Raw genomic sequence first — 72089 nt, forward strand, 5'->3', positions numbered from 1 at the left:
AACAACATTTTCTGGACTTTAGGGGGTCTAGGATGCCTGTAAACCCCTTTTTTGGGTCTCCAAAGTTATCAACATTTTTGCAGGCCTAAGATGCATTTCAAGGCCTTTTTTGACCTGGCAACATTTCTGGGGTGTTTTCTGAACTTTCAGGGGTGTAGCATGCATTTTTCATGGCAAAAATATTTTGGGAAATTTCAGTGGTCTAGGATGCGTGTTAATGCCCCTTTCAGGCTGCAAATGTTTTTGGGACATTCAGAGCTCTCTGACACCATTTTTGGTCCAACAACATTTTCTGGACTTTAGGGGGTCTAGGATGCCTGTAAACCCCTTTTTTGGGCCTCCAAAGTTTTCTAAATTTTTGCAGGCCTAAAATGCATTTTAATGCCTTTTTTGGGCTGCTAACATATTCTGAACTTTCAGGGGTGTAGTATGAATTTTTCGTGCACAAAATATTTTTGGGAATTTCAGAGGTCTAGGATGTGGGTAATGCCCCTTTCAGGCTGCAAATGTTTTTGGGACATTCAGAGCTCTCTGACACCATTTTTGGTCCCACAACATTTTCTGGACTTTAGGGGGTCTAGGATGCCTGTAAACGCCTTTTTTTGGCCTCCAAAGTTTTCTAAATTTTTGTAGGCCTAAAATGCATTTTAAGGCCTTCTTTGGGCTGCTAACATATTCTGAACTTTCAGGGGTGTAGTATGAATTTTTCGTGCAAAAAATATTTTTTTTTGGGAATTTCAGAGGTATAGGATGCGGGTTAATGCCCCTTTCAGGCTGCAAATGATTTTGGGACATTCAAAGCTCTCTGACACCATTTTTGGTCCAACAACATTTTCTGGACTTTAGGGGGTCTAGGATGCCTGTAAACCCCTATTTTGCGCCTCCAAAGTTTTCAACATTTTTGAAGGCCTAACATGCATTTTAAGGCCTTTACTTGAGCTGCCAACATTTTCTCAACTTTCAGGGGTGTAGGATGCATTTTTCGTGCCAAAAATATTTTTTGGGAATTTCAGTGGCTGCAAATGTTTTTGGGACATTCAGAGCTCTCTGACACCATTTTTGGTCCCACAACATTTTCTGGACTTTAGGGGGTCTAGGATGCCTGTAAACCCCTTTTTTGGGCCTCCAAAGTTTTCTAAATTTGTATAGGCCTAAAATGCATTTTAAGGCCTTCTTTGGGCTGCTAACATATTCTGAGTTTCAGGGGTATAGGATGCATTTTTCGTGCACAAAATATTTTTGGGAATTTCAGTGGTCTAGGATGCGGGTTAATGCCCCTTTCAGGCTGCAAATGTTTTGGGGACAATCAGAGCTCTCTGACACCGATTTTGGTCCAACAACATTTTCTGGACTTTAGGGGGTCTAGGATGCCTGTAAACCCCTTTTTTGGGCCTCCAAAGTTTTCAACATTTTTGAAGGCCTAACATGCATTTTAAGGCCTTTACTTGAGCTGCCAACATTTTCTCAACTTTCAGGGGTGTAGGATGCATTTTTCGTGCCAAAAATATTTTTGGGAATTTCAGAGTTCTAGGATGCGGGTTAATGCCCCTTTCAGGCTGCAAATGTTTTTGGGACATTCAGAGCTCTCTGACACCATTTTTGTTACAACAATATTTTCTGGACTTTAGGGGGTCTAGGATGCCTGTAAAGCCCTTTTTTGGGCCTCCAAAGTTTTCTAAATTTTTGCAGGCCTAAAATGCATTTTAATGCCTTTTTTGGGCTGCTAACATATTCTGAACTTTCAGGGGTGTAGTATGAATTTTTCGTGCACAAAATATTTTTTGGAATTTCAGAGGTCTAGATGTGGGTTAATGCCCCTTTCAGGCTGCAAATGTTTTTGGGACATTCAGAGCTCTCTGACACCGTTTTTGATCCAACAACATTTTCTGGACTTTAGGAGGTCTAGGATGCCTGTAAACCCCTATTTTGTGCCTCCAAAGTTTTCAACATTTTTGAAGGCCTAACATGCATTTTAAGGCCTTTTCTTGAGCTGCCAACATTTTCTGAACTTGCAGGGGTGTAGGATGCATTTTTCATGCCAAAAATATTTTTGGGAATTTCAGTGGTCTAGGATGCGGGTTAATGCCCCTTTCAGGCTGCAAATGTTTTGGGGACAATCAGAGCTCTCTGACACCGATTTTGATCCAACAACATTTTCTGGACTTTAGGGGGTCTAGGATGCCTGTAAACCCCTTTTTTGGGCCTCCAAAGTTTTCAACATTTTTGAAGGCCTAACATGCATTTTAAGGCCTTTACTTGAGCTGCCAACATTTTCTCAACTTTCAGGGGTGTAGGATGCATTTTTCGTGCCAAAAATATTTTTGGGAATTTCAGAGGTCTAGGATGCGGGTTAATGCCTCTTTCAGGCTGCAAATGTTTTTGGGACATTCAGAGCTCTCTGACACCATTTTTGTTACAGCAATATTTTCTGGACTTTAGGGGGTCTAGGATGCCTGTAAACCCCTTTTTTGGGCCTCCAAAGTTTTCAACATTTTTGAAGGCCTAACATGCGTTTTAAGGCCTTTTCTTGAGCTGCCAACATTTTCTCAACTTTCAGGGGTGTAGGATGCATTTTTCGTGCCAAAAATATTTTTGGGAATTTCAGTGGCTGCAAATGTTTTTGGGACATTCAGAGCTCTCTGACACCATTTTTGGTCCCACAACATTTTCTGGACTTTAGGGGGTCTAGGATGCCTGTAAACCCCTTTTTTGGGCCTCCAAAGTTTTCTAAATTTTTGTAGGCCTAAAATGCATTTTAAGGCCTTCTTTGGGCTGCTAACATATTCTGAGTTTCAGGGGTATAGGATGCATTTTTCGTGCACAAAATATTTTTGGGAATTTCAGAGGTCTAGGATGCGGGTTAATGCCCCTTTCAGGCTGCACATGTTTTTGGGACATTCAGAGCTTTCTGACACCGTTTTTGATCTAACAACATTTTCTGGACTTTAGGAGGTCTAGGATGCCTGTAAACCCCTATTTTGCGCCTCCAAAGTTTTCAACATTTTTGAAGGCCTAACATGCATTTTAAGGCCTTTTCTTGAGCTGCCAACATTTTCTGAACTTTCAGGGGTGTAGGATGCATTTTTATTGCCAAAAATATTTCTGGGAATTTCAGTGGTCTAGGATGTGGGTTAATGCCCCTTTCAGGTTGCACATGTTTTTGGGACATTCGGAGCTCTCTGACACCATTTTTGGTCCAACAACATTTTCTGGACTTTAGGGGGTCTAGGATGCCTGTAAACGCCTTTTTTTGGGCCTCCAAAGTTTTCTAAATTTTTGTAGGCATAAAATGCATTTTAAGGCCTTCTTTGGGCTGCTAACATATTCTGAGTTTCAGGGGTATAGGATACATTTTTCGTGCACAAAATATTTTTGGGAATTTCAGAAGTCTAGGATGCGGGTTAATGCCCCTTTCAGGCTGCAAATGTTTTTGGGACATTCAGAGCTCTCTGACACTATTTTTGGTCCCACAACATTTTCTGGTCTTTAGGGGGTCTAGGATGCCTGTAAACCCCTTTTTTGGGCCTCCAAAGTTTTCTAAATTTTTGCAGGCCTAAAATGCATTTTAATGCCTTTTTTGGGCTGCTAACATATTCTGAACTTTCAGGGGTATAGGATACATTTTTCGTGCACAAAATATTTTTGGGAATTTCAGAAGTCTAGGATGTGGGTTAATGCCCCTTTCAGGCTGCAAATGTTTTTGGGACATTCAGAGCTCTCTGACACCGTTTTTGATCCAACAACATTTTCTGGACTTTAGGAGGTCTAGGATGCCTGTAAATCCCTTTTTTGGGCCTCCAAAGTTTTCAACATTTTTGAAGGCCTAACATGCATTTTAAGGCCTTTTTTAGAGTTACCAACATTTTCTCAACTTGCAGGGGTGTAGGATGCATTTTTCGTGCCAAAAATATTTTTGGGAATTTCAGTGGCTGCAAATGTTTTTGGGACATTCAGAGCTCTCTGACGCCATTTTTGGTCCAACAACATTTTCTGGACTTTAGGGGGTCTAGGATGCCTGTAAACCCCTTTTTTGGGCCTCCAAAGTTTTCTAAATTTTTGTATGCCTAAAATGCATTTTAAGGCCTTCTTTGGGCTGCTAACATATTCTTGAGCTTTCAGGGGTATAGGATGCATTTTTTGTGCACAAAATATTTTTGGGAATTTCAGAGGTCTAGGATGCGGGTTAATGCCCCTTTCAGGCTGCAAATGTTTTTGGGACATTCAGAGCTCTCTGACACCATTGTTGGTCCAACAACATTTTCTGGACTTTAGGGGGTCTAGGATGCCTGTAAACCCCTTTTTTGGGCCTCCAAAGTTTTCTAAATTTTTGCAGGCCTAAAATGCATTTTAATGCCTTTTTTGGGCTGCTAACATATTCTGAACTTTCAGGGTTGTAGTATGAATTTTTTGTGCACAAAATATTTTTTGGAATTTCAGAGGTCTAGGATGTGGGTTAATGCCCCTTTCAGGCTGCAAATGTTTTTGGGACATTCAGAGCTCTCTGACACCGTTTTTGATCCAACAACATTTTCTGGACTTTAGGAGGTCTAGGATGCCTGTAAATCCCTTTTTTGGGCCTCCAAAGTTTTCAACATTTTTGAAGGCCTAACATGCATTTTAAGGCCTTTTTTAGAGTTACCAACATTTTCTGAACTTGCAGGGGTGTAGGATGCATTTTTCATGCCAAAAATATTTTTGGGAATTTCAGTGGTCTAGGATGCGGGTTAATGCCCCTTTCAGGCTGCAAATGTTTTGGGGACAATCTGAGCTCTCTGACACCGATTTTGGTCCAACAACATTTTCTGGACTTTAGGGGGTCTAGGATGCCTGTAAACCCCTTTTTTGGGCCTCCAAAGTTTTCAACATTTTTGAAGGCCTAATATGCGTTTTAAGGCCTTTACTTGAGCTGCCAACATTTCTGGGGTGTTTTCTGAACTTTCAGGGGTGTAGCATGCATTTTTCATGGCAAAAATATTTTGGGAAATTTCAGTGGTCTAGGATGCGGGTTAATGCCCCTTTCAGGTTGCAAATGTTTTTGGGACATTCAGAGCTCTCTGACACCGTTTTTGATCCAACAACATTTTCTGGACTTTAGGAGGTCTAGGATGCCTGTAAACCCCTATTTTGTGCCTCCAAAGTTTTCAACATTTTTGAAGGCCTAACATGCATTTTAAGGCCTTTTCTTGAGCTGCCAACATTTTCTGAACTTTCAGGGGTGTAGGATGCATTTTTAGTGGCAAAAATATTTTTGGGAATTTCAGTGGTCTAGGATGCGGGTTAATGCCCCTTTCAGGTTGCAAATGTTTTTGGGACATTCAGAGCTCTCTGACACCGTTTTTGATCCAACAACATTTTCTGGACTTTAGGAGGTCTAGGATGCCTGTAAATCCCTTTTTTGGGCCTCCAAAGTTTTCAACATTTTTGAAGGCCTAACATGCATTTTAAGGCCTTTTTTAGAGTTACCAACATTTTCTCAACTTGCAGGGGTGTAGGATGCATTTTTCGTGCCAAAAATATTTTTGGGAATTTCAGTGGCTGCAAATGTTTTTGGGACATTCAGAGCTCTCTGACGCCATTTTTGGTCCAACAACATTTTCTGGACTTTAGGGGGTCTAGGATGCCTGTAAACCCCTTTTTTGGGCCTCCAAAGTTTTCTAAATTTTTGTATGCCTAAAATGCATTTTAAGGCCTTCTTTGGGCTGCTAACATATTCTTGAGCTTTCAGGGGTATAGGATGCATTTTTTGTGCACAAAATATTTTTGGGAATTTCAGAGGTCTAGGATGCGGGTTAATGCCCCTTTCAGGCTGCAAATGTTTTTGGGACATTCAGAGCTCTCTGACACCATTGTTGGTCCAACAACATTTTCTGGACTTTAGGGGGTCTAGGATGCCTGTAAACCCCTTTTTTGGGCCTCCAAAGTTTTCTAAATTTTTGCAGGCCTAAAATGCATTTTAATGTCTTTTTTGGGCTGCTAACATATTCTGAACTTTCAGGGTTGTAGTATGAATTTTTTGTGCACAAAATATTTTTTGGAATTTCAGAGGTCTAGGATGTGGGTTAATGCCCCTTTCAGGCTGCAAATGTTTTTGGGACATTCAGAGCTCTCTGACACCGTTTTTGATCCAACAACATTTTCTGGACTTTAGGAGGTCTAGGATGCCTGTAAATCCCTTTTTTGGGCCTCCAAAGTTTTCAACATTTTTGAAGGCCTAACATGCATTTTAAGGCCTTTTTTAGAGTTACCAACATTTTCTGAACTTGCAGGGGTGTAGGATGCATTTTTCATGCCAAAAATATTTTTGGGAATTTCAGTGGTCTAGGATGCGGGTTAATGCCCCTTTCAGGCTGCAAATGTTTTGGGGACAATCTGAGCTCTCTGACACCGATTTTGGTCCAACAACATTTTCTGGACTTTAGGGGGTCTAGGATGCCTGTAAACCCCTTTTTTGGGCCTCCAAAGTTTTCAACATTTTTGAAGGCCTAATATGTGTTTTAAGGCCTTTACTTGAGCTGCCAACATTTCTGGGGTGTTTTCTGAACTTTCAGGGGTGTAGCATGCATTTTTCATGGCAAAAATATTTTGGGAAATTTCAGTGGTCTAGGATGCGGGTTAATGCCCCTTTCAGGTTGCAAATGTTTTTGGGACATTCAGAGCTCTCTGACACCGTTTTTGATCCAACAACATTTTCTGGACTTTAGGAGGTCTAGGATGCCTGTAAACCCCTATTTTGTGCCTCCAAAGTTTTCAACATTTTTGAAGGCCTAACATGCATTTTAAGGCCTTTTCTTGAGCTGCCAACATTTTCTGAACTTTCAGGGGTGTAGGATGCATTTTTAGTGGCAAAAATATTTTTGGGAATTTCAGTGGTCTAGGATGCGGGTTAATGCCCCTTTCAGCCTGCAAATGTGTTTGGGACATTCAGAGCTCTCTGACACCGTTTTTGATCCAACAACATTTTCTGGACTTTAGGGGGTCTAGGATGCCTGTAAACCCCTTTTTTGGGCTCCAAAGTTTTTTAAATTTTTGTAGGCCTAACATGCATTTTAAGGCCTTTTCTTGAGCTGCCAACATTTTCTGAACTTTCAGGGGTATAGGATGCATTTTTTGTGCACAAAATATTTTTGGGAATTTCAGAGGTCTAGGATGCGGGTTAATGCTCCTTTCAGGCTGCAAATGTTTTTGGGACATTCAGAGCTCTCTGACACCATTTTTGGTCCAACAACATTTTCTGGACTTTAGGGGGTCTAGGATGCCTGTAAACCCCTTTTTTGGGTCTCCAAAGTTTTCAACATTTTTAAAGGCCTAAGATGCATTTCAAGGCCTTTTTTGACCTGGCAACATTTCTGGGGTGTTTTCTGAACTTTCAGGGGTGTAGCATGCATTTTTCATGGCAAAAATATTTTGGGAAATTTCAGTGGTCTAGGATGCGTGTTAATGCCCCTTTCAGGCTGCAAATGTTTTTGGGACATTCAGAGCTCTCTGACACCGTTTTTGATACAACAACATTTTCTGGACTTTAGGAGGTCTAGGATGCCTGTAAACCCCTATTTTGTGCCTCCAAAGTTTTCAACATTTTTGAAGGCCTAACATGCATTTTAAGGCCTTTTCTTGAGCTGCCAACATTTTCTGAACTTTCAGGGGTGTAGGATGCATTTTTCGTGCCAAAAATATTTTTGGGAATTTCAGTGGCTGCAAATGTTTTTGGGACATTCAGAGCTCTCTGACACCCTTTTTGGTCCAACAACATTTTCTGGACTTTAGGGGGTCTAGGATGCCTGTAAACCCCTTTTTTGGGCTCCAAAGTTTTCTAAATTTTTGTAGGCCTAAAATGCATTTTAAGGCCTTCTTTGGGCTGCTAACATATTCTTGAGCTTTCAGGGGTATAGGATGCATTTTTTGTGCACAAAATATTTTTGGGAATTTCAGAGGTCTAGGATGCGGGTTAATGCCCCTTTCAGGCTGCAAATGTTTTTGGGACATTCAGAGCTCTCTGACACCATTTTTGGTCCAACAACATTTTCTGGACTTTAGGGGGTCTAGGATGCCTGTAAACCCCTTTTTTGGGCATCCAATTTCTAAATTTTTGCAGGCCTAAAATGCATTTTAATGCCTTTTTTGGGCTGCTAACATATTCTGAACTTTCAAGGGTGTAGTATGAATTTTTCGTGCACAAAATATTTTTGGGAATTTCAGAGGTCTAGGATGTGGGTTAATGCCCCTTTCAGGCTGAAAATGTTTTTGGGACATTCAGAGCTCTCTGACACCGTTTTTGATCCAACAACATTTTCTGGACTTTAGGAGGTCTAGGATGCCTGTAAACCCCTATTTTGTGCCTCCAAAGTTTTCAACATTTTTGAAGGCCTAACATGCATTTTAAGGCCTTTTCTTGAGCTGCCAACATTTTCTGAACTTTCAGGGGTGTAGGATGCATTTTTCGTGCCAAAAATATTTTTGGGAATTTCAGTGGCTGCAAATGTTTTTGGGACATTCAGAGCTCTCTGACACCATTTTTGGTCCAACAACATTTTCTGGACTTTAGGGGGTCTAGGATGCCTGTAAACGCCTTTTTAGGGCCTCCAAAGTTTTCAACATTTTTGAAGGCCTAACATGCATGTTAAGGCCTTTTTTGAGCTCACAACATTTCTGGGGTGTTTTCTGAACTTTCAGGGGTGTAGCATGCATTTTTCATGGCAAAAATATTTTGGGAAATTTCAGTGGTCTAGGATGCGGGTTAATGCCCCTTTCAGGCTGCAGATGTTTTTGGGACATTCAGAGCTCTCTGACACCATTTTTGGTCCAACAACATTTTCTGGACATTAGGGGGTCTAGGATGCCTGTAAACGCCTTTTTTGGGCCTCCAAATTTTTCTAAATTTTTTTAGGCCTAAAATGCATTTTAAGGCCTTCTTTGGGCTGCTAACATATTCTGAGTTTCAGGGGTATAGGATGCCTTTTTCGTGCACAAAATATTTTTGGGAATTTCAGAGGTCTAGGATGCGGGTTAATGCCCCTTTCAGGCTGCAAATGTTTTTGGGACATTCAGAGCTCTCTGACACCATTTTTGGTCCAACAACATTTTCTGGACTTTAGGGGGTCTAGGATGCCTGTAAATCCCTTTTTTGGGCCTCCAAAGTTTTCAACGTTTTTGAAGGCCTAACATGCATTTTAAGGCCTTTTTTAGAGTTGCCAACATTTTCTGAACTTGCAGGTGTGTAGGATGCATTTTTCAGGGCAAAAATATTTTTGGGCATTTCAGTGGTCTAGGATGTGGGTTAATGCTCATTTCAGGCTGCAAATGTTTTTGGGACATTCAGAGCTCTCTGACACCGATTTTGGTCCAACAACATTTTCTGGTCTTTAGGGGGTCTAGGATGCCTGTAAACCCCTTTTTTGGGCCTCCAAAGTTTTCAACATTTTTGAAGGCCGAACATGCATTTTAAGGCCTTTTCTTGAGCTGCAAACATTTTCTGAACTTTCAGGGGTGTAGGATGTATTTTTAGTGCCAAAAATATTTTTGGGAATTTCAGTGGTCTGGGATGCGAGTTAATGCCCCTTTCAGGTTGCACATGTTTTTGGGACATTCAGAGCTCTCTGACAGCATTTTTGATCCACCAACATTTTCTGGACTTAAGGGGGTCTAGGATGCCTGTAAATCCCTTTTTTGGGCCTCCAAAGTTTTCAACATTTTTGAAATCCTAACATGCATTTTAAGGCCTTTTTTAGAGTTGCCAACATTTTCTGAACTTGCAGGGGTGTAGGATGCATTTTTCATGGCCAAAATATTTTTGGGAATTTCAGTGGTCTAGGATGCGGGTTAATGCCCCTTTCAGGCTGCAAATGTTTTTGGGACATTCAGAGCTCTCTGACACCATTTTTGGTCCAACAACATTTTCTGGACTTTAGGGGGTCTAGGATGCCTGTAAACCCCTTTTTTGGGCCTCCAAAGTTTTCAACATTTTTTTAGGCCTAACATGCATTTTAAAGCCTTTTCTTGAGATGCCAACATTTTCTGAACTTTCAGGGGTGTAGGATGCATTTTTCGTGCCAAAAATATTGTTGGGAATTTCAGTGGTCTAGGATGCGGTTTAATGCCCCTTTCAGAGCTCTCTGACACCGATTTTGGTCCAACAACATTTTCTGGACTTTAGGGGGTCTAGGATGCCTGTAAACCCCTTTTTTGGGTCTCCAAAGTTTTCAACATTTTTGCAGGCCTAAGATGCATTTCAAGGCCTTTTTTGACCTGGCAACATTTCTGGGGTGTTTTCTGAACTTTCAGGGGTGTAGCATGCATTTTTCATGGCAAAAATATTTTGGGAAATTTCAGTGGTCTAGGATGCGAGTTAATGCCCCTTTCAGGCTGCAAATGTTTTTGGGACATTCAGAGCTCTCTGACACCATTTTTGGTCCAACAACATTTTCTGGACTTTAGGGGGTCTAGGATGCATGTAAACCCCTTTTTTGGGCCTCGAAAGTTTTCTAATTTTTTGCAGGCCTAAAATGCATTTTAATGCCTTTTTTGGGCTGCTAACATATTCTGAACTTTCAGGGGTGTAGTATGAATTTTTCGTGCACAAAATATTTTTTGGAATTTCAGAGGTCTAGGATGTGGGTTAATGCCCCTTTCAGGCTGCAAATGTTTTTGGGACATTCAAAGCTCTCTGACACCGTTTTTGATCCAACAACATTTTCTGGACTTTAGGAGGTCTAGGATGCCTGTAAACCCTATTTTTGGGCCTCCAAAGTTTTCAACATTTTTGAAGGCCTAACATGCATTTTAAGGCCTTTTTTAGAGTTACCAACATTTTCTGAACTTGCAGGGGTGTAGGATGCATTTTTCATGCCAAAAATATTTTTGGGAATTTCAGTGGTCTAGGATGCGGGTTAATGCCCCTTTCAGGCTGCAAATGTTTTGGGGACAATCAGAGCTCTCTGACACCGATTTTGGTCCAACAACATTTTCTGGACTTTAGGGGGTCTAGGATGCCTGTAAACCCCTTTTTTGGGCCTCCAAAGTTTTCAACATTTTTGACGGCCTAACATGCATTTTAAGGCCTTTTCTTGAGCTGCCAACATTTTCTCAACTTTCAGGGGTGTAGGATGCATTTTTCGTGCCAAAAATATTTTTGGGAATTTCAGTGGTCTAGGATGCGGGTTAATGCCCCTTTCAGGCTGCAAATGTTTTTGGGACATTCAGAGCTCTCTGACACCGTTTTTGATCCAACAACATTTTCTGGACTTTAGGGGGTCTAGGATGCCTGTAAACCCCTTTTTTGGGCTCCAAAGTTTTCTAAATTTTTGTAGGCCTGAAATGCATTTTAAGGCCTTCTTTGGGCTGCTAACATATTCTTGAGCTTTCAGGGGTATAGGATGCATTTTTTGTGCACAAAATATTTTTGGGAATTTCAGAGGTCTAGGATGCGGGTTAATGCCCCTTTCAGGCTGCAAATGTTTTTGGGACATTCAGAGCTCTCTGACACCATTTTTGGTCCAACAACATTTTCTGGACTTTAGGGGGTCTAGGATGCATGTAAACCCCTTTTTTGGGCCTCGAAAGTTTTCTAATTTTTTGCAGGCCTAAAATGCATTTTAATGCCTTTTTTGGGCTGCTAACATATTCTGAACTTTCAGGGGTGTAGTATGAATTTTTCGTGCACAAAATATTTTTTGGAATTTCAGAGGTCTAGGATGTGGGTTAATGCCCCTTTCAGGCTGCAAATGTTTTTGGGACATTCAAAGCTCTCTGACACCGTTTTTGATCCAACAACATTTTCTGGACTTTAGGAGGTCTAGGATGCCTGTAAACCCTATTTTTGGGCCTCCAAAGTTTTCAACATTTTTGAAGGCCTAACATGCATTTTAAGGCCTTTTTTAGAGTTACCAACATTTTCTGAACTTGCAGGGGTGTAGGATGCATTTTTCATGCCAAAAATATTTTTGGGAATTTCAGTGGTCTAGGATGCGGGTTAATGCCCCTTTCAGGCTGCAAATGTTTTGGGGACAATCAGAGCTCTCTGACACCGATTTTGGTCCAACAACATTTTCTGGACTTTAGGGGGTCTAGGATGCCTGTAAACCCCTTTTTTAGGCCTCCAAAGTTGTCAACATTTTTGAAGGCCTAACATGCATTTTAAGGCCTTTACTTGAGCTGCCAACATTTTCTCAACTTTCAGGGGTGTAGGATGCATTTTTCGTGCCAAAAATATTTTTGGGAATTTCAGTCGCTGCAAATGTTTTTGGGACATTCAGAGCTCTCTGACACCATTTTTGGTCCCAGAAAATTTTCTGGACTTTAGGGGGTCTAGGATGCCTGTAAACCCCTTTTTTGGGCCTCCAAAGTTTTCTAAATTTTTGTAGGCCTAAAATGCATTTTAAGGCCTTCTTTGGGCTGCTAACATATTCTGAACTTTCAGGGGTGTAGGATGCATTTTTAGTGCCAAAATATTTTTGGGAATTTCAGTGGTCTAGGATGCGGGTTAATGCCCCTTTCAGGTTGCACATGTTTTTGGGACATTCGGAGCTCTCTGACACCGATTTTGGTCCAACAACATTTTCTGGACTTTAGGGGGTCTAGGATGCCTGTAAACCCCTTTTTTGGGTCTCCAAAGTTATCAACATTTTTGCAGGCCTAAGATGCATTTCAAGGCCTTTTTTGACCTGGCAACATTTCTGGGGTGTTTTCTGAACTTTCAGGGGTGTAGCATGCATTTTTCATGGCAAAAATATTTTGGGAAATTTCAGTGGTCTAGGATGCGTGTTAATGCCCCTTTCAGGCTGCAAATGTTTTTGGGACATTCAGAGCTCTCTGACACCATTTTTGGTCCAACAACATTTTCTGGACTTTAGGGGGTCTAGGATGCCTGTAAACCCCTTTTTTGGGCCTCCAAAGTTTTCTAAATTTTTGCAGGCCTAAAATGCATTTTAATGCCTTTTTTGGGCTGCTAACATATTCTGAACTTTCAGGGGTGTAGTATGAATTTTTCGTGCAAAAAATATTTTTTTTTGGGAATTTCAGAGGTATAGGATGCGGGTTAATGCCCCTTTCAGGCTGCAAATGATTTTGGGACATTCAAAGCTCTCTGACACCATTTTTGGTCCAACAACATTTTCTGGACTTTAGGGGGTCTAGGATGCCTGTAAACCCCTATTTTGCGCCTCCAAAGTTTTCAACATTTTTGAAGGCCTAACATGCATTTTAAGGCCTTTACTTGAGCTGCCAACATTTTCTCAACTTTCAGGGGTGTAGGATGCATTTTTCGTGCCAAAAATATTTTTTGGGAATTTCAGTGGCTGCAAATGTTTTTGGGACATTCAGAGCTCTCTGACACCATTTTTGGTCCCACAACATTTTCTGGACTTTAGGGGGTCTAGGATGCCTGTAAACCCCTTTTTTGGGCCTCCAAAGTTTTCTAAATTTGTATAGGCCTAAAATGCATTTTAAGGCCTTCTTTGGGCTGCTAACATATTCTGAGTTTCAGGGGTATAGGATGCATTTTTCGTGCACAAAATATTTTTGGGAATTTCAGTGGTCTAGGATGCGGGTTAATGCCCCTTTCAGGCTGCAAATGTTTTGGGGACAATCAGAGCTCTCTGACACCGATTTTGGTCCAACAACATTTTCTGGACTTTAGGGGGTCTAGGATGCCTGTAAACCCCTTTTTTGGGCCTCCAAAGTTTTCAACATTTTTGAAGGCCTAACATGCATTTTAAGGCCTTTACTTGAGCTGCCAACATTTTCTCAACTTTCAGGGGTGTAGGATGTATTTTTCGTGCCAAAAATATTTTTGGGAATTTCAGAGTTCTAGGATGCGGGTTAATGCCCCTTTCAGGCTGCAAATGTTTTTGGGACATTCAGAGCTCTCTGACACCATTTTTGTTACAACAATATTTTCTGGACTTTAGGGGGTCTAGGATGCCTGTAAAGCCCTTTTTTGGGCCTCCAAAGTTTTCTAAATTTTTGCAGGCCTAAAATGCATTTTAATGCCTTTTTTGGGCTGCTAACATATTCTGAACTTTCAGGGGTGTAGTATGAATTTTTCGTGCACAAAATATTTTTTGGAATTTCAGAGGTCTAGATGTGGGTTAATGCCCCTTTCAGGCTGCAAATGTTTTTGGGACATTCAGAGCTCTCTGACACCGTTTTTGATCCAACAACATTTTCTGGACTTTAGGAGGTCTAGGATGCCTGTAAACCCCTATTTTGTGCCTCCAAAGTTTTCAACATTTTTGAAGGCCTAACATGCATTTTAAGGCCTTTTCTTGAGCTGCCAACATTTTCTGAACTTGCAGGGGTGTAGGATGCATTTTTCATGCCAAAAATATTTTTGGGAATTTCAGTGGTCTAGGATGCGGGTTAATGCCCCTTTCAGGCTGCAAATGTTTTGGGGACAATCAGAGCTCTCTGACACCGATTTTGATCCAACAACATTTTCTGGACTTTAGGGGGTCTAGGATGCCTGTAAACCCCTTTTTTGGGCCTCCAAAGTTTTCAACATTTTTGAAGGCCTAACATGCATTTTAAGGCCTTTACTTGAGCTGCCAACATTTTCTCAACTTTCAGGGGTGTAGGATGCATTTTTCGTGCCAAAAATATTTTTGGGAATTTCAGAGGTCTAGGATGCGGGTTAATGCCCCTTTCAGGCTGCAAATGTTTTTGGGACATTCAGAGCTCTCTGACACCATTTTTGTTACAGCAATATTTTCTGGACTTTAGGGGGTCTAGGATGCCTGTAAACCCCTTTTTTGGGCCTCCAAAGTTTTCAACATTTTTGAAGGCCTAACATGCGTTTTAAGGCCTTTTCTTGAGCTGCCAACATTTTCTCAACTTTCAGGGGTGTAGGATGCATTTTTCGTGCCAAAAATATTTTTGGGAATTTCAGTGGCTGCAAATGTTTTTGGGACATTCAGAGCTCTCTGACACCATTTTTGGTCCCACAACATTTTCTGGACTTTAGGGGGTCTAGGATGCCTGTAAACCCCTTTTTTGGGCCTCCAAAGTTTTCTAAATTTTTGTAGGCCTAAAATGCATTTTAAGGCCTTCTTTGGGCTGCTAACATATTCTGAGTTTCAGGGGTATAGGATGCATTTTTCGTGCACAAAATATTTTTGGGAATTTCAGAGGTCTAGGATGCGGGTTAATGCCCCTTTCAGGCTGCACATGTTTTTGGGACATTCAGAGCTTTCTGACACCGTTTTTGATCCAACAACATTTTCTGGACTTTAGGAGGTCTAGGATGCCTGTAAACTCCTATTTTGCGCCTCCAAAGTTTTCAACATTTTTGAAGGCCTAACATGCATTTTAAGGCCTTTTCTTGAGCTGCCAACATTTTCTGAACTTTCAGGGGTGTAGGATGCATTTTTATTGCCAAAAATATTTCTGGGAATTTCAGTGGTCTAGGATGTGGGTTAATGCCCCTTTCAGGTTGCACATGTTTTTGGGACATTCGGAGCTCTCTGACACCATTTTTGGTCCAACAACATTTTCTGGACTTTAGGGGGTCTAGGATGCCTGTAAACGCCTTTTTTTGGGCCTCCAAAGTTTTCTAAATTTTTGTAGGCATAAAATGCATTTTAAGGCCTTCTTTGGGCTGCTAACATATTCTGAGTTTCAGGGGTATAGGATACATTTTTCGTGCACAAAATATTTTTGGGAATTTCAGAAGTCTAGGATGCGGGTTAATGCCCCTTTCAGGCTGCAAATGTTTTTGGGACATTCAGAGCTCTCTGACACTATTTTTGGTCCCACAACATTTTCTGGACTTTAGGGGGTCTAGGATGCCTGTAAACCCCTTTTTTGGGCCTCCAAAGTTTTCTAAATTTTTGCAGGCCTAAAATGCATTTTAATGCCTTTTTTGGGCTGCTAACATATTCTGAACTTTCAGGGGTATAGGATACATTTTTCGTGCACAAAATATTTTTGGGAATTTCAGAAGTCTAGGATGTGGGTTAATGCCCCTTTCAGGCTGCAAATGTTTTTGGGACATTCAGAGCTCTCTGACACCGTTTTTGATCCAACAACATTTTCTGGACTTTAGGAGGTCTAGGATGCCTGTAAATCCCTTTTTTGGGCCTCCAAAGTTTTCAACATTTTTGAAGGCCTAACATGCATTTTAAGGCCTTTTTTAGAGTTACCAACATTTTCTCAACTTGCAGGGGTGTAGGATGCATTTTTCGTGCCAAAAATATTTTTGGGAATTTCAGTGGCTGCAAATGTTTTTGGGACATTCAGAGCTCTCTGACGCCATTTTTGGTCCAACAACATTTTCTGGACTTTAGGGGGTCTAGGATGCCTGTAAACCCCTTTTTTGGGCCTCCAAAGTTTTCTAAATTTTTGTATGCCTAAAATGCATTTTAAGGCCTTCTTTGGGCTGCTAACATATTCTTGAGCTTTCAGGGGTATAGGATGCATTTTTTGTGCACAAAATATTTTTGGGAATTTCAGAGGTCTAGGATGCGGGTTAATGCCCCTTTCAGGCTGCAAATGTTTTTGGGACATTCAGAGCTCTCTGACACCATTGTTGGTCCAACAACATTTTCTGGACTTTAGGGGGTCTAGGATGCCTGTAAACCCCTTTTTTGGGCCTCCAAAGTTTTCTAAATTTTTGCAGGCCTAAAATGCATTTTAATGCCTTTTTTGGGCTGCTAACATATTCTGAACTTTCAGGGTTGTAGTATGAATTTTTTGTGCACAAAATATTTTTTGGAATTTCAGAGGTCTAGGATGTGGGTTAATGCCCCTTTCAGGCTGCAAATGTTTTTGGGACATTCAGAGCTCTCTGACACCGTTTTTGATCCAACAACATTTTCTGGACTTTAGGAGGTCTAGGATGCCTGTAAATCCCTTTTTTGGGCCTCCAAAGTTTTCAACATTTTTGAAGGCCTAACATGCATTTTAAGGCCTTTTTTAGAGTTACCAACATTTTCTGAACTTGCAGGGGTGTAGGATGCATTTTTCATGCCAAAAATATTTTTGGGAATTTCAGTGGTCTAGGATGCGGGTTAATGCCCCTTTCAGGCTGCAAATGTTTTGGGGACAATCTGAGCTCTCTGACACCGATTTTGGTCCAACAACATTTTCTGGACTTTAGGGGGTCTAGGATGCCTGTAAACCCCTTTTTTGGGCCTCCAAAGTTTTCAACATTTTTGAAGGCCTAATATGCGTTTTAAGGCCTTTACTTGAGCTGCCAACATTTCTGGGGTGTTTTCTGAACTTTCAGGGGTGTAGCATGCATTTTTCATGGCAAAAATATTTTGGGAAATTTCAGTGGTCTAGGATGCGGGTTAATGCCCCTTTCAGGTTGCAAATGTTTTTGGGACATTCAGAGCTCTCTGACACCGTTTTTGATCCAACAACATTTTCTGGACTTTAGGAGGTCTAGGATGCCTGTAAACCCCTATTTTGTGCCTCCAAAGTTTTCAACATTTTTGAAGGCCTAACATGCATTTTAAGGCCTTTTCTTGAGCTGCCAACATTTTCTGAACTTTCAGGGGTGTAGGATGCATTTTTAGTGGCAAAAATATTTTTGGGAATTTCAGTGGTCTAGGATGCGGGTTAATGCCCCTTTCAGGTTGCAAATGTTTTTGGGACATTCAGAGCTCTCTGACACCGTTTTTGATCCAACAACATTTTCTGGACTTTAGGAGGTCTAGGATGCCTGTAAATCCCTTTTTTGGGCCTCCAAAGTTTTCAACATTTTTGAAGGCCTAACATGCATTTTAAGGCCTTTTTTAGAGTTACCAACATTTTCTCAACTTGCAGGGGTGTAGGATGCATTTTTCGTGCCAAAAATATTTTTGGGAATTTCAGTGGCTGCAAATGTTTTTGGGACATTCAGAGCTCTCTGACGCCATTTTTGGTCCAACAACATTTTCTGGACTTTAGGGGGTCTAGGATGCCTGTAAACCCCTTTTTTGGGCCTCCAAAGTTTTCTAAATTTTTGTATGCCTAAAATGCATTTTAAGGCCTTCTTTGGGCTGCTAACATATTCTTGAGCTTTCAGGGGTATAGGATGCATTTTTTGTGCACAAAATATTTTTGGGAATTTCAGAGGTCTAGGATGCGGGTTAATGCCCCTTTCAGGCTGCAAATGTTTTTGGGACATTCAGAGCTCTCTGACACCATTGTTGGTCCAACAACATTTTCTGGACTTTAGGGGGTCTAGGATGCCTGTAAACCCCTTTTTTGGGCCTCCAAAGTTTTCTAAATTTTTGCAGGCCTAAAATGCATTTTAATGCCTTTTTTGGGCTGCTAACATATTCTGAACTTTCAGGGTTGTAGTATGAATTTTTTGTGCACAAAATATTTTTTGGAATTTCAGAGGTCTAGGATGTGGGTTAATGCCCCTTTCAGGCTGCAAATGTTTTTGGGACATTCAGAGCTCTCTGACACCGTTTTTGATCCAACAACATTTTCTGGACTTTAGGAGGTCTAGGATGCCTGTAAATCCCTATTTTGGGCCTCCAAAGTTTTCAACATTTTTGAAGGCCTAACATGCATTTTAAGGCCTTTTTTAGAGTTACCAACATTTTCTGAACTTGCAGGGGTGTAGGATGCATTTTTCATGCCAAAAATATTTTTGGGAATTTCAGTGGTCTAGGATGCGGGTTAATGCCCCTTTCAGGCTGCAAATGTTTTGGGGACAATCTGAGCTCTCTGACACCGATTTTGGTCCAACAACATTTTCTGGACTTTAGGGGGTCTAGGATGCCTGTAAACCCCTTTTTTGGGCCTCCAAAGTTTTCAACATTTTTGAAGGCCTAATATGCGTTTTAAGGCCTTTACTTGAGCTGCCAACATTTCTGGGGTGTTTTCTGAACTTTCAGGGGTGTAGCATGCATTTTTCATGGCAAAAATATTTTGGGAAATTTCAGTGGTCTAGGATGCGGGTTAATGCCCCTTTCAGGTTGCTAATGTTTTTGGGACATTCAGAGCTCTCTGACACCGTTTTTGATCCAACAACATTTTCTGGACTTTAGGAGGTCTAGGATGCCTGTAAACCCCTATTTTGTGCCTCCAAAGTTTTCAACATTTTTGAAGGCCTAACATGCATTTTAAGGCCTTTTCTTGAGCTGCCAACATTTTCTGAACTTTCAGGGGTGTAGGATGCATTTTTAGTGGCAAAAATATTTCTGGGAATTTCAGTGGTCTAGGATGTGGGTTAATGCCCCTTTCAGGTTGCACATGTTTTTGGGACATTCGGAGCTCTCTGACACCATTTTTGGTCCAACAACATTTTCTGGACTTTAGGGGGTCTAGGATGCCTGTAAACGCCTTTTTTTGGGCCTCCAAAGTTTTCTAAATTTTTGTAGGCATAAAATGCATTTTAAGGCCTTCTTTGGGCTGCTAACATATTCTGAACTTTCAGGGGTATAGGATACATTTTTCGTGCACAAAATATTTTTGGGAATTTCAGAAGTCTAGGATGTGGGTTAATGCCCCTTTCAGGCTGCAAATGTTTTTGGGACATTCAGAGCTCTCTGACACCGTTTTTGATCCAACAACATTTTCTGGACTTTAGGAGGTCTAGGATGCCTGTAAATCCCTTTTTTGGGCCTCCAAAGTTTTCAACATTTTTGAAGGCCTAACATGCATTTTAAGGCCTTTTTTAGAGTTACCAACATTTTCTCAACTTGCAGGGGTGTAGGATGCATTTTTCGTGCCAAAAATATTTTTGGGAATTTCAGTGGCTGCAAATGTTTTTGGGACATTCAGAGCTCTCTGACGCCATTTTTGGTCCAACAACATTTTCTGGACTTTAGGGGGTCTAGGATGCCTGTAAACCCCTTTTTTGGGCCTCCAAAGTTTTCTAAATTTTTGTATGCCTAAAATGCATTTTAAGGCCTTCTTTGGGCTGCTAACATATTCTTGAGCTTTCAGGGGTATAGGATGCATTTTTTGTGCACAAAATATTTTTGGGAATTTCAGAGGTCTAGGATGCGGGTTAATGCCCCTTTCAGGCTGCAAATGTTTTTGGGACATTCAGAGCTCTCTGACACCATTGTTGGTCCAACAACATTTTCTGGACTTTAGGGGGTCTAGGATGCCTGTAAACCCCTTTTTTGGGCCTCCAAAGTTTTCTAAATTTTTGCAGGCCTAAAATGCATTTTAATGCCTTTTTTGGGCTGCTAACATATTCTGAACTTTCAGGGTTGTAGTATGAATTTTTTGTGCACAAAATATTTTTTGGAATTTCAGAGGTCTAGGATGTGGGTTAATGCCCCTTTCAGGCTGCAAATGTTTTTGGGACATTCAGAGCTCTCTGACACCGTTTTTGATCCAACAACATTTTCTGGACTTTAGGAGGTCTAGGATGCCTGTAAATCCCTTTTTTGGGCCTCCAAAGTTTTCAACATTTTTGAAGGCCTAACATGCATTTTAAGGCCTTTTTTAGAGTTACCAACATTTTCTGAACTTGCAGGGGTGTAGGATGCATTTTTCATGCCAAAAATATTTTTGGGAATTTCAGTGGTCTAGGATGCGGGTTAATGCCCCTTTCAGGCTGCAAATGTTTTGGGGACAATCAGAGCTCTCTGACACCGATTTTGGTCCAACAACATTTTCTGGACTTTAGGGGGTCTAGGATGCCTGTAAACCCCTTTTTTGGGCCTCCAAAGTTTTCAACATTTTTGAAGGCCTAACATGCGTTTTAAGGCCTTTACTTGAGCTGCCAACATTTCTGGGGTGTTTTCTGAAATTTCAGGGGTGTAGCATGCATTTTTCATGGCAAAAATATTTTGGGAAATTTCAGTGGTCTAGGATGCGGGTTAATGCCCCTTTCAGGTTGCAAATGTTTTTGGGACATTCAGAGCTCTCTGACACCGTTTTTGATCCAACAACATTTTCTGGACTTTAGGAGGTCTAGGATGCCTGTAAACCCCTATTTTGTGCCTCCAAAGTTTTCAACATTTTTGAAGGCCTAACATGCATTTTAAGGCCTTTTCTTGAGCTGCCAACATTTTCTGAACTTTCAGGGGTGTAGGATGCATTTTTAGTGGCAAAAATATTTCTGGGAATTTCAGTGGTCTAGGATGTGGGTTAATGCCCCTTTCAGGTTGCACATGTTTTTGGGACATTCGGAGCTCTCTGACACCATTTTTGGTCCAACAACATTTTCTGGACTTTAGGGGGTCTAGGATGCCTGTAAACGCCTTTTTTTGGGCCTCCAAAGTTTTCTAAATTTTTGTAGGCATAAAATGCATTTTAAGGCCTTCTTTGGGCTGCTAACATATTCTGAACTTTCAGGGGTATAGGATACATTTTTCGTGCACAAAATATTTTTGGGAATTTCAGAAGTCTAGGATGTGGGTTAATGCCCCTTTCAGGCTGCAAATGTTTTTGGGACATTCAGAGCTCTCTGACACCGTTTTTGATCCAACAACATTTTCTGGACTTTAGGAGGTCTAGGATGCCTGTAAATCCCTTTTTTGGGCCTCCAAAGTTTTCAACATTTTTGAAGGCCTAACATGCATTTTAAGGCCTTTTTTAGAGTTACCAACATTTTCTCAACTTGCAGGGGTGTAGGATGCATTTTTCGTGCCAAAAATATTTTTGGGAATTTCAGTGGCTGCAAATGTTTTTGGGACATTCAGAGCTCTCTGACGCCATTTTTGGTCCAACAACATTTTCTGGACTTTAGGGGGTCTAGGATGCCTGTAAACCCCTTTTTTGGGCCTCCAAAGTTTTCTAAATTTTTGTATGCCTAAAATGCATTTTAAGGCCTTCTTTGGGCTGCTAACATATTCTTGAGCTTTCAGGGGTATAGGATGCATTTTTTGTGCACAAAATATTTTTGGGAATTTCAGAGGTCTAGGATGCGGGTTAATGCCCCTTTCAGGCTGCAAATGTTTTTGGGACATTCAGAGCTCTCTGACACCATTGTTGGTCCAACAACATTTTCTGGACTTTAGGGGGTCTAGGATGCCTGTAAACCCCTTTTTTGGGCCTCCAAAGTTTTCTAAATTTTTGCAGGCCTAAAATGCATTTTAATGCCTTTTTTGGGCTGCTAACATATTCTGAACTTTCAGGGTTGTAGTATGAATTTTTTGTGCACAAAATATTTTTTGGAATTTCAGAGGTCTAGGATGTGGGTTAATGCCCCTTTCAGGCTGCAAATGTTTTTGGGACATTCAGAGCTCTCTGACACCGTTTTTGATCCAACAACATTTTCTGGACTTTAGGAGGTCTAGGATGCCTGTAAATCCCTTTTTTGGGCCTCCAAAGTTTTCAACATTTTTGAAGGCCTAACATGCATTTTAAGGCCTTTTTTAGAGTTACCAACATTTTCTGAACTTGCAGGGGTGTAGGATGCATTTTTCATGCCAAAAATATTTTTGGGAATTTCAGTGGTCTAGGATGCGGGTTAATGCCCCTTTCAGGCTGCAAATGTTTTGGGGACAATCAGAGCTCTCTGACACCGATTTTGGTCCAACAACATTTTCTGGACTTTAGGGGGTCTAGGATGCCTGTAAACCCCTTTTTTGGGCCTCCAAAGTTTTCAACATTTTTGAAGGCCTAACATGCGTTTTAAGGCCTTTACTTGAGCTGCCAACATTTCTGGGGTGTTTTCTGAAATTTCAGGGGTGTAGCATGCATTTTTCATGGCAAAAATATTTTGGGAAATTTCAGTGGTCTAGGATGCGGGTTAATGCCCCTTTCAGGTTGCAAATGTTTTTGGGACATTCAGAGCTCTCTGACACCGTTTTTGATCCAACAACATTTTCTGGACTTTAGGAGGTCTAGGATGCCTGTAAACCCCTATTTTGTGCCTCCAAAGTTTTCAACATTTTTGAAGGCCTAACATGCATTTTAAGGCCTTTTCTTGAGCTGCCAACATTTTCTGAACTTTCAGGGGTGTAGGATGCATTTTTAGTGGCAAAAATATTTTTGGGAATTTCAGTGGTCTAGGATGCGGGTTAATGCCCCTTTCAGGTTGCAAATGTTTTTGGGACATTCAGAGCTCTCTGACACCGTTTTTGATCCAACAACATTTTCTGGACTTTAGGAGGTCTAGGATGCCTGTAAATCCCTTTTTTGGGCCTCCAAAGTTTTCAACATTTTTGAAGGCCTAACATGCATTTTAAGGCCTTTTTTAGAGTTACCAACATTTTCTCAACTTGCAGGGGTGTAGGATGCATTTTTCGTGCCAAAAATATTTTTGGGAATTTCAGTGGCTGCAAATGTTTTTGGGACATTCAGAGCTCTCTGACGCCATTTTTGGTCCAACAACATTTTCTGGACTTTAGGGGGTCTAGGATGCCTGTAAACCCCTTTTTTGGGCCTCCAAAGTTTTCTAAATTTTTGTATGCCTAAAATGCATTTTAAGGCCTTCTTTGGGCTGCTAACATATTCTTGAGCTTTCAGGGGTATAGGATGCATTTTTTGTGCACAAAATATTTTTGGGAATTTCAGAGGTCTAGGATGCGGGTTAATGCCCCTTTCAGGCTGCAAATGTTTTTGGGACATTCAGAGCTCTCTGACACCATTGTTGGTCCAACAACATTTTCTGGACTTTAGGGGGTCTAGGATGCCTGTAAACCCCTTTTTTGGGCCTCCAAAGTTTTCTAAATTTTTGCAGGCCTAAAATGCATTTTAATGCCTTTTTTGGGCTGCTAACATATTCTGAACTTTCAGGGTTGTAGTATGAATTTTTTGTGCACAAAATATTTTTTGGAATTTCAGAGGTCTAGGATGTGGGTTAATGCCCCTTTCAGGCTGCAAATGTTTTTGGGACATTCAGAGCTCTCTGACACCGTTTTTGATCCAACAACATTTTCTGGACTTTAGGAGGTCTAGGATGCCTGTAAATCCCTTTTTTGGGCCTCCAAAGTTTTCAACATTTTTGAAGGCCTAACATGCATTTTAAGGCCTTTTTTAGAGTTACCAACATTTTCTGAACTTGCAGGGGTGTAGGATGCATTTTTCATGCCAAAAATATTTTTGGGAATTTCAGTGGTCTAGGATGCGGGTTAATGCCCCTTTCAGGCTGCAAATGTTTTGGGGACAATCTGAGCTCTCTGACACCGATTTTGGTCCAACAACATTTTCTGGACTTTAGGGGGTCTAGGATGCCTGTAAACCCCTTTTTTGGGCCTCCAAAGTTTTCAACATTTTTGAAGGCCTAATATGCGTTTTAAGGCCTTTACTTGAGCTGCCAACATTTCTGGGGTGTTTTCTGAACTTTCAGGGGTGTAGCATGCATTTTTCATGGCAAAAATATTTTGGGAAATTTCAGTGGTCTAGGATGCGGGTTAATGCCCCTTTCAGGTTGCAAATGTTTTTGGGACATTCAGAGCTCTCTGACACCGTTTTTGATCCAACAACATTTTCTGGACTTTAGGAGGTCTAGGATGCCTGTAAACCCCTATTTTGTGCCTCCAAAGTTTTCAACATTTTTGAAGGCCTAACATGCATTTTAAGGCCTTTTCTTGAGCTGCCAACATTTTCTGAACTTTCAGGGGTGTAGGATGCATTTTTAGTGGCAAAAATATTTTTGGGAATTTCAGTGGTCTAGGATGCGGGTTAATGCCCCTTTCAGCCTGCAAATGTGTTTGGGACATTCAGAGCTCTCTGACACCGTTTTTGATCCAACAACATTTTCTGGACTTTAGGGGGTCTAGGATGCCTGTAAACCACTTTTTTGGGCTCCAAAGTTTTCTAAATTTTTGTAGGCCTAAAATGCATTTTAAGGCCTTCTTTGGGCTGCTAACATATTCTTGAGCTTTCAGGGGTATAGGATGCATTTTTTGTGCACAAAATATTTTTGGGAATTTCAGAGGTCTAGGATGCGGGTTAATGCCCCTTTCAGGCTGCAAATGTTTTTGGGACATTCAGAGCTCTCTGACACCATTTTTGGTCCAACAACATTTTCTGGACTTTAGGGGGTCTAGGATGCCTGTAAACCCCTTTTTTGGGTCTCCAAAGTTTTCAACATTTTTAAAGGCCTAAGATGCATTTCAAGGCCTTTTTTGACCTGGCAACATTTCTGGGGTGTTTTCTGAACTTTCAGGGGTGTAGCATGCATTTTTCATGGCAAAAATATTTTGGGAAATTTCAGTGGTCTAGGATGCGTGTTAATGCCCCTTTCAGGCTGCAAATGTTTTTGGGACATTCAGAGCTCTCTGACACCGTTTTTGATACAACAACATTTTCTGGACTTTAGGAGGTCTAGGATGCCTGTAAACCCCTATTTTGTGCCTCCAAAGTTTTCAACATTTTTGAAGGCCTAACATGCATTTTAAGGCCTTTTCTTGAGCTGCCAACATTTTCTGAACTTTCAGGGGTGTAGGATGCATTTTTCGTGCCAAAAATATTTTTGGGAATTTCAGTGGCTGCAAATGTTTTTGGGACATTCAGAGCTCTCTGACACCCTTTTTGGTCCAACAACATTTTCTGGACTTTAGGGGGTCTAGGATGCCTGTAAACCCCTTTTTTGGGCTCCAAAGTTTTCTAAATTTTTGTAGGCCTAAAATGCATTTTAAGGCCTTCTTTGGGCTGCTAACATATTCTTGAGCTTTCAGGGGTATAGGATGCATTTTTTGTGCACAAAATATTTTTGGGAATTTCAGAGGTCTAGGATGCGGGTTAATGCCCCTTTCAGGCTGCAAATGTTTTTGGGACATTCAGAGCTCTCTGACACCATTTTTGGTCCAACAACATTTTCTGGACTTTAGGGGGTCTAGGATGCCTGTAAACCCCTTTTTTGGGCATCCAATTTCTAAATTTTTGCAGGCCTAAAATGCATTTTAATGCCTTTTTTGGGCTGCTAACATATTCTGAACTTTCAAGGGTGTAGTATGAATTTTTCGTGCACAAAATATTTTTGGGAATTTCAGAGGTCTAGGATGTGGGTTAATGCCCCTTTCAGGCTGAAAATGTTTTTGGGACATTCAGAGCTCTCTGACACCGTTTTTGATCCAACAACATTTTCTGGACTTTAGGAGGTCTAGGATGCCTGTAAACCCCTATTTTGTGCCTCCAAAGTTTTCAACATTTTTGAAGGCCTAACATGCATTTTAAGGCCTTTTCTTGAGCTGCCAACATTTTCTGAACTTTCAGGGGTGTAGGATGCATTTTTCGTGCCAAAAATATTTTTGGGAATTTCAGTGGCTGCAAATGTTTTTGGGACATTCAGAGCTCTCTGACACCATTTTTGGTCCAACAACATTTTCTGGACTTTAGGGGGTCTAGGATGCCTGTAAACGCCTTTTTAGGGCCTCCAAAGTTTTCAACATTTTTGAAGGCCTAACATGCATGTTAAGGCCTTTTTTGAGCTCACAACATTTCTGGGGTGTTTTCTGAACTTTCAGGGGTGTAGCATGCATTTTTCATGGCAAAAATATTTTGGGAAATTTCAGTGGTCTAGGATGCGGGTTAATGCCCCTTTCAGGCTGCAGATGTTTTTGGGACATTCAGAGCTCTCTGACACCATTTTTGGTCCAACAACATTTTCTGGACTTTAGGGGGTCTAGGATGCCTGTAAATCCCTTTTTTGGGCCTCCAAAGTTTTCAACGTTTTTGAAGGCCTAACATGCATTTTAAGGCCTTTTTTAGAGTTGCCAACATTTTCTGAACTTGCAGGTGTGTAGGATGCATTTTTCAGGGCAAAAATATTTTTGGGCATTTCAGTGGTCTAGGATGTGGGTTAATGCTCATTTCAGGCTGCAAATGTTTTTGGGACATTCAGAGCTCTCTGACACCGATTTTGGTCCAACAACATTTTCTGGTCTTTAGGGGGTCTAGGATGCCTGTAAACCCCTTTTTTGGGCCTCCAAAGTTTTCAACATTTTTGAAGGCCGAACATGCATTTTAAGGCCTTTTCTTGAGCTGCAAACATTTTCTGAACTTTCAGGGGTGTAGGATGTATTTTTAGTGCCAAAAATATTTTTGGGAATTTCAGTGGTCTGGGATGCGAGTTAATGCCCCTTTCAGGTTGCACATGTTTTTGGGACATTCAGAGCTCTCTGACAGCATTTTTGATCCACCAACATTTTCTGGACTTAAGGGGGTCTAGGATGCCTGTAAATCCCTTTTTTGGGCCTCCAAAGTTTTCAACATTTTTGAAATCCTAACATGCATTTTAAGGCCTTTTTTAGAGTTGCCAACATTTTCTGAACTTGCAGGGGTGTAGGATGCATTTTTCATGGCCAAAATATTTTTGGGAATTTCAGTGGTCTAGGATGCGGGTTAATGCCCCTTTCAGGCTGCAAATGTTTTTGGGACATTCAGAGCTCTCTGACACCATTTTTGGTCCAACAACATTTTCTGGACTTTAGGGGGTCTAGGATGCCTGTAAACCCCTTTTTTGGGCCTCCAAAGTTTTCAACATTTTTTTAGGCCTAACATGCATTTTAAAGCCTTTTCTTGAGATGCCAACATTTTCTGAACTTTCAGGGGTGTAGGATGCATTTTTCGTGCCAAAAATATTGTTGGGAATTTCAGTGGTCTAGGATGCGGTTTAATGCCCCTTTCAGAGCTCTCTGACACCGATTTTGGTCCAACAACATTTTCTGGACTTTAGGGGGTCTAGGATGCCTGTAAACCCCTTTTTTGGGTCTCCAAAGTTTTCAACATTTTTGCAGGCCTAAGATGCATTTCAAGGCCTTTTTTTGACCTGGCAACATTTCTGGGGTGTTTTCTGAACTTTCAGGGGTGTAGCATGCATTTTTCATGGCAAAAATATTTTGGGAAATTTCAGTGGTCTAGGATGCGAGTTAATGCCCCTTTCAGGCTGCAAATGTTTTTGGGACATTCAGAGCTCTCTGACACCATTTTTGGTCCAACAACATTTTCTGGACTTTAGGGGGTCTAGGATGCATGTAAACCCCTTTTTTGGGCCTCGAAAGTTTTCTAATTTTTTGCAGGCCTAAAATGCATTTTAATGCCTTTTTTGGGCTGCTAACATATTCTGAACTTTCAGGGGTGTAGTATGAATTTTTCGTGCACAAAATATTTTTTGGAATTTCAGAGGTCTAGGATGTGGGTTAATGCCCCTTTCAGGCTGCAAATGTTTTTGGGACATTCAAAGCTCTCTGACACCGTTTTTGATCCAACAACATTTTCTGGACTTTAGGAGGTCTAGGATGCCTGTAAACCCTATTTTTGGGCCTCCAAAGTTTTCAACATTTTTGAAGGCCTAACATGCATTTTAAGGCCTTTTTTAGAGTTACCAACATTTTCTGAACTTGCAGGGGTGTAGGATGCATTTTTCATGCCAAAAATATTTTTGGGAATTTCAGTGGTCTAGGATGCGGGTTAATGCCCCTTTCAGGCTGCAAATGTTTTGGGGACAATCAGAGCTCTCTGACACCGATTTTGGTCCAACAACATTTTCTGGACTTTAGGGGGTCTAGGATGCCTGTAAACCCCTTTTTTGGGCCTCCAAAGTTTTCAACATTTTTGACGGCCTAACATGCATTTTAAGGCCTTTTCTTGAGCTGCCAACATTTTCTCAACTTTCAGGGGTGTAGGATGCATTTTTCGTGCCAAAAATATTTTTGGGAATTTCAGTGGTCTAGGATGCGGGTTAATGCCCCTTTCAGGCTGCAAATGTTTTTGGGACATTCAGAGCTCTCTGACACCGTTTTTGATCCAACAACATTTTCTGGACTTTAGGGGGTCTAGGATGCCTGTAAACCCCTTTTTTGGGCTCCAAAGTTTTCTAAATTTTTGTAGGCCTGAAATGCATTTTAAGGCCTTCTTTGGGCTGCTAACATATTCTTGAGCTTTCAGGGGTATAGGATGCATTTTTTGTGCACAAAATATTTTTGGGAATTTCAGAGGTCTAGGATGCGGGTTAATGCCCCTTTCAGGCTGCAAATGTTTTTGGGACATTCAGAGCTCTCTGACACCATTTTTGGTCCAACAACATTTTCTGGACTTTAGGGGGTCTAGGATGCCTGTAAACCCCTTTTTTGGGTCTCCAAAGTTTTCAACATTTTTGCAGGCCTAAGATGCATTTCAAGGCCTTTTTTGACCTGGCAACATTTCTAGGGTGTTTTCTGAACTTTCAGGGGTGTAGCATGCATTTTTCATGGCAAAAATATTTTGGGAAATTTCAGTGGTCTAGGATGCGTGTTAATGCCCCTTTCAGGCTGCAAATGTTTTTGGGACATTCAGAGCTCTCTGACACCGTTTTTGATACAACAACATTTTCTGGACTTTAGGAGGTCTAGGATGCCTGTAAACCCCTATTTTGTGCCTCCAAAGTTTTCAACATTTTTCAAGGCCTAACATGCATTTTAAGGCCTTTTCTTGAGCTGCCAACATTTTCTGAACTTTCAGGGGTGTAGGATGCATTTTTCGTGCCAAAAATATTTTTGGGAATTTCAGTGGCTGCAAATGTTTTTGGGACATTCAGAGCTCTCTGACACCCTTTTTGGTCCAACAACATTTTCTGGACTTTAGGGGGTCTAGGATGCCTGTAAACCCCTTTTTTGGGCTCCAAAGTTTTCTAAATTTTTGTAGGCCTAAAATGCATTTTAAGGCCTTCTTTGGGCTGCTAACATATTCTTGAGCTTTCAGGGGTATAGGATGCATTTTTTGTGCACAAAATATTTTTGGGAATTTCAGAGGTCTAGGATGCGGGTTAATGCCCCTTTCAGGCTGCAAATGTTTTTGGGACATTCAGAGCTCTCTGACACCATTTTTGGTCCAACAACATTTTCTGGACTTTAGGGGGTCTAGGATGCCTGTAAACCCCTTTTTTGGGCATCCAATTTCTAAATTTTTGCAGGCCTAAAATGCATTTTAATGACTTTTTTGGGCTGCTAACATATTCTGAACTTTCAAGGGTGTAGTATGAATTTTTCGTGCACAAAATATTTTTGGGAATTTCAGAGGTCTAGGATGTGGGTTAATGCCCCTTTCAGGCTGAAAATGTTTTTGGGACATTCAGAGCTCTCTGACACCGTTTTTGATCCAACAACATTTTCTGGACTTTAGGAGGTCTAGGATGCCTGTAAACCCCTATTTTGTGCCTCCAAAGTTTTCAATATTTTTGAAGGCCTAACATGCATTTTAAGGCCTTTTCTTGAGCTGCCAACATTTTCTGAACTTTCAGGGGTGTAGGATGCATTTTTCGTGCCAAAAATATTTTTGGGAATTTCAGTGGCTGCAAATGTTTTTGGGACATTCAGAGCTCTCTGACACCATTTTTGGTCCAACAACATTTTCTGGACTTTAGGGGGTCTAGGATGCCTGTAAACGCCTTTTTAGGGCCTCCAAAGTTTTCAACATTTTTGAAGGCCTAACATGCATGTTAAGGCCTTTTTTGAGCTCACAACATTTCTGGGGTGTTTTCTGAACTTTCAGGGGTGTAGCATGCATTTTTCATGGCAAAAATATTTTGGGAAATTTCAGTGGTCTAGGATGCGGGTTAATGCCCCTTTCAGGCTGCAGATGTTTTTGGGACATTCAGAGCTCTCTGACACCATTTTTGGTCCAACAACATTTTCTGGACTTTAGGGGGTCTAGGATGCCTGTAAACGCCTTTTTTGGGCCTCCAAATTTTTCTAAATTTTTTTAGGCCTAAAATGCATTTTAAGGCCTTCTTTGGGCTGCTAACATATTCTGAGTTTCAGGGGTATAGGATGCCTTTTTCGTGCACAAAATATTTTTGGGAATTTCAGAGGTCTAGGATGCGGGTTAATGCCCCTTTCAGGCTGCAAATGTTTTTGGGACATTCAGAGCTCCCTGACACCATTTTTGGTCCAACAACATTTTCTGGACTTTAGGGGGTCTAGGATGCCTGTAAATCCCTTTTTTGGGCCTCCAAAGTTTTCAACGTTTTTGAAGGCCTAACATGCATTTTAAGGCCTTTTTTAGAGTTGCCAACATTTTCTGAACTTGCAGGTGTGTAGGATGCATTTTTCAGGGCAAAAATATTTTTGGGCATTTCAGTGGTCTAGGATGTGGGTTAATGCTCATTTCAGGCTGCAAATGTTTTTGGGACATTCAGAGCTCTCTGACACCGATTTTGGTCCAACAACATTTTCTGGTCTTTAGGGGGTCTAGGATGCCTGTAAACCCCTTTTTTGGGCCTCCAAAGTTTTCAACATTTTTGAAGGCCGAACATGCATTTTAAGGCCTTTTCTTGAGCTGCAAACATTTTCTGAACTTTCAGGGGTGTAGGATGTATTTTTAGTGCCAAAAATATTTTTGGGAATTTCAGTGGTCTGGGATGCGAGTTAATGCCCCTTTCAGGTTGCACATGTTTTTGGGACATTCAGAGCTCTCTGACAGCATTTTTGATCCACCAACATTTTCTGGACTTAAGGGGGTCTAGGATGCCTGTAAATCCCTTTTTTGGGCCTCCAAAGTTTTCAACATTTTTGAAATCCTAACATGCATTTTAAGGCCTTTTTTAGAGTTGCCAACATTTTCTGAACTTGCAGGGGTGTAGGATGCATTTTTCATGGCCAAAATATTTTTGGGAATTTCAGTGGTCTAGGATGCGGGTTAATGCCCCTTTCAGGCTGCAAATGTTTTTGGGACATTCAGAGCTCTCTGACACCATTTTTGGTCCAACAACATTTTCTGGACTTTAGGGGGTCTAGGATGCCTGTAAACCCCTTTTTTGGGCCTCCAAAGTTTTCAACATTTTTTTAGGCCTAACATGCATTTTAAAGCCTTTTCTTGAGATGCCAACATTTTCTGAACTTTCAGGGGTGTAGGATGCATTTTTCGTGCCAAAAATATTGTTGGGAATTTCAGTGGTCTAGGATGCGGTTTAATGCCCCTTTCAGGCTGCAAATGTTTTGGGGACAATCAGAGCTCTCTGACACCGATTTTGGTCCAACAACATTTTCTGGACTTTAGGGGGTCTAGGATGCCTGTGAACCCCTTTTTTGGGTCTCCAAAGTTTTCAACATTTTTGCAGGCCTAAGATGCATTTCAAGGCCTTTTTTGACCTGGCAACATTTCTGGGGTGTTTTCTGAACTTTCAGGGGTGTAGCATGCATTTTTCATGGCAAAAATATTTTGGGAAATTTCAGTGGTCTAGGATGCGAGTTAATGCCCCTTTCAGGCTGCAAATGTTTTTGGGACATTCAGAGCTCTCTGACACCATTTTTGGTCCAACAACATTTTCTGGACTTTAGGGGGTCTAGGATGCATGTAAACCCCTTTTTTGGGCCTCGAAAGTTTTCTAATTTTTTGCAGGCCTAAAATGCATTTTAATGCCTTTTTTGGGCTGCTAACATATTCTGAACTTTCAGGGGTGTAGTATGAATTTTTCGTGCACAAAATATTTTTTGGAATTTCAGAGGTCTAGGATGTGGGTTAATGCCCCTTTCAGGCTGCAAATGTTTTTGGGACATTCAAAGCTCTCTGACACCGTTTTTGATCCAACAACATTTTCTGGACTTTAGGAGGTCTAGGATGCCTGTAAACCCTATTTTTGGGCCTCCAAAGTTTTCAACATTTTTGAAGGCCTAACATGCATTTTAAGGCCTTTTTTAGAGTTACCAACATTTTCTGAACTTGCAGGGGTGTAGGATGCATTTTTCATGCCAAAAATATTTTTGGGAATTTCAGTGGTCTAGGATGCGGGTTAATGCCCCTTTCAGGCTGCAAATGTTTTGGGGACAATCAGAGCTCTCTGACACCGATTTTGGTCCAACAACATTTTCTGGACTTTAGGGGGTCTAGGATGCCTGTAAACCCCTTTTTTGGGCCTCCAAAGTTTTCAACATTTTTGAAGGCCTAACATGCATTTTAAGGCCTTTACTTGAGCTGCCAACATTTCTGGGGTGTTTTCTGAACTTTCAGGGGTGTAGCATGCATTTTTCATGGCAAAAATATTTTGGGAAATTTCAGTGGTCTAGGATGCGGGTTAATGCCCCTTTCAGGTTGCAAATGTTTTTGGGACATTCAGAGCTCTCTGACACCGTTTTTGATCCAACAACATTTTCTGGACTTTAGGAGGTCTAGGATGCCTGTAAACCCCTATTTTGTGCCTCCAAAGTTTTCAACATTTTTGAAGGCCTAACATGCATTTTAAGGCCTTTTCTTGAGCTGCCAACATTTTCTCAACTTTCAGGGGTGTAGGATGCATTTTTCGTGCCAAAAATATTTTTGGGAATTTCAGTGGTCTAGGATGCGGGTTAATGCCCCTTTCAGGCTGCAAATGTTTTTGGGACATTCAGAGCTCTCTGACACCGTTTTTGATCCAACAACATTTTCTGGACTTTAGGGGGTCTAGGATGCCTGTAAACCCCTTTTTTGGGCTCCAAAGTTTTCTAAATTTTTGTAGGCCTAAAATGCATTTTAAGGCCTTCTTTGGGCTGCTAACATATTCTTGAGCTTTCAGGGGTATAGGATGCATTTTTTGTGCACAAAATATTTTTGGGAATTTCAGAGGTCTAGGATGCGGGTTAATGCCCCTTTCAGGCTGCAAATGTTTTTGGGACATTCAGAGCTCTCTGACACCATTTTTGGTCCAACAACATTTTCTGGACTTTAGGGGGTCTAGGATGCCTGTAAACCCCTTTTTTGGGTCTCCAAAGTTTTCAACATTTTTGCAGGCCTAAGATGCATTTCAAGGCCTTTTTTGACCTGGCAACATTTCTAGGGTGTTTTCTGAACTTTCAGGGGTGTAGCATGCATTTTTCATGGCAAAAATATTTTGGGAAATTTCAGTGGTCTAGGATGCGTGTTAATGCCCCTTTCAGGCTGCAAATGTTTTTGGGACATTCAGAGCTCTCTGACACCGTTTTTGATACAACAACATTTTCTGGACTTTAGGAGGTCTAGGATGCCTGTAAACCCCTATTTTGTGCCTCCAAAGTTTTCAACATTTTTGAAGGCCTAACATGCATTTTAAGGCCTTTTCTTGAGCTGCCAACATTTTCTGAACTTTCAGGGGTGTAGGATGCATTTTTCGTGCCAAAAATATTTTTGGGAATTTCAGTGGCTGCAAATGTTTTTGAGACATTCAGAGCTCTCTGACACCCTTTTTGGTCCAACAACATTTTCTGGACTTTAGGGGGTCTAGGATGCCTGTAAACCCCTTTTTTGGGCTCCAAAGTTTTCTAAATTTTTGTAGGCCTAAAATGCATTTTAAGGCCTTCTTTGGGCTGCTAACATATTCTTGAGCTTTCAGGGGTATAGGATGCATTTTTTGTGCACAAAATATTTTTGGGAATTTCAGAGGTCTAGGATGCGGGTTAATGCCCCTTTCAGGCTGCAAATGTTTTTGGGACATTCAGAGCTCTCTGACACCATTTTTGGTCCAACAACATTTTCTGGACTTTAGGGGGTCTAGGATGCCTGTAAACCCCTTTTTTGGGTCTCCAAAGTTTTCAACATTTTTAAAGGCCTAAGATGCATTTCAAGGCCTTTTTTGACCTGGCAACATTTCTGGGGTGTTTTCTGAACTTTCAGGGGTGTAGCATGCATTTTTCATGGCAAAAATATTTTGGGAAATTTCAGTGGTCTAGGATGCGTGTTAATGCCCCTTTCAGGCTGCAAATGTTTTTGGGACATTCAGAGCTCTCTGACACCGTTTTTGATACAACAACATTTTCTGGACTTTAGGAGGTCTAGGATGCCTGTAAACCCCTATTTTGTGCCTCCAAAGTTTTCAACATTTTTGAAGGCCTAACATGCATTTTAAGGCCTTTTCTTGAGCTGCCAACATTTTCTGAACTTTCAGGGGTGTAGGATGCATTTTTCGTGCCAAAAATATTTTTGGGAATTTCAGTGGCTGCAAATGTTTTTGGGACATTCAGAGCTCTCTGACACCCTTTTTGGTCCAACAACATTTTCTGGACTTTAGGGGGTCTAGGATGCCTGTAAACCCCTTTTTTGGGCTCCAAAGTTTTCTAAATTTTTGTAGGCCTAAAATGCATTTTAAGGCCTTCTTTGGGCTGCTAACATATTCTTGAGCTTTCAGGGGTATAGGATGCATTTTTTGTGCACAAAATATTTTTGGGAATTTCAGAGGTCTAGGATGCGGGTTAATGCCCCTTTCAGGCTGCAAATGTTTTTGGGACATTCAGAGCTCTCTGACACCATTTTTGGTCCAACAACATTTTCTGGACTTTAGGGGGTCTAGGATGCCTGTAAACCCCTTTTTTGGGCATCCAATTTCTAAATTTTTGCAGGCCTAAAATGCATTTTAATGCCTTTTTTGGGCTGCTAACATATTCTGAACTTTCAAGGGTGTAGTATGAATTTTTCGTGCACAAAATATTTTTGGGAATTTCAGAGGTCTAGGATGTGGGTTAATGCCCCTTTCAGGCTGAAAATGTTTTTGGGACATTCAGAGCTCTCTGACACCGTTTTTGATCCAACAACATTTTCTGGACTTTAGGAGGTCTAGGATGCCTGTAAACCCCTATTTTGTGCCTCCAAAGTTTTCAACATTTTTGAAGGCCTAACATGCATTTTAAGGCCTTTTCTTGAGCTGCCAACATTTTCTGAACTTTCAGGGGTGTAGGATGCATTTTTCGTGCCAAAAATATTTTTGGGAATTTCAGTGGCTGCAAATGTTTTTGGGACATTCAGAGCTCTCTGACACCATTTTTGGTCCAACAACATTTTCTGGACTTTAGGGGGTCTAGGATGCCTGTAAACGCCTTTTTAGGGCCTCCAAAGTTTTCAACATTTTTGAAGGCCTAACATGCATGTTAAGGCCTTTTTTGAGCTCACAACATTTCTGGGGTGTTTTCTGAACTTTCAGGGGTGTAGCATGCATTTTTCATGGCAAAAATATTTTGGGAAATTTCAGTGGTCTAGGATGCGGGTTAATGCCCCTTTCAGGCTGCAGATGTTTTTGGGACATTCAGAGCTCTCTGACACCATTTTTGGTCCAACAACATTTTCTGGACTTTAGGGGGTCTAGGATGCCTGTAAACGCCTTTTTTGGGCCTCCAAATTTTTCTAAATTTTTTTAGGCCTAAATTGCATTTTAAGGCCTTCTTTGGGCTGCTAACATATTCTGAGTTTCAGGGGTATAGGATGCCTTTTTCGTGCACAAAATATTTTTGGGAATTTCAGAGGTCTAGGATGCGGGTTAATGCCCCTTTCAGGCTGCAAATGTTTTTGGGACATTCAGAGCTCTCTGACACCATTTTTGGTCCAACAACATTTTCTGGACTTTAGGGGGTCTAGGATGCCTGTAAATCCCTTTTTTGGGCCTCCAAAGTTTTCAACGTTTTTGAAGGCCTAACATGCATTTTAAGGCCTTTTTTAGAGTTGCCAACATTTTCTGAACTTGCAGGTGTGTAGGATGCATTTTTCAGGGCAAAAATATTTTTGGGCATTTCAGTGGTCTAGGATGTGGGTTAATGCTCATTTCAGGCTGCAAATGTTTTTGGGACATTCAGAGCTCTCTGACACCGATTTTGGTCCAACAACATTTTCTGGTCTTTAGGGGGTCTAGGATGCCTGTAAACCCCTTTTTTGGGCCTCCAAAGTTTTCAACATTTTTGAAGGCCGAACATGCATTTTAAGGCCTTTTCTTGAGCTGCAAACATTTTCTGAACTTTCAGGGGTGTAGGATGTATTTTTAGTGCCAAAAATATTTTTGGGAATTTCAGTGGTCTGGGATGCGAGTTAATGCCCCTTTCAGGTTGCACATGTTTTTGGGACATTCAGAGCTCTCTGACAGCATTTTTGATCCACCAACATTTTCTGGACTTAAGGGGGTCTAGGATGCCTGTAAATCCCTTTTTTGGGCCTCCAAAGTTTTCAACATTTTTGAAATCCTAACATGCATTTTAAGGCCTTTTTTAGAGTTGCCAACATTTTCTGAACTTGCAGGGGTGTAGGATGCATTTTTCATGGCCAAAATATTTTTGGGAATTTCAGTGGTCTAGGATGCGGGTTAATGCCCCTTTCAGGCTGCAAATGTTTTTGGGACATTCAGAGCTCTCTGACACCATTTTTGGTCCAACAACATTTTCTGGACTTTAGGGGGTCTAGGATGCCTGTAAACCCCTTTTTTGGGCCTCCAAAGTTTTCAACATTTTTTTAGGCCTAACATGCATTTTAAAGCCTTTTCTTGAGATGCCAACATTTTCTGAACTTTCAGGGGTGTAGGATGCATTTTTCATGCCAAAAATATTGTTGGGAATTTCAGTGGTCTAGGATGCGGTTTAATGCCCCTTTCAGAGCTCTCTGACACCGATTTTGGTCCAACAACATTTTCTGGACTTTAGGGGGTCTAGGATGCCTGTAAACCCCTTTTTTGGGTCTCCAAAGTTTTCAACATTTTTGCAGGCCTAAGATGCATTTCAAGGCCTTTTTTGACCTGGCAACATTTCTGGGGTGTTTTCTGAACTTTCAGGGGTGTAGCATGCATTTTTCATGGCAAAAATATTTTGGGAAATTTCAGTGGTCTAGGATGCGAGTTAATGCCCCTTTCAGGCTGCAAATGTTTTTGGGACATTCAGAGCTCTCTGACACCATTTTTGGTCCAACAACATTTTCTGGACTTTAGGGGGTCTAGGATGCATGTAAACCCCTTTTTTGGGCCTCGAAAGTTTTCTAATTTTTTGCAGGCCTAAAATGCATTTTAATGCCTTTTTTGGGCTGCTAACATATTCTGAACTTTCAGGGGTGTAGTATGAATTTTTCGTGCACAAAATATTTTTTGGAATTTCAGAGGTCTAGGATGTGGGTTAATGCCCCTTTCAGGCTGCAAATGTTTTTGGGACATTCAAAGCTCTCTGACACCGTTTTTGATCCAACAACATTTTCTGGACTTTAGGAGGTCTAGGATGCCTGTAAACCCTATTTTTGGGCCTCCAAAGTTTTCAACATTTTTGAAGGCCTAACATGCATTTTAAGGCCTTTTTTAGAGTTACCAACATTTTCTGAACTTGCAGGGGTGTAGGATGCATTTTTCATGCCAAAAATATTTTTGGGAATTTCAGTGGTCTAGGATGCGGGTTAATGCCCCTTTCAGGCTGCAAATGTTTTGGGGACAATCAGAGCTCTCTGACACCGATTTTGGTCCAACAACATTTTCTGGACTTTAGGGGGTCTAGGATGCCTGTAAACCCCTTTTTTGGGCCTCCAAAGTTTTCAACATTTTTGACGGCCTAACATGCATTTTAAGGCCTTTTCTTGAGCTGCCAACATTTTCTCAACTTTCAGGGGTGTAGGATGCATTTTTCGTGCCAAAAATATTTTTGGGAATTTCAGTGGTCTAGGATGCGGGTTAATGCCCCTTTCAGGCTGCAAATGTTTTTGGGACATTCAGAGCTCTCTGACACCGTTTTTGATCCAACAACATTTTCTGGACTTTAGGGGGTCTAGGATGCCTGTAAACCCCTTTTTTGGGCTCCAAAGTTTTCTAAATTTTTGTAGGCCTGAAATGCATTTTAAGGCCTTCTTTGGGCTGCTAACATATTCTTGAGCTTTCAGGGGTATAGGATGCATTTTTTGTGCACAAAATATTTTTGGGAATTTCAGAGGTCTAGGATGCGGGTTAATGCCCCTTTCAGGCTGCAAATGTTTTTGGGACATTCAGAGCTCTCTGACACCATTTATGGTCCAACAACATTTTCTGGACTTTAGGGGGTCTAGGATGCCTGTAAACCCCTTTTTTGGGTCTCCAAAGTTTTCAACATTTTTGCAGGCCTAAGATGCATTTCAAGGCCTTTTTTGACCTGGCAACATTTCTAGGGTGTTTTCTGAACTTTCAGGGGTGTAGCATGCATTTTTCATGGCAAAAATATTTTGGGAAATTTCAGTGGTCTAGGATGCGTGTTAATGCCCCTTTCAGGCTGCAAATGTTTTTGGGACATTCAGAGCTCTCTGACACCGTTTTTGATACAACAACATTTTCTGGACTTTAGGAGGTCTAGGATGCCTGTAAACCCCTATTTTGTGCCTCCAAAGTTTTCAACATTTTTCAAGGCCTAACATGCATTTTAAGGCCTTTTCTTGAGCTGCCAACATTTTCTGAACTTTCAGGGGTGTAGGATGCATTTTTCGTGCCAAAAATATTTTTGGGAATTTCAGTGGCTGCAAATGTTTTTGGGACATTCAGAGCTCTCTGACACCCTTTTTGGTCCAACAACATTTTCTGGACTTTAGGGGGTCTAGGATGCCTGTAAACCCCTTTTTTGGGCTCCAAAGTTTTCTAAATTTTTGTAGGCCTAAAATGCATTTTAAGGCCTTCTTTGGGCTGCTAACATATTCTTGAGCTTTCAGGGGTATAGGATGCATTTTTTGTGCACAAAATATTTTTGGGAATTTCAGAGGTCTAGGATGCGGGTTAATGCCCCTTTCAGGCTGCAAATGTTTTTGGGACATTCAGAGCTCTCTGACACCATTTTTGGTCCAACAACATTTTCTGGACTTTAGGGGGTCTAGGATGCCTGTAAACCCCTTTTTTGGGCATCCAATTTCTAAATTTTTGCAGGCCTAAAATGCATTTTAATGACTTTTTTGGGCTGCTAACATATTCTGAACTTTCAAGGGTGTAGTATGAATTTTTCGTGCACAAAATATTTTTGGGAATTTCAGAGGTCTAGGATGTGGGTTAATGCCCCTTTCAGGCTGAAAATGTTTTTGGGACATTCAGAGCTCTCTGACACCGTTTTTGATCCAACAACATTTTCTGGACTTTAGGAGGTCTAGGATGCCTGTAAACCCCTATTTTGTGCCTCCAAAGTTTTCAATATTTTTGAAGGCCTAACATGCATTTTAAGGCCTTTTCTTGAGCTGCCAACATTTTCTGAACTTTCAGGGGTGTAGGATGCATTTTTCGTGCCAAAAATATTTTTGGGAATTTCAGTGGCTGCAAATGTTTTTGGGACATTCAGAGCTCTCTGACACCATTTTTGGTCCAACAACATTTTCTGGACTTTAGGGGGTCTAGGATGCCTGTAAACGCCTTTTTAGGGCCTCCAAAGTTTTCAACATTTTTGAAGGCCTAACATGCATGTTAAGGCCTTTTTTGAGCTCACAACATTTCTGGGGTGTTTTCTGAACTTTCAGGGGTGTAGCATGCATTTTTCATGGCAAAAATATTTTGGGAAATTTCAGTGGTCTAGGATGCGGGTTAATGCCCCTTTCAGGCTGCAGATGTTTTTGGGACATTCAGAGCTCTCTGACACCATTTTTGGTCCAACAACATTTTCTGGACTTTAGGGGGTCTAGGATGCCTGTAAACGCCTTTTTTGGGCCTCCAAATTTTTCTATATTTTTTTAGGCCTAAAATGCATTTTAAGGCCTTCTTTGGGCTGCTAACATATTCTGAGTTTCAGGGGTATAGGATGCCTTTTTCGTGCACAAAATATTTTTGGGAATTTCAGCGGTCTAGGATGCGGGTTAATGCCCCTTTCAGGCTGCAAATGTTTTTGGGACATTCAGAGCTCCCTGACACCATTTTTGGTCCAACAACATTTTCTGGACTTTAGGGGGTCTAGGATGCCTGTAAATCCCTTTTTTGGGCCTCCAAAGTTTTCAACGTTTTTGAAGGCCTAACATGCATTTTAAGGCCTTTTTTAGAGTTGCCAACATTTTCTGAACTTGCAGGTGTGTAGGATGCATTTTTCAGGGCAAAAATATTTTTGGGCATTTCAGTGGTCTAGGATGTGGGTTAATGCTCATTTCAGGCTGCAAATGTTTTTGGGACATTCAGAGCTCTCTGACACCGATTTTGGTCCAACAACATTTTCTGGTCTTTAGGGGGTCTAGGATGCCTGTAAACCCCTTTTTTGGGCCTCCAAAGTTTTCAACATTTTTGAAGGCCGAACATGCATTTTAAGGCCTTTTCTTGAGCTGCAAACATTTTCTGAACTTTCAGGGGTGTAGGATGTATTTTTAGTGCCAAAAATATTTTTGGGAATTTCAGTGGTCTGGGATGCGAGTTAATGCCCCTTTCAGGTTGCACATGTTTTTGGGACATTCAGAGCTCTCTGACAGCATTTTTGATCCACCAACATTTTCTGGACTTAAGGGGGTCTAGGATGCCTGTAAATCCCTTTTTTGGGCCTCCAAAGTTTTCAACATTTTTGAAATCCTAACATGCATTTTAAGGCCTTTTTTAGAGTTGCCAACATTTTCTGAACTTGCAGGGGTGTAGGATGCATTTTTCATGGCCAAAATATTTTTGGGAATTTCAGTGGTCTAGGATGCGGGTTAATGCCCCTTTCAGGCTGCAAATGTTTTTGGGACATTCAGAGCTCTCTGACACCATTTTTGGTCCAACAACATTTTCTGGACTTTAGGGGGTCTAGGATGCCTGTAAACCCCTTTTTTGGGCCTCCAAAGTTTTCAACATTTTTTTAGGCCTAACATGCATTTTAAAGCCTTTTCTTGAGATGCCAACATTTTCTGAACTTTCAGGGGTGTAGGATGCATTTTTCGTGCCAAAAATATTGTTGGGAATTTCAGTGGTCTAGGATGCGGTTTAATGCCCCTTTCAGAGCTCTCTGACACCGATTTTGGTCCAACAACATTTTCTGGACTTTAGGGGGTCTAGGATGCCTGTGAACCCCTTTTTTGGGTCTCCAAAGTTTTCAACATTTTTGCAGGCCTAAGATGCATTTCAAGGCCTTTTTTGACCTGGCAACATTTCTGGGGTGTTTTCTGAACTTTCAGGGGTGTAGCATGCATTTTTCATGGCAAAAATATTTTGGGAAATTTCAGTGGTCTAGGATGCGAGTTAATGCCCCTTTCAGGCTGCAAATGTTTTTGGGACATTCAGAGCTCTCTGACACCATTTTTGGTCCAACAACATTTTCTGGACTTTAGGGGGTCTAGGATGCATGTAAACCCCTTTTTTGGGCCTCGAAAGTTTTCTAATTTTTTGCAGGCCTAAAATGCATTTTAATGCCTTTTTTGGGCTGCTAACATATTCTGAACTTTCAGGGGTGTAGTATGAATTTTTCGTGCACAAAATATTTTTTGGAATTTCAGAGGTCTAGGATGTGGGTTAATGCCCCTTTCAGGCTGCAAATGTTTTTGGGACATTCAAAGCTCTCTGACACCGTTTTTGATCCAACAACATTTTCTGGACTTTAGGAGGTCTAGGATGCCTGTAAACCCTATTTTTGGGCCTCCAAAGTTTTCAACATTTTTGAAGGCCTAACATGCATTTTAAGGCCTTTTTTAGAGTTACCAACATTTTCTGAACTTGCAGGGGTGTAGGATGCATTTTTCATGCCAAAAATATTTTTGGGAATTTCAGTGGTCTAGGATGCGGGTTAATGCCCCTTTCAGGCTGCAAATGTTTTGGGGACAATCAGAGCTCTCTGACACCGATTTTGGTCCAACAACATTTTCTGGACTTTAGGGGGTCTAGGATGCCTGTAAACCCCTTTTTTGGGCCTCCAAAGTTTTCAACATTTTTGAAGGCCTAACATGCATTTTAAGGCCTTTACTTGAGCTGCCAACATTTCTGGGGTGTTTTCTGAACTTTCAGGGGTGTAGCATGCATTTTTCATGGCAAAAATATTTTGGGAAATTTCAGTGGTCTAGGATGCGGGTTAATGCCCCTTTCAGGTTGCAAATGTTTTTGGGACATTCAGAGCTCTCTGACACCGTTTTTGATCCAACAACATTTTCTGGACTTTAGGAGGTCTAGGATGCCTGTAAACCCCTATTTTGTGCCTCCAAAGTTTTCAACATTTTTGAAGGCCTAACATGCATTTTAAGGCCTTTTCTTGAGCTGCCAACATTTTCTCAACTTTCAGGGGTGTAGGATGCATTTTTCGTGCCAAAAATATTTTTGGGAATTTCAGTGGTCTAGGATGCGGGTTAATGCCCCTTTCAGGCTGCAAATGTTTTTGGGACATTCAGAGCTCTCTGACACCGTTTTTGATCCAACAACATTTTCTGGACTTTAGGGGGTCTAGGATGCCTGTAAACCCCTTTTTTGGGCTCCAAAGTTTTCTAAATTTTTGTAGGCCTAAAATGCATTTTAAGGCCTTCTTTGGGCTGCTAACATATTCTTGAGCTTTCAGGGGTATAGGATGCATTTTTTGTGCACAAAATATTTTTGGGAATTTCAGAGGTCTAGGATGCGGGTTAATGCCCCTTTCAGGCTGCAAATGTTTTTGGGACATTCAGAGCTCTCTGACACCATTTTTGGTCCAACAACATTTTCTGGACTTTAGGGGGTCTAGGATGCCTGTAAACCCCTTTTTTGGGTCTCCAAAGTTTTCAACATTTTTGCAGGCCTAAGATGCATTTCAAGGCCTTTTTTGACCTGGCAACATTTCTAGGGTGTTTTCTGAACTTTCAGGGGTGTAGCATGCATTTTTCATGGCAAAAATATTTTGGGAAATTTCAGTGGTCTAGGATGCGTGTTAATGCCCCTTTCAGGCTGCAAATGTTTTTGGGACATTCAGAGCTCTCTGACACCGTTTTTGATACAACAACATTTTCTGGACTTTAGGAGGTCTAGGATGCCTGTAAACCCCTATTTTGTGCCTCCAAAGTTTTCAACATTTTTGAAGGCCTAACATGCATTTTAAGGCCTTTTCTTGAGCTGCCAACATTTTCTGAACTTTCAGGGGTGTAGGATGCATTTTTCGTGCCAAAAATATTTTTGGGAATTTCAGTGGCTGCAAATGTTTTTGAGACATTCAGAGCTCTCTGACACCCTTTTTGGTCCAACAACATTTTCTGGACTTTAGGGGGTCTAGGATGCCTGTAAACCCCTTTTTTGGGCTCCAAAGTTTTCTAAATTTTTGTAGGCCTAAAATGCATTTTAAGGCCTTCTTTGGGCTGCTAACATATTCTTGAGCTTTCAGGGGTATAGGATGCATTTTTTGTGCACAAAATATTTTTGGGAATTTCAGAGGTCTAGGATGCGGGTTAATGCCCCTTTCAGGCTGCAAATGTTTTTGGGACATTCAGAGCTCTCTGACACCATTTTTGGTCCAACAACATTTTCTGGACTTTAGGGGGTCTAGGATGCCTGTAAACCCCTTTTTTGGGCATCCAATTTCTAAATTTTTGCAGGCCTAAAATGCATATTAATGACTTTTTTGGGCTGCTAACATATTCTGAACTTTCAAGGGTGTAGTATGAATTTTTCGTGCACAAAATATTTTTGGGAATTTCAGAGGTCTAGGATGTGGGTTAATGCCCCTTTCAGGCTGAAAATGTTTTTGGGACATTCAGAGCTCTCTGACACCGTTTTTGATCCAACAACATTTTCTGGACTTTAGGAGGTCTAGGATGCCTGTAAACCCCTATTTTGTGCCTCCAAAGTTTTCAACATTTTTGAAGGCCTAACATGCATTTTAAGGCCTTTTCTTGAGCTGCCAACATTTTCTGAACTTTCAGGGGTGTAGGATGCATTTTTCGTGCCAAAAATATTTTTGGGAATTTCAGTGGCTGCAAATGTTTTTGGGACATTCAGAGCTCTCTGACACCATTTTTGGTCCAACAACATTTTCTGGACTTTAGGGGGTCTAGGATGCCTGTAAACGCCTTTTTAGGGCCTCCAAAGTTTTCAACATTTTTGAAGGCCTAACATGCATGTTAAGGCCTTTTTTGAGCTCACAACATTTCTGGGGTGTTTTCTGAACTTTCAGGGGTGTAGCATGCATTTTTCATGGCAAAAATATTTTGGGAAATTTCAGTGGTCTAGGATGCGGGTTAATGCCCCTTTCAGGCTGCAGATGTTTTTGGGACATTCAGAGCTCTCTGACACCATTTTTGGTCCAACAACATTTTCTGGACTTTAGGGGGTCTAGGATGCCTGTAAACGCCTTTTTTGGGCCTCCAAATTTTTCTAAATTTTTTTAGGCCTAAAATGCATTTTAAGGCCTTCTTTGGGCTGCTAACATATTCTGAGTTTCAGGGGTATAGGATGCCTTTTTCGTGCACAAAATATTTTTGGGAATTTCAGAGGTGTAGGATGCGGGTTAATGCCCCTTTCAGGCTGCAAATGTTTTTGGGACATTCAGAGCTCTCTGACACCATTTTTGGTCCAACAACATTTTCTGGACTTTAGGGGGTCTAGGATGCCTGTAAATCCCTTTTTTGGGCCTCCAAAGTTTTCAACATTTTTGAAGGCCGAACATGCATTTTAAGGCCTTTTCTTGAGCTGCAAACATTTTCTGAACTTTCAGGGGTGTAGGATGTATTTTTAGTGCCAAAAATATTTTTGGGAATTTCAGTGGTCTGGGATGCGAGTTAATGCCCCTTTCAGGTTGCACATGTTTTTGGGACATTCAGAGCTCTCTGACAGCATTTTTGATCCACCAACATTTTCTGGACTTTAGGGGGTCTAGGATGCCTGTAAATCCCTTTTTTGGGCCTCCAAAGTTTTCAACATTTTTGAAATCCTAACATGCATTTTAAGGCCTTTTTTAGAGTTGCCAACATTTTCTGAACTTGCAGGGGTGTAGGATGCATTTTTCATGGCCAAAATATTTTTGGGAATTTCAGTGGTCTAGGATGCGGGTTAATGCCCCTTTCAGGCTGCAAATGTTTTTGGGACATTCAGAGCTCTCTGACACCATTTTTGGTCCAACAACATTTTCTGGACTTTAGGGGGTCTAGGATGCCTGTAAACCCCTTTTTTGGGCCTCCAAAGTTTTCAACATTTTTTAAGGCCTAACATGCATTTTAAAGCCTTTTCTTGAGATGCCAACATTTTCTGAACTTTCAGGGGTGTAGGATGCATTTTTCGTGCCAAAAATATTGTTGGGAATTTCAGTGGTCTAGGATGCGGTTTAATGCCCCTTTCAGAGCTCTCTGACACCGATTTTGGTCCAACAACATTTTCTGGACTTTAGGGGGTCTAGGATGCCTGTAAACACCTTTTTTGGGTCTCCAAAGTTTTCAACATTTTTGCAGGCCTAAGATGCATTTCAAGGCCTTTTTTGACCTGGCAAAATTTCTGGGGTGTTTTCTGAACTTTCAGGGGTGTAGCATGCATTTTTCATGGCAAAAATATTTTGGGAAATTTCAGTGGTCTAGGATGCGATTTAATGCCCCTTTCAGGCTGCAAATGTTTTTGGGACATTCAGAGCTCTCTGACACCATTTTTGGTCCAACAACATTTTCTGGACTTTAGGGGGTCTAGGATGCATGTAAACCCCTTTTTTGGGCCTCGAAAGTTTTCTAATTTTTTGCAGGCCTAAAATGCATTTTAATGCCTTTTTTGGGCTGCTAACATATTCTGAATTTTCAGGGGTGTAGTATGAATTTTCTGTGCACAAAATATTTTTGGGAATTTCAGAGGTCTAGAATGCGGGTTAATGCCCCTTTCAGGCTGCAAATGTTTTTGGGACATTCAGAGCTTTCTGACACCGTTTTTGATCCAACAACATTTTCTGGACATTAGGGGGTCTAGGATGCCTGTAAATCCCTTTTTTGGGCCTCCAAAGTTTTCAACGTTTTTGAAGGCCTAACATGCATTTTAAGGCCTTTTTTGGATTTGCCAACATTTTCTGAACCTGCAGGGGTGTAGGATGCATTTTTCAGGGCAAAAATATTTTTGGGCATTTCAGTGGTCTAGGATGTGGGTTAATGCCCCTTTCAGGCTGCAAATGTTTTTGGGACATTCAGAGCTCTCTGACACCGATTCTGGTCCAACAACATTTTCTGGACTTTAGGGGGTCTAGGATGCCTGTAAACCCCTTTTTTGGGCCTCCAAAGTTTTCAACATTTTTGAAGGCCGAACATGCATTTTAAGGCCTTTTCTTGAGCTGCAAACATTTTCTGAACTTTCAGGGGTGTAGGATGTATTTTTAGTGCCAAAAATATTTTTGTGAATTTCAGTGGTCTGGGATGCGAGTTAATGCCCCTTTCAGGTTGCACATGTTTTTGGGACATTCAGAGCTCTCTGACACCGTTTTTGGTCCAACAAGATTTTCTGGACCTTAGGGGGTCTAGAATGCCTGTAAACCCCTTTTTTGGGCCTCCAAAGTTTTCAACATTTTTGAAGGCCTAACATGTGTTTTAAGGCCTTTTCTTGAGCTGCCAACATTTTCTCAACTTTCAGGGGTGTAGGATGCATTTTTCGTGCCAAAAATATTTTTGGGAATTTCAGTGGCTGCAAATGTTTTTGGGACATTCAGAGCTCTCTGACACCGTTTTTGATCCAACAACATTTTCTGGACTTTAGGAGGTCTAGGATGCCTGTAAACCCTATTTTTGGGCCTCCAAAGTTTTCAACATTTTTGAAGGCCTAACATGCATTTTAAGGCCTTTTTTAGAGTTACCAACATTTTCTGAACTTGCAGGGGTGTAGGATGCATTTTTCATGCCAAAAATATTTTTGGGAATTTCAGTGGTCTAGGATGCGGGTTAATGCCCCTTTCAGGCTGCAAATGTTTTGGGGACAATCAGAGCTCTCTGACACCGATTTTGGTCCAACAACATTTTCTGGACTTTAGGGGGTCTAGGATGCCTGTAAACCCCTTTTTTGGGCCTCCAAAGTTTTCAACATTTTTGACGGCCTAACATGCATTTTAAGGCCTTTTCTTGAGCTGCCAACATTTTCTCAACTTTCAGGGGTGTAGGATGCATTTTTCGTGCCAAAAATATTTTTGGGAATTTCAGTGGTCTAGGATGCGGGTTAATGCCCCTTTCAGGCTGCAAATGTTTTTGGGACATTCAGAGCTCTCTGACACCGTTTTTGATCCAACAACATTTTCTGGACTTTAGGGGGTCTAGGATGCCTGTAAACCCCTTTTTTGGGCTCCAAAGTTTTCTAAATTTTTGTAGGCCTGAAATGCATTTTAAGGCCTTCTTTGGGCTGCTAACATATTCTTGAGCTTTCAGGGGTATAGGATGCATTTTTTGTGCACAAAATATTTTTGGGAATTTCAGAGGTCTAGGATGCGGGTTAATGCCCCTTTCAGGCTGCAAATGTTTTTGGGACATTCAGAGCTCTCTGACACCATTTTTGGTCCAACAACATTTTCTGGACTTTAGGGGGTCTAGGATGCCTGTAAACCCCTTTTTTGGGTCTCCAAAGTTTTCAACATTTTTGCAGGCCTAAGATGCATTTCAAGGCCTTTTTTGACCTGGCAACATTTCTAGGGTGTTTTCTGAACTTTCAGGGGTGTAGCATGCATTTTTCATGGCAAAAATATTTTGGGAAATTTCAGTGGTCTAGGATGCGTGTTAATGCCCCTTTCAGGCTGCAAATGTTTTTGGGACATTCAGAGCTCTCTGACACCGTTTTTGATACAACAACATTTTCTGGACTTTAGGAGGTCTAGGATGCCTGTAAACCCCTATTTTGTGCCTCCAAAGTTTTCAACATTTTTCAAGGCCTAACATGCATTTTAAGGCCTTTTCTTGAGCTGCCAACATTTTCTGAACTTTCAGGGGTGTAGGATGCATTTTTCGTGCCAAAAATATTTTTGGGAATTTCAGTGGCTGCAAATGTTTTTGGGACATTCAGAGCTCTCTGACACCCTTTTTGGTCCAACAACATTTTCTGGACTTTAGGGGGTCTAGGATGCCTGTAAACCCCTTTTTTGGGCTCCAAAGTTTTCTAAATTTTTGTAGGCCTAAAATGCATTTTAAGGCCTTCTTTGGGCTGCTAACATATTCTTGAGCTTTCAGGGGTATAGGATGCATTTTTTGTGCACAAAATATTTTTGGGAATTTCAGAGGTCTAGGATGCGGGTTAATGCCCCTTTCAGGCTGCAAATGTTTTTGGGACATTCAGAGCTCTCTGACACCATTTTTGGTCCAACAACATTTTCTGGACTTTAGGGGGTCTAGGATGCCTGTAAACCCCTTTTTTGGGCATCCAATTTCTAAATTTTTGCAGGCCTAAAATGCATTTTAATGACTTTTTTGGGCTGCTAACATATTCTGAACTTTCAAGGGTGTAGTATGAATTTTTCGTGCACAAAATATTTTTGGGAATTTCAGAGGTCTAGGATGTGGGTTAATGCCCCTTTCAGGCTGAAAATGTTTTTGGGACATTCAGAGCTCTCTGACACCGTTTTTGATCCAACAACATTTTCTGGACTTTAGGAGGTCTAGGATGCCTGTAAACCCCTATTTTGTGCCTCCAAAGTTTTCAATATTTTTGAAGGCCTAACATGCATTTTAAGGCCTTTTCTTGAGCTGCCAACATTTTCTGAACTTTCAGGGGTGTAGGATGCATTTTTCGTGCCAAAAATATTTTTGGGAATTTCAGTGGCTGCAAATGTTTTTGGGACATTCAGAGCTCTCTGACACCATTTTTGGTCCAACAACATTTTCTGGACTTTAGGGGGTCTAGGATGCCTGTAAACGCCTTTTTAGGGCCTCCAAAGTTTTCAACATTTTTGAAGGCCTAACATGCATGTTAAGGCCTTTTTTGAGCTCACAACATTTCTGGGGTGTTTTCTGAACTTTCAGGGGTGTAGCATGCATTTTTCATGGCAAAAATATTTTGGGAAATTTCAGTGGTCTAGGATGCGGGTTAATGCCCCTTTCAGGCTGCAGATGTTTTTGGGACATTCAGAGCTCTCTGACACCATTTTTGGTCCAACAACATTTTCTGGACTTTAGGGGGTCTAGGATGCCTGTAAACGCCTTTTTTGGGCCTCCAAATTTTTCTAAATTTTTTTAGGCCTAAAATGCATTTTAAGGCCTTCTTTGGGCTGCTAACATATTCTGAGTTTCAGGGGTATAGGATTCCTTTTTCGTGCACAAAATATTTTTGGGAATTTCAGAGGTCTAGGATGCGGGTTAATGCCCCTTTCAGGCTGCAAATGTTTTTGGGACATTCAGAGCTCTCTGACACCATTTTTGGTCCAACAACATTTTCTGGACTTTAGGGGGTCTAGGATGCCTGTAAATCCCTTTTTTGGGCCTCCAAAGTTTTCAACGTTTTTGAAGGCCTAACATGCATTTTAAGGCCTTTTTTAGAGTTGCCAACATTTTCTGAACTTGCAGGTGTGTAGGATGCATTTTTCAGGGCAAAAATATTTTTGGGCATTTCAGTGGTCTAGGATGTGGGTTAATGCTCATTTCAGGCTGCAAATGTTTTTGGGACATTCAGAGCTCTCTGACACCGATTTTGGTCCAACAACATTTTCTGGTCTTTAGGGGGTCTAGGATGCCTGTAAACCCCTTTTTTGGGCCTCCAAAGTTTTCAACATTTTTGAAGGCCGAACATGCATTTTAAGGCCTTTTCTTGAGCTGCAAACATTTTCTGAACTTTCAGGGGTGTAGGATGTATTTTTAGTGCCAAAAATATTTTTGGGAATTTCAGTGGTCTGGGATGCGAGTTAATGCCCCTTTCAGGTTGCACATGTTTTTGGGACATTCAGAGCTCTCTGACAGCATTTTTGATCCACCAACATTTTCTGGACTTAAGGGGGTCTAGGATGCCTGTAAATCCCTTTTTTGGGCCTCCAAAGTTTTCAACATTTTTGAAATCCTAACATGCATTTTAAGGCCTTTTTTAGAGTTGCCAACATTTTCTGAACTTGCAGGGGTGTAGGATGCATTTTTCATGGCCAAAATATTTTTGGGAATTTCAGTGGTCTAGGATGCGGGTTAATGCCCCTTTCAGGCTGCAAATGTTTTTGGGACATTCAGAGCTCTCTGACACCATTTTTGGTCCAACAACATTTTCTGGACTTTAGGGGGTCTAGGATGCCTGTAAACCCCTTTTTTGGGCCTCCAAAGTTTTCAACATTTTTTTAGGCCTAACATGCATTTTAAAGCCTTTTCTTGAGATGCCAACATTTTCTGAACTTTCAGGGGTGTAGGATGCATTTTTCGTGCCAAAAATATTGTTGGGAATTTCAGTGGTCTAGGATGCAGTTTAATGCCCCTTTCAGAGCTCTCTGACACCGATTTTGGTCCAACAACATTTTCTGGACTTTAGGGGGTCTAGGATGCCTGTGAACCCCTTTTTTGGGTCTCCAAAGTTTTCAACATTTTTGCAGGCCTAAGATGCATTTCAAGGCCTTTTTTGACCTGGCAACATTTCTGGGGTGTTTTCTGAACTTTCAGGGGTGTAGCATGCATTTTTCATGGCAAAAATATTTTGGGAAATTTCAGTGGTCTAGGATGCGAGTTAATGCCCCTTTCAGGCTGCAAATGTTTTTGGGACATTCAGAGCTCTCTGACACCATTTTTGGTCCAACAACATTTTCTGGACTTTAGGGGGTCTAGGATGCATGTAAACCCCTTTTTTGGGCCTCGAAAGTTTTCTAATTTTTTGCAGGCCTAAAATGCATTTTAATGCCTTTTTTGGGCTGCTAACATATTCTGAACTTTCAGGGGTGTAGTATGAATTTTTCGTGCACAAAATATTTTTTGGAATTTCAGAGGTCTAGGATGTGGGTTAATGCCCCTTTCAGGCTGCAAATGTTTTTGGGACATTCAAAGCTCTCTGACACCGTTTTTGATCCAACAACATTTTCTGGACTTTAGGAGGTCTAGGATGCCTGTAAACCCTATTTTTGGGCCTCCAAAGTTTTCAACATTTTTGAAGGCCTAACATGCATTTTAAGGCCTTTTTTAGAGTTACCAACATTTTCTGAACTTGCAGGGGTGTAGGATGCATTTTTCATGCCAAAAATATTTTTGGGAATTTCAGTGGTCTAGGATGCGGGTTAATGCCCCTTTCAGGCTGCAAATGTTTTGGGGACAATCAGAGCTCTCTGACACCGATTTTGGTCCAACAACATTTTCTGGACTTTAGGGGGTCTAGGATGCCTGTAAACCCCTTTTTTGGGCCTCCAAAGTTTTCAACATTTTTGAAGGCCTAACATGCATTTTAAGGCCTTTACTTGAGCTGCCAACATTTCTGGGGTGTTTTCTGAACTTTCAGGGGTGTAGCATGCATTTTTCATGGCAAAAATATTTTGGGAAATTTCAGTGGTCTAGGATGCGGGTTAATGCCCCTTTCAGGTTGCAAATGTTTTTGGGACATTCAGAGCTCTCTGACACCGTTTTTGATCCAACAACATTTTCTGGACTTTAGGAGGTCTAGGATGCCTGTAAACCCCTATTTTGTGCCTCCAAAGTTTTCAACATTTTTGAAGGCCTAACATGCATTTTAAGGCCTTTTCTTGAGCTGCCAACATTTTCTCAACTTTCAGGGGTGTAGGATGCATTTTTCGTGCCAAAAATATTTTTGGGAATTTCAGTGGTCTAGGATGCGGGTTAATGCCCCTTTCAGGCTGCAAATGTTTTTGGGACATTCAGAGCTCTCTGACACCGTTTTTGATCCAACAACATTTTCTGGACTTTAGGGGGTCTAGGATGCCTGTAAACCCCTTTTTTGGGCTCCAAAGTTTTCTAAATTTTTGTAGGCCTAAAATGCATTTTAAGGCCTTCTTTGGGCTGCTAACATATTCTTGAGCTTTCAGGGGTATAGGATGCATTTTTTGTGCACAAAATATTTTTGGGAATTTCAGAGGTCTAGGATGCGGGTTAATGCCCCTTTCAGGCTGCAAATGTTTTTGGGACATTCAGAGCTCTCTGACACCATTTTTGGTCCAACAACATTTTCTGGACTTTAGGGGGTCTAGGATGCCTGTAAACCCCTTTTTTGGGCATCCAATTTCTAAATTTTTGCAGGCCTAAAATGCATTTTAATGACTTTTTTGGGCTGCTAACATATTCTGAACTTTCAAGGGTGTAGTATGAATTTTTCGTGCACAAAATATTTTTGGGAATTTCAGAGGTCTAGGATGTGGGTTAATGCCCCTTTCAGGCTGAAAATGTTTTTGGGACATTCAGAGCTCTCTGACACCGTTTTTGATCCAACAACATTTTCTGGACTTTAGGAGGTCTAGGATGCCTGTAAACCCCTATTTTGTGCCTCCAAAGTTTTCAACATTTTTGAAGGCCTAACATGCATTTTAAGGCCTTTTCTTGAGCTGCCAACATTTTCTGAACTTTCAGGGGTGTAGGATGCATTTTTCGTGCCAAAAATATTTTTGGGAATTTCAGTGGCTGCAAATGTTTTTGGGACATTCAGAGCTCTCTGACACCATTTTTGGTCCAACAACATTTTCTGGACTTTAGGGGGTCTAGGATGCCTGTAAACGCCTTTTTAGGGCCTCCAAAGTTTTCAACATTTTTGAAGGCCTAACATGCATGTTAAGGCCTTTTTTGAGCTCACAACATTTCTGGGGTGTTTTCTGAACTTTCAGGGGTGTAGCATGCATTTTTCATGGCAAAAATATTTTGGGAAATTTCAGTGGTCTAGGATGCGGGTTAATGCCCCTTTCAGGCTGCAGATGTTTTTGGGACATTCAGAGCTCTCTGACACCATTTTTGGTCCAACAACATTTTCTGGACTTTAGGGGGTCTAGGATGCCTGTAAACGCCTTTTTTGGGCCTCCAAATTTTTCTAAATTTTTTTAGGCCTAAAATGCATTTTAAGGCCTTCTTTGGGCTGCTAACATATTCTGAGTTTCAGGGGTATAGGATGCCTTTTTCGTGCACAAAATATTTTTGGGAATTTCAGAGGTCTAGGATGCGGGTTAATGCCCCTTTCAGGCTGCAAATGTTTTTGGGACATTCAGAGCTCTCTGACACCATTTTTGGTCCAACAACATTTTCTGGACTTTAGGGGGTCTAGGATGCCTGTAAATCCCTTTTTTGGGCCTCCAAAGTTTTCAACATTTTTGAAGGCCGAACATGCATTTTAAGGCCTTTTCTTGAGCTGCAAACATTTTCTGAACTTTCAGGGGTGTAGGATGTATTTTTAGTGCCAAAAATATTTTTGGGAATTTCAGTGGTCTGGGATGCGAGTTAATGCCCCTTTCAGGTTGCACATGTTTTTGGGACATTCAGAGCTCTCTGACAGCATTTTTGATCCACCAACATTTTCTGGACTTTAGGGGGTCTAGGATGCCTGTAAATCCCTTTTTTGGGCCTCCAAAGTTTTCAACATTTTTGAAATCCTAACATGCATTTTAAGGCCTTTTTTAGAGTTGCCAACATTTTCTGAACTTGCAGGGGTGTAGGATGCATTTTTCATGGCCAAAATATTTTTGGGAATTTCAGTGGTCTAGGATGCGGGTTAATGCCCCTTTCAGGCTGCAAATGTTTTTGGGACATTCAGAGCTCTCTGACACCATTTTTGGTCCAACAACATTTTCTGGACTTTAGGGGGTCTAGGATGCCTGTAAACCCCTTTTTTGGGCCTCCAAAGTTTTCAACATTTTTTTAGGCCTAACATGCATTTTAAAGCCTTTTCTTGAGATGCCAACATTTTCTGAACTTTCAGGGGTGTAGGATGCATTTTTCGTGCCAAAAATATTGTTGGGAATTTCAGTGGTCTAGGATGCGGTTTAATGCCCCTTTCAGAGCTCTCTGACACCGATTTTGGTCCAACAACATTTTCTGGACTTTAGGGGGTCTAGGATGCCTGTAAACCCCTTTTTTGGGTCTCCAAAGTTTTCAACATTTTTGCAGGCCTAAGATGCATTTCAAGGCCTTTTTTGACCTGGCAAAATTTCTGGGGTGTTTTCTGAACTTTCAGGGGTGTAGCATGCATTTTTCATGGCAAAAATATTTTGGGAAATTTCAGTGGTCTAGGATGCGATTTAATGCCCCTTTCAGGCTGCAAATGTTTTTGGGACATTCAGAGCTCTCTGACACCATTTTTGGTCCAACAACATTTTCTGGACTTTAGGGGGTCTAGGATGCATGTAAACCCCTTTTTTGGGCCTCGAAAGTTTTCTAATTTTTTGCAGGCCTAAAATGCATTTTAATGCCTTTTTTGGGCTGCTAACATATTCTGAATTTTCAGGGGTGTAGTATGAATTTTCTGTGCACAAAATATTTTTGGGAATTTCAGAGGTCTAGAATGCGGGTTAATGCCCCTTTCAGGCTGCAAATGTTTTTGGGACATTCAGAGCTTTCTGACACCGTTTTTGATCCAACAACATTTTCTGGACATTAGGGGGTCTAGGATGCCTGTAAATCCCTTTTTTGGGCCTCCAAAGTTTTCAACGTTTTTGAAGGCCTAACATGCATTTTAAGGCCTTTTTTGGATTTGCCAACATTTTCTGAACCTGCAGGGGTGTAGGATGCATTTTTCAGGGCAAAAATATTTTTGGGCATTTCAGTGGTCTAGGATGTGGGTTAATGCCCCTTTCAGGCTGCAAATGTTTTTGGGACATTCAGAGCTCTCTGACACCGATTCTGGTCCAACAACATTTTCTGGACTTTAGGGGGTCTAGGATGCCTGTAAACCCCTTTTTTGGGCCTCCAAAGTTTTCAACATTTTTGAAGGCCGAACATGCATTTTAAGGCCTTTTCTTGAGCTGCAAACATTTTCTGAACTTTCAGGGGTGTAGGATGTATTTTTAGTGCCAAAAATATTTTTGTGAATTTCAGTGGTCTGGGATGCGAGTTAATGCCCCTTTCAGGTTGCACATGTTTTTGGGACATTCAGAGCTCTCTGACACCGTTTTTGGTCCAACAAGATTTTCTGGACCTTAGGGGGTCTAGAATGCCTGTAAACCCCTTTTTTGGGCCTCCAAAGTTTTCAACATTTTTGAAGGCCTAACATGTGTTTTAAGGCCTTTTCTTGAGCTGCCAACATTTTCTCAACTTTCAGGGGTGTAGGATGCATTTTTCGTGCCAAAAATATTTTTGGGAATTTCAGTGGCTGCAAATGTTTTTGGGACATTCAGAGCTCTCTGACACCGTTTTTGATCCAACAACATTTTCTGGACTTTAGGAGGTCTAGGATGCCTGTAAACCCCTATTTTGTGCCTCCAAAGTTTTCAACATTTTTGAAGGCCTAACATGCATTTTAAGGCCTTTTCTTGAGCTGCCAACATTTTCTGAACTTGCAGGGGTGTAGGATGCATTTTTCATGGCAAATATATTTTTGGGAATTTCAGTGGTCTAGGATGCGGGTTAATGCCCCTTTCAGGTTGCACATGTTTTTGGGACATTCGGAGCTCTCTGACACCGATTTTGGTCCAACAACATTTTCTGGACTTTAGGGGGTCTAGGATGCCTGTAAACCCCTTTTTTGGGCCTCCAAAGTTTTCTAAATTTTTGCAGGCCTAAAATGCATTTGAATGCATTTTTTGGGCTTCTAACATATTCTGAACTTTTAGGGGTAGTATACATTTTTCGTGCAAAAAATATTTTTGGGAATTTCAGAGGTCAAGGATGCCGGTTAATGCCCCTTTCAGGCTAAAATGTTTTTGGGACATTCAGAGCTCTCTGACACTATTTTTGGTCCCACAACATTTTCTGGACTTTAGGGGGTCTAGGATGCCCGTAAACGCCTTTTTTGGGCCTCCAAAGTTTTCTAAATTTTTGTAGGCCTAAAATGCATTTTAAGGCCTTCTTTGGGCTGCTAACATATTCTGAACTTTCAGGGGTGTAGCATGCATTTTTCATGGCAAAAATATTTTGGGAAATTTCAGTGGTCTAGGATGCGTGTTAATGCCCCTTTCAGGCTGCAAATGTTTTTGGGACATTCAGAGCTCTCTGACACCATTTTTGGTCCAACAACATTTTCTTGACTTTAGGGGGTCTAGGATGCCTGTAAACCCCTTTTTTGGGTCTTCAAAGTTTTCAACATTTTTGCAGGTCTAAGATGCATTTTAAGGCCTTTTTTGAGCTGGCAACATTTCTGGGGTGTTTTCTGAACTTTCAGGGGTATAGCATGCATTTTTCATGCCAAAAATATTTTGGGAAATTTCAGTGGTCTAGGATGCGGGTTAATGCCCCTTTCAGGCTGCAAATGTTTTTGGGACATTCATAGCTCTCTGACACCGATATTGGTCCAACAACATTTTCTGGACTTTAGGGGGTCTAGGATGCCTGTAAACCCCTTTTTTGGGCCTCCAAAGTTTTCAACATTTTTGCAGGCCTAACATGTGCTTTAAGGCCTTTTCTTGAGCTGCCAACATTTTCTCAACTTTCAGGGGTGTAGGATGCATTTTTCGTGCCAAAAATATTTTTGGGAATTTCAGTGGCTGCAAATGTTTTTGGGACATTCAGAGCTCTCTGACACCATTTTTGGTCCAACAACATTTTCTGGACTTCAGGGGGTCTAGGATGCCTGTAAACCCCTTTTTTGGGCCTCCAAAGTTTTCTAAATTTTTGCAGGCCTAAAATGCATTTTAATGCCTTTTTTGGGCTGCTAACATATTCTGAACTTTCAAGGGTGTAGTATGAATTTTTCGTGCACAAAATATTTTTGGGAATTTCAGAGGTCTAGGATGTGGGTTAATGCCCCTTTCAGGTTGCACATGTTTTTGGGACATTCGGAGCTCTCTGACACCGTTTTTGATCCACCAACATTTTCTGGTCTTTAGGGGGTCTAGGATGCCTGTAAACCCCTTTTTTGGGCCTCCAAAGTTTTCTAAATTTTTGCAGGCCTAAAATGCATTTTAATGCCTTTTTTGGGCTGCTAACATTTTATGAACGTTCAGGGGTGTAGGATGCATTTTTAGTGGCAAAATATTTTTGGGAATTTCAGTGGTCTAGGATGCGGGTTAATACCCCTTTCATGTTGCACATGTTTTTGGGACATTCGGAGTTCTCTGACACCATTTTTAGTCCCACAACATTTTCTGGACTTTAGGGGGTCCAGGATGCCTGTAAACGCCTTTTTTGGGCCTCCAAAGTTTTCTAAATTTTTGTAGGCCTAAAATGCATTTTAAGGCCTTCTTTGGGCTGCTAACATATTCTGAGTTTCAGGGGTGTAGTATGAATTTTTCGTGCACAAAATATTTTTTGGAATTTCAGAGGTCTAGGATGTGGGTTAATGCCCCTTTCAGGCTGCAAATGTTTTTGGGACATTCAGAGCTCTCTGACACCGTTTTTGATCCAACAACATTTTCTGGACTTTAGGAGGTCTAGGATGCCTGTAAATCCCTTTTTTGGGCCTCCAAAGTTTTCAACATTTTTGAAGGCCTAACATGCATTTTAAGGCCTTTTTTAGAGTTACCAACATTTTCTGAACTTGCAGGGGTGTAGGATGCATTTTTCATGCCAAAAATATTTTTGGGAATTTCAGTGGTCTAGGATGCGGGTTAATGCCCCTTTCAGGCTGCAAATGTTTTGGGGACAATCAGAGCTCTCTGACACCGATTTTGGTCCAACAACATTTTCTGGACTTTACGGGGTCTAGGATGCCTGTAAACCCCTTTTTTAGGCCTCCAAAGTTTTCAACATTTTTGAAGGCCTAACATGCATTTTAAGGCCTTTACTTGAGCTGCCAACATTTCTGGGGTGTTTTCTGAACTTTCAGGGGTGTAGCATGCATTTTTCATGGCAAAAATATTTTGGGAAATTTCAGTGGTCTAGGATGCGGGTTAATGCCCCTTTCAGGTTGCAAATGTTTTTGGGACATTCAGAGCTCTCTGACACCGTTTTTGATCCAACAACATTTTCTGGACTTTAGGAGGTCTAGGATGCCTGTAAACCCCTATTTTGTGCCTCCAAAGTTTTCAACATTTTTGAAGGCCTAACATGCATTTTAAGGCCTTTTCTTGAGCTGCCAACATTTTCTGAACTTTCAGGGGTGTAGGATGCATTTTTAGTGGCAAAAATATTTTTGGGAATTTCAGTGGTCTAGGATGCGGGTTAATGCCCCTTTCAGGCTGCAAATGTTTTTGGGACATTCAGAGCTCTCTGACACCGTTTTTGATCCAACAACATTTTCTGGACTTTAGGGGGTCTAGGATGCCTGTAAACCCCTTTTTTGGGCTCCAAAGTTTTCTAAATTTTTGTAGGCCTAAAATGCATTTTAAGGCCTTCTTTGGGCTGCTAACATATTCTTGAGCTTTCAGGGGTATAGGATGCATTTTTTGTGCACAAAATATTTTTGGGAATTTCAGAGGTCTAGGATGCGGGTTAATGCCCCTTTCAGGCTGCAAATGTTTTTGGGACATTCAGAGCTCTCTGACACCCTTCCTTTTTGGTCCAACAACATTTTCTGGACTTTAGGGGGTCTAGGATGCCTGTAAACCCCTTTTTTGGGCTCCAAAGTTTTCTAAATTTTTGTAGGCCTAAAATGCATTTTAAGGCCTTCTTTGGGCTGCTAACATATTCTTGAGCTTTCAGGGGTATAGGATGCATTTTTTGTGCACAAAATATTTTTGGGAATTTCAGAGGTCTAGGATGCGGGTTAATGCCCCTTTCAGGCTGCAAATGTTTTTGGGACATTCAGAGCTCTCTGACACCATTTTTGGTCCAACAACATTTTCTGGACTTTAGGGGGTCTAGGATGCCTGTAAACCCCTTTTTTGGGCATCCAATTTCTAAATTTTTGCAGGCCTAAAATGCATTTTAATGCCTTTTTTGGGCTGCTAACATATTCTGAACTTTCAAGGGTGTAGTATGAATTTTTCGTGCACAAAATATTTTTGGGAATTTCAGAGGTCTAGGATGTGGGTTAATGCCCCTTTCAGGCTGCAAATGTTTTTGGGACATTCAGAGCTCTCTGACACTATTTTTGGTCCCACAACATTTTCTGGACTTTAGGGTGTCTAGGATGCCCGTAAACGCCTTTTTTGGGCCTCCAAAGTTTTCTAAATTTTTGTAGGCCTAAAATGCATTTTAAGGCCTTCTTTGGGCTGCTAACATATTCTGAACTTTCAGGGGTGTAGTATGAATTTTTCGTGCACAAAATATTTTTGGGAATTTTAGAGGTCTAGGATGCGGGTTAATGACCCTTTCAGGCTGCAAATGTTTTTGGGACATTCAGAGCTCTCTGACACCGTTTTTGATCCAACAACATTTTCTGGACTTTAGGAGGTCTAGGATGCCTGTAAACCCCTATTTTGCGCCTCCAAAGTTTTCAACATTTTTGCAGGCCTAAAATGCATTTTAATGCCTTTTTTGGGCTGCTAACATATTCTGAACTTTCAGGGGTGTAGTATGAATTTTTCGTGCACAAAATATTTTTTGGAATTTCAGAGGTCTAGGATGCATTTCAAGGCCTTTTTTGACCTGGCAACATTTCTGGGGTGTTTTCTGAACTTTCAGGGGTGTAGCATGCATTTTTCATGGCAAAAATATTTTGGGAAATTTCAGTGGTCTAGGATGCGTGTTAATGCCCCTTTCAGGCTGCAAATGTTTTTGGGACATTCAGAGCTCTCTGACACCATTTTTGGTCCAACAACATTTTCTGGACTTTAGGGGGTCTAGGATGCCTGTAAACCCCTTTTTTGGGCCTCCAAAGTTTTCTAAATTTTTGCAGGCCTAAAATGCATTTTAATGCCTTTTTTGGGCTGCTAACATATTCTGAACTTTCAGGGGTGTAGTATGAATTTTTCGTGCACAAAATATTTTTTGGAATTTCAGAGGTCTAGGATGTGGGTTAATGCCCCTTTCAGGCTGCAAATGTTTTTGGGACATTCAAAGCTCTCTGACACCGTTTTTGATCCAACAACATTTTCTGGACTTTAGGAGGTCTAGGATGCCTGTAAACCCTATTTTTGGGCCTCCAAAGTTTTCAACATTTTTGAAGGCCTAACATGCATTTTAAGGCCTTTTTTAGAGTTACCAACATTTTCTGAACTTGCAGGGGTGTAGGATGCATTTTTCATGCCAAAAATATTTTTGGGAATTTCAGTGGTCTAGGATGCGGGTTAATGCCCCTTTCAGGCTGCAAATGTTTTGGGGACAATCAGAGCTCTCTGACACCGATTTTGGTCCAACAACATTTTCTGGACTTTAGGGGGTCTAGGATGCCTGTAAACCCCTTTTTTGGGCCTCCAAAGTTTTCAACATTTTTGAAGGCCTAACATGCATTTTAAGGCCTTTACTTGAGCTGCCAACATTTCTGGGGTGTTTTCTGAACTTTCAGGGGTGTAGCATGCATTTTTCATGGCAAAAATATTTTGGGAAATTTCAGTGGTCTAGGATGCGGGTTAATGCCCCTTTCAGGTTGCAAATGTTTTTGGGACATTCAGAGCTCTCTGACACCGTTTTTGATCCAACAACATTTTCTGGACCTGAAGGGGTCTAGGATGCCTGTAAACCCCTTTTTTGGGCCTCCAAAGTTTTCTAAATTTTTGCAGGCCTAAAATGCATTTTAATGCCTTTTTTGGGCTGCTAACATATTCTGAACTTTCAAGGGTGTAGTATGAATTTTTCGTGCACAAAATATTTTGGGAAATTTCAGTGGTCTAGGATGCGGGTTAATGCCCCTTTCAGGCTGCAAATGTTTTTGGGACATTCAGAGCTCTCTGACACCGTTTTTGATCCAACAACATTTTCTGGACTTTAGGAGGTCTAGGATGCCTGTAAACCCCTATTTTGTGCCTCCAAAGTTTTCAACATTTTTGAAGGCCTAACATGCATTTTAAGGCCTTTTCTTGAGCTGCCAACATTTTCTGAACTTTTAAGGGTGTAGGATGCATTTTTATTGGCAAAAATATTTTTGGGAATTTCAGTGGTCTAGGATGCAGGTTAATGCCCCTTTCAGAGCTCCCTGACACCATTTTTGGTCCCACAACATTTTCTGGACTTTAGGGGGTCTAGGATGCCTGTAAACGCCTTTTTTGGGCCTCCAAATTTTTCTAAATTTTTTTAGACCTAAAATGCATTTTAAGGCCTTCTTTGGGCTGCTAACATATTCTGAGTTTCAGGGGTATAGGATGCATTTTTCGTGCACAAAATATTTTTGGGAATTTCAGAGGTCTAGGATGCGGGTTAATGCCCCTTTCAGGCTGCAAATGTTTTTGGGACATTCAGAGCTCTCTGACACCATTTTTGGTCCAACAACATTTTCTGGACTTTAGGGGGTCTAGGATGCCTGTAAACCCCTTTTTTGGGCCTCCAAAGTTTTCTAATTTTTTGCAGGCCTAAAATGCATTTTAATGCCTTTTTTGGGCTGCTAACATATTCTGAATTTTCAGGGGTGTAGTATGAATTTTCTGTGCACAAAATATTTTTGGGAATTTCAGAGGTCTAGAATGCGGGTTAATGCCCCTTTCAGGCTGCAAATGTTTTTGGGACATTCAGAGCTCTCTGACACCGATTCTGGTCCAACAACATTTTCTGGACTTTAGGGGGTCTAGGATGCCTGTAAATCCCTTTTTTGGGCCTCCAATGTTTTCAACGTTTTTGAAGGCCTAACATGCATTTTAAGGCCTTTTTTGGAGTTGCCAACATTTTCTGAACCTGCAGGGGTGTAGGATGCATTTTTCAGGGCAAAAATATTTTTGGGCATTTCAGTGGTCTAGGATGTGGGTTAATGCCCCTTTCAGGCTGCAAATGTTTTTGGGACATTCAGAGCTCTCTGACACCGATTCTGGTCCAACAACATTTTCTGGACTTTAGGGGGTCTAGGATGCCTGTAAACCCCTTTTTTGGGCCTCCAAAGTTTTCAACATTTTTGAAGGCCGAACATGCATTTTAAGGCCTTTTCTTGAGCTGCAAACATTTTCTGAACTTTCAGGGGTGTAGGATGTATTTTTAGTGCCAAAAATATTTTTGGGAATTTCAGTGGTCTGGGATGCGAGTTAATGCCCCTTTCAGGTTGCACATGTTTTTGGGACATTCAGAGCTCTCTGACACCGTTTTTGGTCCAACAAGATTTTCTGGACCTTAGGGGGTCTAGAATGCCTGTAAACCCCTTTTTTGGGCCTCCAAAGTTTTCAACATTTTTGAAGGCCTAACATGTGTTTTAAGGCCTTTTCTTGAGCTGCCAACATTTTCTCAACTTTCAGGGGTGTAGGATGCATTTTTCGTGCCAAAAATATTTTTGGGAATTTCAGTGGCTGCAAATGTTTTTGGGACATTCAGAGCTCTCTGACACCGTTTTTGATCCAACAACATTTTCTGGACTTTAGGAGGTCTAGGATGCCTGTAAACCCCTATTTTGTGCCTCCAAAGTTTTCAACATTTTTGAAGGCCTAACATGCATTTTAAGGCCTTTTCTTGAGCTGCCAACATTTTCTGAACTTGCAGGGGTGTAGGATGCATTTTTCATGGCAAATATATTTTTGGGAATTTCAGTGGTCTAGGATGCGGGTTAATGCCCCTTTCAGGTTGCACATGTTTTTGGGACATTCGGAGCTCTCTGACACCGATTTTGGTCCAACAACATTTTCTGGACTTTAGGGGGTCTAGGATGCCTGTAAACCCCTTTTTTGGGCCTCCAAAGTTTTCTAAATTTTTGCAGGCCTAAAATGCATTTGAATGCATTTTTTGGGCTTCTAACATATTCTGAACTTTTAGGGGTAGTATACATTTTTCGTGCTCAAAATATTTTTGGGAATTTCAGAGGTCTAGGATGCCGGTTAATGCCCCTTTCAGGCTGCAAATGTTTTTGGGACATTCAGAGCTCTCTGACACTGTTTTTGATCCAACAACATTTTCTGGACTTTAGGGGGTCTAGGATGCCTGTAAACCCCTTTTTTGGGCCTCCAAAGTTTTCTAAATTTTTGCAGGCACAAAATGCATTTGAATGCATTTTTTGGGCTTCTAACATATTCTGAACTTTTAGGGGTAGTATACATTTTTCGTGCACAAAATATTTTTGGGAATTTCAGAGGTCTAGGATGCCGGTTAATGCCCCTTTCAGGCTGCAAATGTTTTTGGGACATTCAGAGCTCTCTGACACCGTTTTTGATCCAACAACATTTTCTGGACTTCAGGGGGTCTAGGATGCCTGTAAATCCCTTTTTTGGGCCTCCAAAGTTTTCAACATTTTTGAAGGCCTAACATGTATTTTAAGGCCTTTTGTAGAGTTGCCAACATTTTCTGAACTTGCAGGGGTGTAGGATGCATTTTTCATGGCAAATATATTTTTGGGAATTTTAGTGGTCTAGGATGTGGGTTCATGCCCCTTTCAGGCTGCAAATGTTTTTGGGACATTCAGAGCTCTCTGACACCGTTTTTGATCCAACAACATTTTCTGGACTTCAGGGGGTCTAGGATGCCTGTAAATCCCTTTTTTGGGCCTCCAAAGTTTTCAACATTTTTGAAGGCCTAACATGCATTTTAAGGCCTTCTTTGGGCTGCTAACATATTCTGAGTTTCAGGGGTATAGAATACATTTTTCGTGCACAAAATATTTTTGGGAATTTCAGAGGTCTAGGATGCCGGTTAATGCCCCTTTCAGGCTGCAAATGTTTTTGGGACATTCAGAGCTCTCTGACACCGTTTTTGATCCAACAACATTTTCTGGACTTCAGGGGGTCTAGGATGCCTGTAAATCCCTTTTTTGGGCCTCCAAAGTTTTCAACATTTTTGAAGGCCTAACATGTATTTTAAGGCCTTTTGTAGAGTTGCCAACATTTTCTGAACTTGCAGGGGTGTAGGATGCATTTTTCATGGCAAATATATTTTTGGGAATTTCAGAGGTCTAGGATGCCGGTTAATGCCCCTTTCAGGCTGCAAATGTTTTTGGGACATTCAGAGCTCTCTGACACCGTTTTTGATCCAACAACATTTTCTGGACTTTAGGAGGTCTAGGATGCCTGTAAACCCCTATTTTGCGCCTCCAAAGTTTTCAACATTTTTGAAGGCCTAACATGCATTTTAAGGCCTTTTCTTGAGCTGCCAACATTTTATGAACATTCAGGGGTGTAGGATGCATTTTTAGTGCCAAAATATTTTTGGGAATTTCAGTGGTCTAGGATGCGGGTTAATGCCCCTTTCAGAGCTCTCTGACACCAATTTTGGTCCAACAACATTTTCTGGACTTTAGGGGGGTCTAGGATGCCTGTAAACCCCTTGTTTGGGTCTCAAAAGTTTTCAACATTTTTGCAGGCCTAAGATGCATTTTAAGGCCTTTTTTGAGCTGCCAACATTTCTGGGGTGTTTTCTGAACTTTCAGGGGTGTAGCATGCATTTTTCATGCCAAAAATATTTTGGGAAATTTCAGTGTTCTAGGATGCGGGTTAATGCCCCTTTCTGGCTGCACATTTTTTGGGGACATTCAGAGCTCTCTGACACCGTTTTTGGTCCAACAACATTTTCTGGACTTTAGGGTGTCGAGGATGCCTGTAAACCCCTTTCTTGGGCCTCCAAAGTTTTCTAAATTTTTGCAGGCCTAAAATGCATTTTAATGCCTTTTTTGGGCTGCTAACATATTCTGAACTTTCAGGGATGTAGTATGAATTTTTCGTGCACAAAATATTTTTTGGAATTTCAGAGGTCTAGGATGTGGGTTAATGCCCCTTTCAGGCTGCAAATGTTTTTGGGACATTCAGAGCTCTCTGACACCGTTTTTGATCCAACAACATTTTCTGGACTTTAGGAGGTCTAGGATGCCTGTAAATCCCTTTTTTGGGCCTCCAAAGTGTTAAACATTTTTGAAGGCCTAACATGCATTTTAAGGCCTTTTTTAGAGTTACCAACATTTTCTCAACTTGCAGGGGTGTAGGATGCATTTTTCGTGCCAAAAATATTTTTGGGAATTTCAGTGGCTGCAAATGTTTTTGGGACATTCAGAGCTCTCTGACACCATTTTTGGTCCAACAACATTTTCTGGACTTTATGGGGTCTAGGGTGCCTGTAAACCCCTTTTTTGGGCCTCCAAAGTTTTCTAAATTTTTGTATGCCTAAAATGCATTTTAAGGCCTTCTTTGGGCTGCTAACATATTCTTGAGCTTTCAGGGGTATAGGATGCATTTTTTGTGCACAAAATATTTTTGGGAATTTCAGAGGTCTAGGATGCGGGTTAATGCCCCTTTCAGGCTGCAAATGTTTTTGGGACATTCAGAGCTCTCTGACACCATTGTTGGTCCAACAACATTTTCTGGACTTTAGGGGGTCTAGGATGCCTGTAAACCCCTTTTTTGGGCCTCCAAAGTTTTCTAAATTTTTGCAGGCCTAAAATGCATTTTAATGCCTTTTTTGGGCTGCTAACATATTGTGAACTTTCAAGGGTGTAGTATGAATTTTTCGTGCACAAAATATTTTTGGGTATTTCAGAGGTCTAGGATGTGGGTTAATGCCCCTTTCAGGCTGCAAATGTTTTTGGGACATTCAGAGCTCTCTGACACCGTTTTTGATCCAACAACATTTTCTGGACTTTAGGAGGTCTAGGATGCCTGTAAACCCCTATTTTGTGCCTCCAAAGTTTTCAACATTTTTGAAGGCCTAACATGCATTTTAAGGCCTTTTCTTGAGCTGCCAACATTTTCTGAACTTGCAGGGGTGTAGGATGCATTTTTCATGGCAAATATATTTTTGGGAATTTCAGTGGTCTAGGATGCGGGTTAATGCCCCTTTCAGGTTGCACATGTTTTTGGGACATTCGGAGCTCTCTGACACCGATTTTGGTCCAACAACATTTTCTGGACTTTAGGGGGTCTAGGATGCCTGTAAACCCCTTTTTTGGGCCTCCAAAGTTTTCTAAATTTTTGCAGGCCTAAAATGCATTTGAATGCATTTTTTGGGCTTCTAACATATTCTGAACTTTTAGGGGTAGTATACATTTTTCGTGCAAAAAATATTTTTGGGAATTTCAGAGGTCAAGGATGCCGGTTAATGCCCCTTTCAGGCTGCAAATGTTTTTGGGACATTCAGAGCTCTCTGACACTATTTTTGGTCCCACAACATTTTCTGGACTTTAGGGGGTCTAGGATGCCCGTAAACGCCTTTTTTGGGCCTCCAAAGTTTTCTAAATTTTTGTAGGCCTAAAATGCATTTTAAGGCCTTCTTTGGGCTGCTAACATATTCTGAACTTTCAGGGGTGTAGTATGAATTTTTCGTGCACAAAATATTTTTGGGAATTTTAGAGGTCTAGGATGCGGGTTAATGACCCTTTCAGGCTGCAAATGTTTTTGGGACATTCAGAGCTCTCTGACACCGTTTTTGATACAACAACATTTTCTGGACTTTAGGAGGTCTAGGATGCCTGTAAACCCCTATTTTGTGCCTCCAAAGTTTTCAACATTTTTGAAGGCCTAACATGCATTTTAAGGCCTTTTCTTGAGCTGCCAACATTTTCTGAACTTTCAGGGGTGTAGGACGCATTTTTAGTGGCAAAAATATTTTTGGGAATTTCAGTGGTCTAGGATGCGGGTTAATGCCCCTTTCAGGCTGCAAATGTTTTTGGGACATTCAGAGCTCTCTGACACCGTTTTTGATCCAACAACATTTTCTGGACTTTAGGGGGTCTAGGATGCCTGTAAACCCCTTTTTTGGGCTCCAAAGTTTTCTAAATTTTTGTAGGCCTAAAATGCATTTTAAGGCCTTCTTTGGGCTGCTAACATATTCTTGAGCTTTCAGGGGTATAGGATGCATTTTTTGTGCACAAAATATTTTTGGGAATTTCAGAGGTCTAGGATGCGGGTTAATGCCCCTTTCAGGCTGCAAATGTTTTTGGGACATTCAGAGCTCTCTGACACCATTTTTGGTCCAACAACATTTTCTGGACTTTAGGGGGTCTAGGATGCCTGTAAACCCCTTTTTTGGGTCTCCAAAGTTTTCAACATTTTTGCAGGCCTAAGATGCATTTCAAGGCCTTTTTTGACCTGGCAACATTTCTGGGGTGTTTTCTGAACTTTCAGGGGTGTAGCATGCATTTTTCATGGCAAAAATATTTTGGGAAATTTCAGTGGTCTAGGATGCGTGTTAATGCCCCTTTCAGGCTGCAAATGTTTTTGGGACATTCAGAGCTCTCTGACACCGTTTTTGATACAACAACATTTTCTGGACTTTAGGAGGTCTAGGATGCCTGTAAACCCCTATTTTGTGCCTCCAAAGTTTTCAACATTTTTGAAGGCCTAACATGCATTTTAAGGCCTTTTCTTGAGCTGCCAACATTTTCTGAACTTTCAGGGGTGTAGGATGCATTTTTCGTGCCAAAAATATTTTTGGGAATTTCAGTGGCTGCAAATGTTTTTGGGACATTCAGAGCTCTCTGACACCCTTTTTGGTCCAACAACATTTTCTGGACTTTAGGGGGTCTAGGATGCCTGTAAATCCCTTTTTTGGGCCTCCAATGTTTTCAACGTTTTTGAAGGCCTAACATGCATTTTAAGGCCTTTTTTGGAGTTGCCAACATTTTCTGAACCTGCAGGGGTGTAGGATGCATTTTTCAGGGCAAAAATATTTTTGGGCATTTCAGTGGTCTAGGATGTGGGTTAATGCCCCTTTCAGGCTGCAAATGTTTTTGGGACATTCAGAGCTCTCTGACACCGATTCTGGTCCAACAACATTTTCTGGACTTTAGGGGGTCTAGGATGCCTGTAAACCCCTTTTTTGGGCCTCCAAAGTTTTCAACATTTTTGAAGGCCGAACATGCATTTTAAGGCCTTTTCTTGAGCTGCAAACATTTTCTGAACTTTCAGGGGTGTAGGATGTATTTTTAGTGCCAAAAATATTTTTGGGAATTTCAGTGGTCTGGGATGCGAGTTAATGCCCCTTTCAGGTTGCACATGTTTTTGGGACATTCAGAGCTCTCTGACACCGTTTTTGGTCCAACAAGATTTTCTGGACCTTAGGGGGTCTAGAATGCCTGTAAACCCCTTTTTTGGGCCTCCAAAGTTTTCAACATTTTTGAAGGCCTAACATGTGTTTTAAGGCCTTTTCTTGAGCTGCCAACATTTTCTCAACTTTCAGGGGTGTAGGATGCATTTTTCGTGCCAAAAATATTTTTGGGAATTTCAGTGGCTGCAAATGTTTTTGGGACATTCAGAGCTCTCTGACACAGTTTTTGATCCAACAACATTTTCTGGACTTTAGGAGGTCTAGGATGCCTGTAAACCCCTATTTTGTGCCTCCAAAGTTTTCAACATTTTTGAAGGCCTAACATGCATTTTAAGGCCTTTTCTTGAGCTGCCAACATTTTCTGAACTTGCAGGGGTGTAGGATGCATTTTTCATGGCAAATATATTTTTGGGAATTTCAGTGGTCTAGGATGCGGGTTAATGCCCCTTTCAGGTTGCACATGTTTTTGGGACATTCGGAGCTCTCTGACACCGATTTTGGTCCAACAACATTTTCTGGACTTTAGGGGGTCTAGGATGCCTGTAAACCCCTTTTTTGGGCCTCCAAAGTTTTCTAAATTTTTGCAGGCCTAAAATGCATTTGAATGCATTTTTTGGGCTTCTAACATATTCTGAACTTTTAGGGGTAGTATACATTTTTCGTGCACAAAATATTTTTGGGAATTTCAGAGGTCTAGGATGCCGGTTAATGCCCCTTTCAGGCTGCAAATGTTTTTGGGACATTCAGAGCTCTCTGACACTGTTTTTGATCCAACAACATTTTCTGGACTTTAGGGGGTCTAGGATGCCTGTAAACCCCTTTTTTGGGCCTCCAAAGTTTTCTAAATTTTTGCAGGCATAAAATGCATTTGAATGCATTTTTTGGGCTTCTAACATATTCTGAACTTTTAGGGGTAGTATACATTTTTCGTGCACAAAATATTTTTGGGAATTACAGAGGTCTAGGATGCCGGTTAATGCCCCTTTCAGGCTGCAAATGTTTTTGGGACATTCAGAGCTCTCTGACACCGTTTTTGATCCAACAACATTTTCTGGACTTCAGGGGGTCTAGGATGCCTGTAAATCCCTTTTTTGGGCCTCCAAAGTTTTCAACATTTTTGAAGGCCTAACATGTATTTTAAGGCCTTTTGTAGAGTTGCCAACATTTTCTGAACTTGCAGGGGTGTAGGATGCATTTTTCATGGCAAATATATTTTTGGGAATTTTAGTGGTCTAGGATGTGGGTTCATGCCCCTTTCAGGCTGCAAATGTTTTTGGGACATTCAGAGCTCTCTGACACCGTTTTTGATCCAACAACATTTTCTGGACTTCAGGGGGTCTAGGATGCCTGTAAATCCCTTTTTTGGGCCTCCAAAGTTTTCAACATTTTTGAAGGCCTAACATGCATTTTAAGGCCTTCTTTGGGCTGCTAACATATTCTGAGTTTCAGGGGTATAGAATACATTTTTCGTGCACAAAATATTTTTGGGAATTTCAGAGGTCTAGGATGCCGGTTAATGCCCCTTTCAGGCTGCAAATGTTTTTGGGACATTCAGAGCTCTCTGACACCGTTTTTGATCCAACAACATTTTCTGGACTTCAGGGGGTCTAGGATGCCTGTAAATCCCTTTTTTGGGCCTCCAAAGTTTTCAACATTTTTGAAGGCCTAACATGTATTTTAAGGCCTTTTGTAGAGTTGCCAACATTTTCTGAACTTGCAGGGGTGTAGGATGCATTTTTCATGGCAAATATATTTTTGGGAATTTCAGAGGTCTAGGATGCCGGTTAATGCCCCTTTCAGGCTGCAAATGTTTTTGGGACATTCAGAGCTCTCTGACACCGTTTTTGATCCAACAACATTTTCTGGACTTTAGGAGGTCTAGGATGCCTGTAAACCCCTATTTTGCGCCTCCAAAGTTTTCAACATTTTTGAAGGCCTAACATGCATTTTAAGGCCTTTTCTTGAGCTGCCAACATTTTATGAACATTCAGGGGTGTAGGATGCATTTTTAGTGCCAAAATATTTTTGGGAATTTCAGTGGTCTAGGATGCGGGTTAATGCCCCTTTCAGAGCTCTCTGACACCAATTTTGGTCCAACAACATTTTCTGGACTTTAGGGGGGTCTAGGATGCCTGTAAACCCCTTTTTTGGGTCTCCAAAGTTTTCAACATTTTTGCAGGCCTAAGATGCATTTTAAGGCCTTTTTTGAGCTGCCAACATTTCTGGGGTGTTTTCTGAACTTTCAGGGGTGTAGCATGCATTTTTCATGCCAAAAATATTTTGGGAAATTTCAGTGTTCTAGGATGCGGGTTAATGCCCCTTTCTGGCTGCACATTTTTTGGGGACATTCAGAGCTCTCTGACACCGTTTTTGGTCCAACAACATTTTCTGGACTTTAGGGTGTCGAGGATGCCTGTAAACCCCTTTCTTGGGCCTCCAAAGTTTTCTAAATTTTTGCAGGCCTAAAATGCATTTTAATGCCTTTTTTGGGCTGCTAACATATTCTGAACTTTCAGGGGTGTAGTATGAATTTTTCGTGCACAAAATATTTTTTGGAATTTCAGAGGTCTAGGATGTGGGTTAATGCCCCTTTCAGGCTGCAAATGTTTTTGGGACATTCAGAGCTCTCTGACACCGTTTTTGATCCAACAACATTTTCTGGACTTTAGGAGGTCTAGGATGCCTGTAAATCCCTTTTTTGGGCCTCCAAAGTGTTCAACATTTTTGAAGGCCTAACATGCATTTTAAGGCCTTTTTTAGAGTTACCAACATTTTCTCAACTTGCAGGGGTGTAGGATGCATTTTTCGTGCCAAAAATATTTTTGGGAATTTCAGTGGCTGCAAATGTTTTTGGGACATTCAGAGCTCTCTGACACCATTTTTGGTCCAACAACATTTTCTGGACTTTAGGGGGTCTAGGGTGCCTGTAAACCCCTTTTTTGGGCCTCCAAAGTTTTCTAAATTTTTGTATGCCTAAAATGCATTTTAAGGCCTTCTTTGGGCTGCTAACATATTCTTGAGCTTTCAGGGGTATAGGATGCATTTTTTGTGCACAAAATATTTTTGGGAATTTCAGAGGTCTAGGATGCGGGTTAATGCCCCTTTCAGGCTGCAAATGTTTTTGGGACATTCAGAGCTCTCTGACACCATTGTTGGTCCAACAACATTTTCTGGACTTTAGGGGGTCTAGGATGCCTGTAAACCCCTTTTTTGGGCCTCCAAAGTTTTCTAAATTTTTGCAGGCCTAAAATGCATTTTAATGCCTTTTTTGGGCTGCTAACATATTGTGAACTTTCAAGGGTGTAGTATGAATTTTTCGTGCACAAAATATTTTTGGGTATTTCAGAGGTCTAGGATGTGGGTTAATGCCCCTTTCAGGCTGCAAATGTTTTTGGGACATTCAGAGCTCTCTGACACCGTTTTTGATCCAACAACATTTTCTGGACTTTAGGAGGTCTAGGATGCCTGTAAACCCCTATTTTGTGCCTCCAAAGTTTTCAACATTTTTGAAGGCCTAACATGCATTTTAAGGCCTTTTCTTGAGCTGCCAACATTTTCTGAACTTGCAGGGGTGTAGGATGCATTTTTCATGGCAAATATATTTTTGGGAATTTCAGTGGTCTAGGATGCGGGTTAATGCCCCTTTCAGGTTGCACATGTTTTTGGGACATTCGGAGCTCTCTGACACCGATTTTGGTCCAACAACATTTTCTGGACTTTAGGGGGTCTAGGATGCCTGTAAACCCCTTTTTTGGGCCTCCAAAGTTTTCTAAATTTTTGCAGGCCTAAAATGCATTTGAATGCATTTTTTGGGC

Source organism: Ambystoma mexicanum, chromosome 9, assembly GCF_040938575.1.
Source record: "Ambystoma mexicanum isolate Mex_15411 chromosome 9, UKY_AmexF1_1, whole genome shotgun sequence".
NCBI lineage: Eukaryota > Metazoa > Chordata > Amphibia > Caudata > Ambystomatidae > Ambystoma > Ambystoma mexicanum.